The sequence below is a fragment of the Phalangium opilio genome, unplaced genomic scaffold, assembly GCF_054372755.1.
Source record: "Phalangium opilio isolate 3A_F unplaced genomic scaffold, DU_Popi_V2 ptg000094l_1, whole genome shotgun sequence".
In the NCBI taxonomy this organism is placed as follows: domain Eukaryota; kingdom Metazoa; phylum Arthropoda; class Arachnida; order Opiliones; family Phalangiidae; genus Phalangium; species Phalangium opilio.
Genome location: NW_028324199.1, coordinates 4,882,372 through 4,954,460, shown reverse-complemented (window position 1 = coordinate 4,954,460; position 72,089 = coordinate 4,882,372). Strand labels below are relative to the sequence as shown.

Here is a 72,089-nt window from a genome sequence, read left to right as displayed (position 1 = left end):
GGTTCTTCAGAAATTAATATTATATTACACTACATTAAAAATGGCTTAGTTACATATTGCAAATGATTGAATTTCACTACCATTTTGAACGCTTTTAAACCGTTCACTTTTCTCAAAAACAACGCTTGGAACTTTGAGAAATAGTTTAGGGTCGTACGATCCAACAGCTGGCGCACACCCTGTTTTAAAATTGACAAATGAATGAAGTATCCCAACCATAATTGAAAAATGATTTCTGTGTTTTATTTTAAGTATTTCGTATACACAGTATTGCCACGGAATTTTCAGAACCAAATTCCCTGACTTTTCTAGGTTTTCCCTGACCTTTAAGGCCGAAAGTGTGAATGTTTACAGCACGTTTTAAGTGCTTATAATTAATTAAACTCTCTACATTAAGTTTTCCAATTTATTTGTTGCACCAAATGAATAAGAAACGTTTCAACTATAAAAAACAGTCTAAGAGATTTTTTAAGAGAGCATTTACTTTATAAAAACAATTCTAGACAGCAATTTTAAGGATTGCTCTAGAGTTTTCTGTGTTAAGAGAGGATGTGGAGAAACTTTCATTACTCTTTCAATAAAGACTTATCCACAGAAATGTTACAAACAAAAATCAATTCCCTGACTTTTCCCTGACCTTTTCGGCCCATTTTTGAATTCCCTGACTTTTCCAGGTTTGCCCTGACAAGTGGCAACCCTGTACTAGCGTTTTCAACTTAGTTCCGTATCTGGTTCTATGCGGACATAAAGCGTTTAAAACAGCGCCATCTATCGCCAACAAACGGAAACATGATTCGTTTCCTTCCCCCCCCCTCCCCAGAAAAAACAAAGGACTAAAGTTTTTTTGGCCTATTTACGCTACTCTGTCTATAGACACTCTAGTTTAAGGTTGAGAAAAAACAAACCACTATCAATAGTTTTCAGCTCAAAGTGGTATATGATGATTGTTTCAAAGTTTTGGGTCAAGCCAATTACATTTATAAATAATTCTCTATTGCTGATGTCATTTCTAACTGTCCACTTTATAATTTAAATAACAATTTGATTAGATGTTTTTATATAAATTTTCAATCCAATGTGTTAATTAGCTCTAAATTTAAAAAGTGCCACTGTCAGAGAGAAAACACATGAAGAAAATACAAAATACAAATGAAATCATTGTCTCAATCAAATATCCTAGGCTTATACTCCCTTTTAAAATGTCAGCTAAGACAACACCACAAGTAGTTCCTCCCCATTGTAAGTAGTACCCCCAGATAGTAGTACAAAGGGGGAGGCTGCTATATCAGGCTATTTTTCCTCGCGCCACAAGGCAACGGCAAATGAAGCCAGAGTTCTTTACAAGCAGGAAGGAGGTTAGCCAACTGCCTCTAGTGGTGATTCTTGGCAAAAGGCAAATTATCTAGTGGAATGTTTTAAAGCAGAGCTTCTTCACATTTGAAATATGAAAAAATGCTTAAATCTATTACTAAGATTATAAATGAACACATTTTGATTTTGAATGCATTGCAGGGAGACTAAAAGCTTCGGAAGATGTCAAAGCTAGAGCTTCCGTGTAGGGGTAAGACCAGAACGTGGACTTGCCTTCTTTTTAAACAAATTAACCTTAAATGTTGCCACACATAAAGGGGGTCAGATTTCAGTCTTATAGCCCCCTTAGTCAAATAAAGATAATTGCAAAAACAGGAGGGCTTTGGGTAATGATGGGCCCAATATACAGGATTAAAAATACTAGAAATAGACAAATTTAATTTAATTTAAATTCAGTGCCCTCAATCTAGATTGAAGGCAAAATTTGAAATAGTTAACTTTTCTAGAAACTAATTAAAATTATCAATCACACACAAAGGTTAAGTTATTTTCAAGTCTATGGGCTACAACAAACTAATAATAATACTTTATTTAGTAACAGACATTACAGGCAACCACAGAAGGCCTAGGCCTGTAAAGTGTGGCTACCGGGACAGATACACGGAAAACGACAAATAAAACTTAAACTTAAATTATAACATTATAAATAAATACAAACAATGAGATATGGTTCAAAGAGTTATATTACCGATATTCTCATTAAACCGTTTAACTTTGGCTTTTGGAAACATTTTAACGCGAAAGTATACAAGCAGTTCACACTGGCTGGTCCATTATCACAAAACTAAGTTAACTAATTTTTGATCTAATGATTAAATCCACCGCGTAGACTGTCGACTTTCTTCGCCATTCACAAGGCAGCAGAAATTTTTGAAAACAACAGCTTGCAATTTGATTGATTGCAATTTTAATGCAGACGACTGTTTCATTCTGTCGTGTGGAGCTGACCATGGTGCTATAGAGTACACGTCACCCTTGTAGCGGTGTTTAAGGTGGTTTGAAAGACCTTCAACTTACTAACTACACAAGTGTTTGAAATCAAATAAATACACGACGCTCGTAGATACAGAACCTTTATTCTCCACGCTCGAGCCAAAACTGACCGTTTCCCTTTTCTTGTCTCTCGCACCCTGAAAGCCCAGGGATTGGGTTGAGCCCATCCCACGTTAAATCTAGGTGGTCCTTCTTAAACTATCTCCAGACATCTTGGCGACACACAAGAAAGGAGAGAGTCCTTTCCAATAAGAAATGAAATAGTCCGTGAGCCACGGAGCGACGCTAAATTTTCCCCCCGACTAAGATGGGGCATAAGGCCCCAGAAAAATATTCGTTGGAAAACAAAATTAAAAGAAAACCAGAAATAAGGATAAACAAAACACAATCACATAAGAAAAATATTCGAGTACGCGACATCGTATCGAGCAAAATAACGAAATAGTATTAATTATAAAACAAAAACGTTATACAAAGAAACAAAACCTAATCAAATTTGTGGTAATTTTAAGAGACCGTAGAGCGCTCTCCCTCTCTCTCTCTACCCTCCGTCGAAAAACCCTTCGTCACTATCGCCTTTGGGAATTTTTCCTGCTATCTATTTTCAATTATTAAAGTGTTTTCTCTAAATGGTTTCATAATATCTGATTCTAAAGGTTCTAATTTTGGATTCTCATAAATTCCCATAAAGATTTCATCATGTCAGGTGTTTTTCCAACATTTTAAAATCCAACCCTGACTACATTGTTTACTTTTATGTTGGGTGCGTTCGTAGGGCCTTGAATACTAAATTTGATTTTGAATCGCTCTTCCTTCCCCGTGACAATTTCCCAGTAGAAATCTCCGCCCACTAAGATTTCTATGTTTGTTTTTATATTTTGCCTGGCTGGGAAGATCACACAAAGGCAATCTTTTATTCTCCATCAAATTTTCAATTTCTTTAAACTCAGAGGTGGTTATGGCGGCGGCCTCGCATAAATAGAGTAAAACTACAGCTGCTATTTCTACGTTTTCATTGGGTTCTATCAGGCTTTGTATGTGCAATTTTACTTGCTTTCTTTGTTCTACAGTAGGGGTTTTGTTCGCCAACACTCTAAGAAATTACCGTAACCAAACCGTTAGAACACAGTAAAATTTACAGTCATACGACAGTCACAAGTTTCGCCGTAAATATAACATTCAATTTAGTGTTTCCACTTTCCACGATCATGTTATCCTCCATTATAATTAACGGCCAAACCACAGTAGCCATTCTTGACTGTTTAAACAACGGTCAAAATGCTGTTATTTTGGAGAACGTGGAAAAACATTGTCACAGTTAAAATGAATTGGAAATCGCTTTATTTTTATCTGACGGTTACAAACGTTAAAAAACAAAAGTACACCGTTGAAAAACATCGTATTCCGTGTAAAAATTACAGTCAAATAGCACTTTTTCTCGACGACGATAGGATTTATTAAAATGAAATCGAATTTATGTATAGTAGAAAAAATTATTACATATAGAAAAACACATAGGCGTAGAGTTTCGTAAATGTTTGGTGGGGCCCGGCCCAACCGGCCTGGACCAATACATAGATAGCATCATGCATGATGCATGCACATGATGTATATAAATTCCTAACAAAAATTAAGTAATAAATTTATATATACTACATTATATATTATATTTATTAAGTATATATATATGTACTATGTTTTCCTCTAAAGATAATCTAGGCCGTTTTAAAACAAATTTATCTGTATTTGCGCATTACAATGCGAATGTAAAAATCCTTACAAAAATTTCGAGACCACTTTCAAAACTCGGGAAAATCACCAACTTAGGAAACCATGAGAGCAACTTAACCCATAAAACTAATTTATACTTGTGCCTCGAAAAGCATTTTGAAAATTGTTTATCTACTCTATGGAGTTTTACCAGCGCCGCGCCTTACCAGGGATACTAGATTATTAAAGAGGGATTATCAGCTCGAGCCTTTCACGTACGTTCAGACGAGACTGCGACAGAGGGTTTTTTAACGGGTATCTATAACGCGCGCCGTCTTGTTTTTCCCTATCAAGGACAAATTGAATTCCTATTCCGAGTAAATTGAATTCCTATTCCGAGTATTCCCCCATTTTTTGCGTTCCACCGGACCTAAGCCGTTCCACAGCAAGCCTATTTCTCTCAGATTTCGCATCCTCCCGCCATCATCCTTGATTCGGCTTTGAATTGCACTAAAATCTAGAAGTCCGGTAGACTGTACTGCGCATGACACGCCGATAACTCTGTCGCAATTTCCGTCTCCCTTCGAATCCCTCTTAAAGCATCTAGTATCCCTGGCCTTACATTCGTCGCACTATTCCAAAAGCGGATTATGCTTCACACATAAAGTACGTAAGTCCCACTTTTCCATAGCTTTGCCCATATATTTCATGACATTCCCGAAGTAAAAACTAAACAGACGAACAAAATAGCTTTTAACCAATCATAAGTCTCCTAACCGTAGATAGCCTCTTTAATACCAGACCAATCGGCGACGGCTATTACTATTTTCTTGCATGGGACCTCGACTCGACCTCGCCGGCGACATAACCGGGAAGCTTGAAAGGCAAATTTGCGGTATAGTTTGTTAGTCGTTATATTATATTAAACGTTTTGAAGCTCAAGTTTCGAAAATTTTCTAGTCATTTAATAAGTCTTCAACTAAAAATTATAGGAATTTTTTTCATTTCAACAGAAAAATGGCTCTGCGAATAGTAGTAGACTCGAAAACTACACTAAGCCTCGGCTAGGTATCGGCGGTATCCCGATTCCCGAGCCGCCAGCGGCTGGGCCCGCCGTAGCCGCGAGAACAGAAAAAAATACTCGTAAAAAAAGAAGATACACGGCGTCTTAAATAGTCTATGCAAAAGTTACCCAGATTGATAAGATCTTCGTGCCTTATTCCCAAATAATCTTTGGTATTGTCAGGAGCAGATGACAAAGGAGTCTCGGACGCTAGCTTCCATAATGTAGAGGGCAATGGGATCCGCGAACGTCACGATTATTAACCAAAACCATTACGCCAGTGCCACCTCTCGTAGGAAATTTGAGCTTTATTTTCCAACCAATAGCGTGGCTGCAAAGTCTCGAAAGGAGATCTGGGAAATCGCGTCTGGAGCCTCTATTTATAAATACGTATCGTCTGCTTATAATTAGTATAGGCTTAACGAGTATTAGCGTTAAAAAATGGATTTCAACGGCGTCTTAGTCATTTTTGGGACTGAAATTGATAATGAAAAGCCCAGGGAGTAACGTATGTACACTATTAAAAAACTAAAATATGTTTTTTTTCTAAATTTCATCTGGAATAAATTGATAGCTACAAGAGGTTGGGAAAAGAAATCACTCACGATTTTTTAAAACCAAAAAAGTAAGATATAGTGATATCGTTTTCCAACCTCTTGTAGCAGTCAATTAATTCAAAAGCAATACGGAATATTTTGGCCCTAAAACACATATATAACATTGTGTTTCGGCATCTTTTAAACCTTGCATTCATCTTTTGAAAACCAGAGTCCAATCATTCCAGTGGGCACAAATTGTTAACTAAGCCTTGGCTTACCTGGCTTTTGATGTGTTTCTCTGCTGGTTTGGACGTACTTTGACTATTCAGTAGGTTTAAATCACAAAATGTAGTCTTATCTTTTATCTTAACACCAACGGTTACAGCTGTTTGAATAATGTAATTAAATTGTGTATATTTATGTCGCGAACGGATAAGACGAACCCCAGTAGCCACCGTTAGTCCGTTATTACAAAAAAAATTCCCAGCAGCCTTTGGTGCCAAATATAATCCACCAAAAGCATCGTCTGCTATTCTGTCTGATAGCGCCTCTATGGCAAACGATACCACTACAGCTGTGACGTACGCGGGTACCATTGCCCTCTACATTGTGGAAGCTGGGGTCCGAGACTCCTTTGTCATCTGCTCCTGGTATTGTGTATAGTTTTAACTAAAGAATATTCAGTCTTTATAGTAGTTCCCTAATTTATGTACCTGGTAAATCGGTTTTTAAAGCGGAAGGATCGCAAGGATCTGAAGGAGCCGCCTTACCGAATTATGTTTCTCCACATAAGGGGGGTTCTTCCCCAGGAGCTTAGATAATATCGTGTAGCTCCTCCAGGCACAATGGCACATGTTACCTACTTCATGTGTAAAGTCTAATCGGCATCTGACTATACTAGACTAGAGCATGCTAAAAATGGGTTATTTTCAGAAGACCAGTTGCACTTTTCAATCGGAGCGTCCGAAATTAACTAGGCCCATGCGTGTCGCGAAGCGAGAATATTTTTTTAACCAATTTAGTTCGACGTGGTTTTACGCTTGGGGGCGCTTATACTACCGTAAAATAAACAAAGTTCAACCCCGTGACCCTGTCGACTGCTTTAGTATTTGGGCCAAGGTCGCGGATTGTAAGGATAAGTTTTTATTACTCTTACTGAATTATTTTAATTGAAATAATTTATTTTGTTGTCATCAATACAATCTAACCGAAAGATTCAATAAAAAGTGAATAGTCCCAAAAACATTTACGTTAATTTTAGGACGAAACTTTTCTCTATCATAAAAATTTTATGACTGCCCCTAAAATATCAACGATAATTTAAGAAAGATTCCTGTCACAAAGGTAATATAAGCGCCATCTCGTACACATATATGGTGAAAATATTTTCCTTAACAAACTGGATATTTCCCCACATAGAATTTGACATGCATGGGCCTAGTTCATTTCGGAGGCTCCGTTTCAATCCCATCCCTCATTCCTTCCCTTATTTGTGTCCAGGGCCAAATTAAAGGGGTGCCAAGGGGGCACTGGCCCCCGGGCGCAAGGTTTGTTGGGGGCGCGTTGAGTTAAACTATTCCCCCTTAGGAAAATTTGTTGTTCCTTTTTTTCGACTTAAGAGGGCACACATTATCATGGCCTAGAGTGCAAAATTGCTTAATCCGGCCCTGTTTGTGTCAGCGGTCTACGAAATTGTTGTAGTATCTAAATTTAATTGACGTGAAAACCATGAAAACCAGCCAATGTGGTTAGGATAGGTTGCCAGCCGCTGCTGCCTGGACGGTCAACTCTTAGAAAAAACACTTTTTAGTCACATCGTATGATGTACATAGGAGCATCTTTGTACTACTTTCTTTCAAGTGGAAGACGAGGGCCGTTGCACAGACGACGCATCATGGCAACATAAGTCTTGGCATTATCAGTGACCACTATGACAATAAAAAATCCACATTCTTCAACATCTCGAAGAACAGATAGAACGAGTTGGTGCAGTTCTTCTCCAGTGGTCTGTCTTGTAAAGAAATACGCCGCAGGTATTGTGTATGAAGTGGAAAGTCCATTAATTACAAAGCACAGAAGCTGGTTTGAAAATATAGGTTCCTTTGCATTCGGTACTCGTCCCTGAAATTCTCTGCGAAATTAGACGAATTTTCTGTTCATTTGTTTAGATCTTTCAAACCAAACACTCTGTCAATCCGTTTTTCATATATCACTTTAGGGTAAATTGCCATTTCGTCAATAATGAGTGAAACAATTCTCTCTTGAGGTTCCAGATGATTCACTTCAGCTTTGAGAACTTCTTTCACCAACTTGGTGCAGCCAGTTTCTTCGCCAACTTCTCCGGTATACCTTTTAAAGGTAGATTTAGAGGGAAGTTTAAAAAAAAACAGCTTTACGGGGATAGTAATATCCTTTTGGTGAGGTAAAATTCCAAACAGCGCATTGACGAACGACATCAGGGTATTAAGAAGGCCTTTTTTTCTGAAAATTGAAAATTATGTCTAAAAAGAAAGTGGCTTCCCCACATCCTTCCTCAGCTTCTTCAATTATTTTGAAAGCAGCCTCCTTATATTCTTGTAGCTCAGATTCTGCATTTTTTAGTCGCTCTTGTAGATTTTACAATTTTTTACCAAGCCGCCAAGCTTTGGATATAGAAGCTTTTAGTTTTCTACTCTTCAACGAAAGGTGTTGAGGCAAAATAAAAGTAGGATGACTAGATTCAAGATCTAAGTCACTTTGACAAGGTAAATTCTCTAGAGCTGCAGCACAAGCGTTAGGAGATACGCCACTAGTTGTTGTCATATCTATGAGACTTTGGTCTGTTGGTTGTCTCGAAGTTGTCGTGGTTTGGTCTGTATTTTGGTCTGTTTTACTCAAAGTTGTCGTGGTCTGGTCTGTGCTATGGTCAGTTTGACTCGAAACTGTTAAGGTCAAATCAGATGGAATTTTGTCTGTTTGGCTGGAAGTTGTTGCCAAGTCAGTCTGTTTTTCCCCATCAATAGATTTTCTTTAATATCGTCTTTAAGGGGGTGGTTCTGACAATGATATTTCCTTTCTGTTCCTTTAAAAAGATTCTTTTGGTACTATGTAACTAGCAAAGACAGGAAATATTGATGGCACAATACCTGGTTTAAGTTTGCGTATTTTCAAACCTAAAACATAAATAAAATTTTATTCAAGTCAATATTAGAACTGAATGGTTTGGAAAATGGTCTCAATACCATCGCAGTAATCAGTTTCTTTGAAATGCAAATTGCAAACTGCTCCCGATTTCCACGAAATGTTCAGATCATATCAGCATATCCTTTTTGTCCACTGTTTGCATAGTTCTTCTTCAAACGGAAACCGGTGTAAAGTCAATAGTTGGTTACTAGATGTAGATTTGCAAAATGGAACGAAGCAGGACGGCATGTTTTTGATTATCGTAGGTGTTAGAACTACACAAATATAGAAAATTTTAAAAGCTAATCATAATTACAATGATAAGTACTTGAGTATTCAACGTTAGCATTCAGAAATTGCAGCACTTCACTGGACATTGCAGTTTGAAAATAACCAAATGTTGCTGAAAAGAAATGTGTAATTTTGATAAGATGTTCTTAATTGAAACCAGTAACACATGAATATTAACAATCAGTAATTAATTGTGAAAAGAAGGAACACATTTGGTTTCAAGACTGGCACTAAGTTTTCTGTTTCCGTCACCAATATTATAGAGAAATATGATCCTGGATAGTTAGTGTTATATAGTAAGTTTAATTTTAAATAGAAATATAGGTATACCTGAAAAAACAATTACACAGAATTCCAAGGACAACTGTGATGCACGACCGTGATGAGAGATGAACTACGGAGTGAAGTATGGAAGATTGAAAGTGGAAGGAGAGAGGGAGGTAAAGTGAAAACAAGTTTTTCGCGCCAATTTTTCGCGCCGAAGCCTTACCGGGAAATTTAAAACGAATAAACTTCATTCTCTAGTTTGTGCTCAAAGCTTTATTGAATTTCAGGGAAAAAGCTATTGGTTTTAGAGCTTTAAAACTTTGCTCGTTCATTTAAAATTCTTCAGTACACATCTCATCAAAATTACAAGGGATTTGAGTTAGTATTTGCCAAATTAAGGGCAAAAAACGTGGTTCTCCCATAGACCGCCAGGTCAAAAGCTGACGGCTATGATTTAGGCTAAGTTTTAATTTTTTAACAAAAAACCTACAAGATATATTCTTTTGAAACTTTGCACAAAAACCACAAATCTTATTTTACACATCTCGTTAAAATTGCAAGAGATTTGAGCCAGTATTTGCGAAATTAGGGCCATAAAACGGTGTTCCTTCTATAGACGATCATGTTAAAAGCTGACGGCCTTGAGTTTTGGCTTAAAATAATTGAAATGCGTTTTTGGGCCAATTGGTCGGGCTTCTATAGCGCGAACAATCTGCGTATGCGAGTTATGTGATCCAAGATCGGAGGAACCAACTTAACTGGAGGGGAAAATATGCCGGAATCTTGTATTTCGCGCTCGGCAGTATAAGTTACCCATGATGCTTTAGTTTACGTGGGCCTATTATTATTATTATTATTATTATTATTAGTGAATAGGGGGGCTCACGCCCTAGCACCGATGCCATAGGCATATTGTGCGCCCTGGTATTCAGGCCTTGAATAGACCCGTGGCCACAGCGTAGCGAAGAATTCGCTCCACCGTAATAGAGGAGACCCGTGAGGGTTCCACAGTGTGTGAATCAAAATATTCTAGTCTAAGCGAGGCGAAGCAGTCGCACTCGCAAAATACGTGAGCGGATGTTTCTTCCTTCTCCCGACACGACCTGCAGAGATATTCGTCGGCAAAACCCACCAGATGGAGGTGCCTATTTAGCCGGCAGTGTCCGGTCAGACGACCGGTGGCCAGCCCATTATCCCATCTGCTGAGCGAGATTAGGTCTCTAGCACGAGACCGGCAGGGGTCATTGACTAACTGTTTTGTCTGTCTCTGGCCCTCCATGTTATGCCAGAGCTGGTTTTGTATGACAGTCAGCCAGTCATGCAGACTACGTTTGACATACCCGTAGTGGATGGGGACGGCCGGCTCCGGCCCCAGGAGCTTGGCCTCCGCGCCCCTTTTCGCAAATCTATCGGCTTGCTCATTGCCATAATATCCGCTATGCCCTCGCACCCAGTACAACAGAACCCTGTTGCAGGATGCCAGTCGCGCTAGCAGATCAGGGCAGCTGCGCACCAGTTGAGAGGTAATCTGACACTGGTTCAGCGCATTCAAGGCGGCCTGACTGTCAGAGTAAATTCTCACAGTCCGTCCGGTATACTTTTTGTTAATGCGGTAATCTGCACAATAACAGATCGCGGCAATTTCCGCCTGGAACACACTAGCGAAGGTGCCCAGGCAAGCAGAAAAGCCGACCCTTGTGGTTTGGCAGTAATAGCCGGCGCCAGCGCCGGAATCAGTCTTGGAACCATCGGTGAACTAAATAGTTTCACCCCCAGTGCCAAGAGGCAGCAGGTTAGTACACTCTGCTCGACTGGGGAAGTGGATGCTGAATGGCTTAGTAAAATCAAAACTGGTAACGGTTTTTTCAGAGCACATCGTTAGCGACGGCTCAAGTGCGGCGTACTCCCGAAAGAGCTTCGTATGGCTGTAATACCAAAGTCTTGGAACCCAGCAGCCACTAATGTTGAGCCTGTAGGCCCCCATGACAGCCTCCTCCTCAATGAAGAGATGAAGAGGAAGCATGTCAAGGAGCACCTCCAGGGAAGCAGTTGGGGTCGATCTCATGGCCCCCGTAACACCAATGCAGGCAAGCCTTTGAAGCTTGCGCAGGGTAGCCTGCACCGTCTTAAGCCGGATCCTTGTCCACCAGACAAGTGCCCCGTAAGATAGTATGGGTCTGATGATCCCAGTATAGAGCCAGTGTACAGCCTTGCTGTTGAGGCCCCAATTCTGGCCGACAGAGCTCCTGGTCCTCCAGAAGAGCATCTTGGCCTTCTTAATACACCGATCAAGATGCGGCTTCCATGTGAGCCTGCAATCAAAGGTCACCCCCAGGTATTTCACCTCGGAGGACTTTGTCAGGACCTGGCCAAAGAAAGAAATATCATTGAACAGATCCTTAGAATTCTTCCTCGTAAAAGGAACAAGGACAGTTTTATCAGGATTAACGGTGAGGTTAACCGTCTGACACCATTGCTCCACGCTAGAGAGAGCAGGTCAATTACCTCCCTTCTGTTAGAAGTAACAAAAGTAGGTTCATTGTTATGATTGAGAATATAAAGTTTACAACCAACTAAATATTCTAGTAGATCATCACCTCTCCTGTTGCAGTCAGAACTGTCCCACGTGAGGTGATGAGCTTTGGCGTCGCAACCAATGATTACTTTGTCCCCTCTCTCCTCGCATTGATTGACCAAATGATCACCTCAATTGTCGGGAGAGAGTTCGCATCGTGAGCAAAGTATGCAGAGGCAGCCGTGAGAGTCAACTTGGCATGCCCAGTGGCCAGGACTAGCTTCACGGCCGCCTTGTCCTGGGACGTGTACAGCGGTAGAGAGATACAGCAAAGATCCCTCCGAACCAGAATACACGCCCTAGGTCTAGCAGCAGTTTGGTCATAAAATAGTGACCCCGCCGCGTCAAGACCGAGGATTTTGCCATGGCAAATCCACGGTTCTTGTATGAGGGCCAGATCAAGACCCTCTATAGCAAACCTCCTGCAGAGTACGGCAGTAAAACTATAACCGCGGTAAAACGACCAAACTCCAAGAGTGGCTTCATACACTACAAAATCATGCTAAAAAGTCGCAGGTTTCATAGTTTCACGGTAAACCACGTAAGTCGGAGCATGAAATTAAAACTATGAAAAACAGTACTTAAACTAAATTTTTTTTGATGAAAAAAATGAGCGCCAACTATGGATATGGGGCTTTCATTTAAGACCATTTTCAAATCTATCTAACGTATAGTTATTTTTGTAAGGGTATGGACAAAATTTGTAACTTTGGAAAATTTCCCATGTTATTTCTATGGGAAATTTCCAGTTTTTCGTCAAAATCTGTGATTAATTTTATGGAAATGAAAACCACCCTTAGCAACTTTATTTTTTATAAGATAAACTAATTAATGGATCTCTTTGAAATTTTAACCATATATTGAGGGCCCGAATTGTAGTTCTGTGGAAATTTTTCAAAACAGTTAATACAATACAAAAAAAAAAAACTACATCCAAACAAAAAGCCCTCCTTATACATTAAGAGCAGTATGAAGTCTTATCTAAGAGAGCTACCGCTCTCATAGAATACATAACTCATGCTAAAAAGTCGCAGGTTCCATAGTTTCAGGGTTAACCACGTAAGTCGGAGCATGTAATTAAAACTATGAAAAACAATACTTAAACTTAATTTTTCTTGATGAAAAAAAATAGGCGCCAACTATGGATATGGGGCTTTCATTTAAGACCATTTTCAAATATATCTAACGCATAGTTATTTTTATAAGGGTATGGACAAAATTTGTAACTTTGGAAAATTTCCCATGTTATTTCTATGGGAAATTTCCAGTTTTTCGTCAAAATCTGTGATTAATTTTATGGAAATGAAAACCACCCTTAGCAACTTTATTTTTTATAAGATAAACTAATTAATGGATCTCTTTGAAATTTTAACCATATATTGAGGGCCCGAATTGTAGTTCTGTGGAAATTTTTCAAAACAGTTAATACAATACAAAAAAAACTACATCCAAACAAAGAACCCTCCTTATACATTAAGAGCAGTATGAAGTCTTATCTATGAGAGCTGCCGCTCTCATAGAATACCGCGCACCCCTCCCTTCTGGAGGCTTCCTTTGAATGCCTTAAGTGATATATCGTTTGTCGACGCTATGCGTGGCCATCTCCAGTCTCTGATCGATGTCAAACCGCCGCGGCTGCCCGTGGTGCCGTGGTGGTTCAATGTCGTCAAGCCAGAGATAAAGCGCTTTAGCGTTCTTTTTTTGGCACTGTAAGAAGGTATCTGATAACCAGGAACTTTTACGTTTAGAATCGTTAGTGGCCACCCCTGATCCCGACTCCTTGGAGAGACGGGTCCAAGTTGAAAGCAACGAGTTTTTGATGCAGCAATCCGCCACCTCCCTTTTGCATGCCCGCGCATCCCACTTCCGATCCGTCGATACTCCCTCGCGAGACTTTTACCGTATGGAGAAACGAGCCGTTTCGGCTACAGTAATGTCGGGCCTTTATGATCCCTCTGGCATTTTGTTGGAGGATCCCGAGTCTATCCGTGATACAGTCATTCAGTTTTATGGTAATTTATATTCGCCCCAAACCACCAATTTTGACCATCAGGCATTCTCTGAATTAACTGATGGCATCCCCGTTTTGCCCCCTGAGAAGGCTGATCTTTTTAAGGAAGATTTGACCATGCTCGAGGTCACCTCAGCTCTTCAGCGTTTGTCTCGCGGGAAGGCCAGCGGTCGTGACGGCATCCCCGTGGAATTTTATCTGACCTTTTGGCCGTTGTTGGGAGAGATCCTACTTTCGGTCTTCCGCGAAATTACTCAACATCCTGATTGCTGGAGTCGCTTCGCTGATTCGGTGGTCTCCCTGCTCCCCAAGGCCGGGAACCTGCTTGATCTCGCGAATTGGCGCCCAGTGTCGCTTACCAATGCCGATTATAAAATTTTTGCAAGAGTTTTAGCTTCCCGATTAAACGAGGTCGTCGGCGAACTTGTTCACGAGGACCAAACGTACTCTATCCCTGGCAGAACGATCTACGATACCCTGACCATCCTTCGCGATGGCATTGCCCTAGCCAATGCGGGCGATGAGCCTCTAGCTCTCGTCAGCATTGACTTTCGCATGGCTTTTGATATGGTTGGTCATGAGTATTTGTTTACCATTCTGTCACGTTATGGGTTTCCCCCGGAATTTTTAAAGCATATACGAATCTTATATTGTGATTCTCACTTCCGTGTTAAAGTTAACAACACCCTTACCAGTACTATCTCCTTTGCCCGTGGCATTTATTTATTTATTTCGAACTGAGGGGATCGGGTCGCTAAGCCAAGTCGGCTTGTGTGCAACCCCCCAAAAGCATAAGGTACATCAAATAAACAAACAAAAGGTTGCCCACTATCCGGTTTACTTTTCGTGTTATGCATGGAACCCCTTCTAAATTTACTCCGCCGTAATATCCATCGTCCCCACGCTCCTGCTCACTTCTCCGTGGTTATAGCCGCCTTCGCCGATGACCTCACGTCATTACTCCGTAATGCACAGGATTTTATGATCCTTGATCGATGCCTCGCCTTGTACTCTCGTGTCTCAGGGGCTCGGGTTAATTACGACAAGTCGTTTACTCTCTGGTGCGGGGCCTGGTGTAAAAACCCCCCCACCCTACATTTACCGATCCCATCCCGGAATGATGGTGGCAAATTTCTCGGGGTTTACCTGGGTAATTCCAACGACTTCTTACACCGTAATTGGCCTGACCTTTCAGCCCGTCTGGCGGGTGTGTTAGGAAGATGGCAACGGTATCGCCATTTATGTTCCCTCACTGGTAGGGTTTTGCTGGCTAACCAACTCGCGGCCTCCGTTTTGTGGCATCGCCTCAAGGTGCTTAACCCCCCACTACCGTTATCATGGCTTGGCAATCTAGTATTGTTAATTTTATATGGTCAGGAATCCACTGGGTGCCGTCCCGGTCGCTTTACCCTCTCCGTTGTCACGGCGGGCTTGGTCTCGTACATATTCAAAGCAAAATTGACGCGTTCCGATCACTTTCATTACACCGATTATTGGTCCTACACCAAAACCCAATATCTCACGCACTTTTCCGGCACTTCTTTCCACGGATTCCCCTTTTGTCGCATTGCCTACTCGATACCTCTCACATTAGCAATCGCATTCCTTTTTACGCGCCCGCCCTTACCTCCTGGTATAGGATAAACCCTAAAATCTCCCCGTTACTTTCCTCTAAAGAAGCCTTTCTGGGGATTCCGATTATTTCTTCCCCGTTTATCACTACCGTCACTGGTCAACGCCTCGCCCCAGATTTGTTTGGTTATCTCGCGAGCATTCATGTGCGCGTTCTGGGGGACCTTTTGGATGACCTGGGACGGTGGCGCCCACAAGGTACTCTGCTCTCTGGTCGCCCCCCCGTCTCGCGCCATCATCGCTTGTATCCGCCAGGTAATAAGTTCGTGTATTCACTCATTCCCAGCCATTTTTACTGCTAGAGGCCTCAATCCCACTGCTCAGTTTACCCCTGATGGTGGCTTGAGCCTGTATTCAACGTATCGTTTTGGTAATTCTGAGCGAAAGCTTCTGATTACCAATTCCGTTACGACCTCGGCGCTCTACACATTAATTGTCTCAAACCGCTTCTCTCCCACGCAACCAGTCACTCCCCCGGATACCGCCCTCGTTCCTTCTCTTCAATGGTGGAATGGTCGTCTACTTTCTCCATTGAACAGTCGGGCCGAACTCTGTGTCCGTTGGCGAGCCCTTCATGGTTCTCTCCCGCATCCCACGCGACTCTCCCACATTGTCCTTTCCGCATGGACAACAGGTTTTGCCCGTTCTGTCTTGCGCCGGGCTCATTTCTCCATACGTATTATTTTTGCCCTTATCTTACATCAGTTTTGAAACTTATAAATGACCGCCTTTTCCGATGGAAAGGCCACCGCCATCCACCAGAACATTTTTGGTCTTTGGTCGCTTCCCCAGGGAAAGATCATACCATTTGCAATTTCGCGTTTGTCCTTACCCTGGTTGTTTTAACTGAGATTTATGCCGATATCTCTCAAATCACGTTGTCGGCCTATCCCTTCACTCAATACGTCAACCGAGCCACTTCCCAAATTATTAACCGGATTGCTGCCCGTTTTAGGGCGGAAAGATCACGGGTTGCGTCCGCCACTGACTTAGACCGCTTTATTTTACGTTGGGGTTTTGAACATGAACCACAATGGTTTTGACCCCTTAATTACCAGTTTTATTCTCTAGTAACCCTGGTTATCACTGCCATATCTTTCTGTTTAACTTGTTTTTTTTGTGTTTATATCTTTTTGCCAGATATATTTTGTTTTTTCTGGCGTTTTTTGTGTATATATAAGTTTCGCGACCTATAATTTCTTGTTTTTAATAACCTGTTTTAATGATTTTTGCCCAATATGACTTAATGCTCTTGTTTTCTGTATAATGTGCTATAATAACTAATGTACTATTATCACTCTACTCGATAATAAACTAACCAGTTTGAAAAACAAAAAAAAGCTCTCTCTCTCTCTCTCAAAACGCTAACGACTTAGTTTCTATCTCAAGCAACACGTTTAATAATTTAACAGAAGTTATAGTGTCCAAAAAATCTATAATTATTCAGGTTCAAAGGTCAGGTTGTTTATCTAATTTATCTCGCGATAAAAATAATATTCCGGTGACTCTCTCTCTCTCTCTCTCTCTCTCTCTCTGGATATATTCTCTATTGATCTAAAAGTTGTCTTAAGTCTATTCTATTCTAGAGTCCCAGTACCTTCGTTGAACTAAACTTTCCCCATTATATTGAGACAATTAGATTAAGGTTCTCATCGTTTTAGCTTCCCAGTCTTTACTCGTAAGTTTTGGGAAATTTAGAGAGTAGGCTTAACGTATCAATATTATCTACAGAAGATCAGTGTACCTATCCTCCATTTTCTAACGCGACTTTTGGCTTCGGGTATTACCTCATGTCTGGCGTGATATTTATGGAAAATTATATTTACTTTATTAAAAAGGGAAATAGATGGTTTACCTCGACTTTCTTGCTCTTTCAAAATCAAGGGAATTTAAAAATGTACATAACTATATTTTTAATGTATAGACGATGTAGTTTTAAGTAGAAAAACCCGTCGTGTCTAAATTTATTATATTTATTATTCCATTAAAGATATTTTTAAAAAATTATTTGAAAAATATACATTTTTTTGCACCGCGAGTAATGGATATTATCAGAAGTGAGATGAGACTAGAAGTGAAGGGCTCTAGCATTGGTAATAGATCCTGGCATTAGTGAACAAATTTGAGGATTTTACGCCGCTTCAATCTCGCCTACGCTAGAGAGAAAAAAATTGGTCGAGTTCCCAAAAACATTTCTTACCCCCTTCCCCTCAACCTAAAGCGGCGAAACAAAGACGCGGCTCCTTGAATCTAGTTCGGCCGTCTACCACCGCGAGCGTCTCACGTTTTGGAGGGGAAATTCTGAAACCGCCACTAGAGGGCCAACCGTTGGTGTGTTATCAAGAATTTTCACTTTCGCCGAGTGAAGAATTTGGTTAGCTCAGTACTTCTAGTCTCATCTCACTTCTGATATTATTGATAAATTTATGTGTTTTTCCTGTAATTTATCCAGTAAATATGAACTTGGTATTTTCCTTATATTTATTTTCTTTCTGAAAAATATTACTTCTTTGAAAAGAGGTATACCTAGTTGAACTTATTTCTTACTATAGGCCTATAGTGGAAATATGGAAATTACCTTTTCTTTTCGACTGTCGAAGTACCTAATACGAAAGGGAAAAAGAGTAAAACATTGGTCGAAAATCGAATCAGCCACTGAGAGAAAGAGAGAGAAAGAAAGGGGATAAGAGTAAGTTGGGAAAGATTTAAACAGGGTCGTCGTAGAAAAGGTCAAAAACTTACAAGCCAATGGGAATCAAAGATCAATCGCGTAAAAAATAAAACAGAGGGAGAGAAAAAACACAGTTCCCTCCTTCGAAGTAAAATGAGGTAAAGCGGCAAGCTGACCTATAAAGAAAGAGAAATCAGAGGGAAGGAGGTTGGATAAAAATGTGTAACCCATTTTGGGGACCCGAGGTCCTTCGCCCGCTCGAATAAATCGATATACTCCCCCCCCCCCGCTTTTTTTATACGAAAGGTTATTTTGAATTTCTTTCGGTAACCTTCCACCTCTTTCTTTTATTTAAAGCGGATAACTTTGAGATTATGATATTCCTAGTATCAGAAGTGAGATGAGACTAGAAGTGAAGGGCTCTAGCATTGATGGTAGATCCTGGCACTAGTGAACAAATTTGAGGATTTTACGCCGCTTCAATCGCGCCTACGCTAGAGAGAAAAAAATTGGTCGAGTTCCCAAAAACATTTCTTACCCCCTTCCCCTCAACCTAAAGCGGCGAAACACGGATGCGGCTCCTTGAATCTAGTTCGGCCGTCTACCACCGCGAGCGTCTCACGTTTTGGAGGGGAAATTCTGAAACCGCCACTAGAGGGCCAACCGTTGGTGTGTTATCAAGAATATTCACTTTCGCCGAGTGAAGAATTTGGTTAGCTCAGTACTTCTAGTCTCATCTCATGTTACAGACCGCTAAAAAAATAACTAATAAAAAACTCGACCTCTTATCTAATGATAGAATTTCTCTAACTAAAAAATAAGTTAAATTTGTATAAAAGCATTATGAATCCGATGTAAAATAGTTCTTTTATCTTCTAGTTTTTAACCAATAAGTCAGTGCTGGGTTGTAACTTGTTCAAACTTCGAATGCAAATAAAAACTGTGATTTAAATTAAGTTAATTTCGAGTCAAGTAAATTTTAAACATAGTGCGATAGATAAGTACGCGCAACATATTTTTTTTCGTTTGAGGAAACCCGGGACATAACGGGCAGTCGCGTATAAAAAGTTAGAAGAGTCAAGCCTGGCAAGTATCTGTGTCAATTATGGAAAAGTTGAAGAAGAATAGAGGGACTCTGCGAGCTAGAACCACCATTATAATGGACAAGTTGTATGCGAGTATATCCGAGGACGAGATCGATGTTGAAGAGATAGAACAACGTATGGATCAACTAGAAGCCAAGAAAATCAAGTTGGATCAACTCAATGAGCAAATAATGGCGCTAATCCTAGACGAAGACGAGGTAGAGGATGAGACCAACAAGACTGAAGATTACACCGAGAACATAATAGAGATCAAGAGACGAGCCTTGAGAAGAATCAGAACCAGAGATGACGCAAGATCAGTGAGGTCCGACGGAGGCATGGCTCAGCAAGAGGGAACGAGAGAGACAAGAGCTCAGGTCAAGCTGCCAAGATTAACCATTCAGAAGTTTGCTGGTGATGTCACGCAATGGCAAAGTTTCTGGAGTCAATTTGAGAGTGCCATACATAGTAACGAGAGCCTAGCAGATGTCGACAAGTTTAAATATTTACGTTCGTACATGGAAGGAGTCGCTGCAAGCGCTATTGGAGGTTTAACGTTGACTGAGAAAATCTACGCCAAGGCCATCGAAACCCTAAAAACCCGCTTCGGGAAGAAAACCATTGCAATGAGAAGTCACATGCACAAGCTAACTAGCCTGGTTCCAGTGAAGAGATCCTCAGACGTTCATGGTCTTCGCAAGCTATATGACAGTTGCGATACGCAAGTAAAAAGTCTGGATTCGTTGGGAGTAACGTTGGAAACATACAATAGTATGTTTTACTCAATACTTATGAATCTGGTACCATCCGATATCTACCTGGAATACAGTAAACAACGGGAGAACGAGGACAACTGGGACGTAATGAGTTTCCTGGAACACATAAGGAAAGAAGTTGAGAGCCGAGAGAGAGCCACTGTATATCAATCAGACGAAAGCATTAGCGATCGGCGACAAGAAAATCATACCAGCAAGAGCACGATAAGTATAAATAACAAGTTTGAGCCCAGATACCCCAGAAGAACGCCAACAGCAGCAGCTTTAAGTACAGCGGTTATAAGTATATGCCTGTACTGTCAAGAAGCGGGACACCAACCAGAAGCATGTCAAAACAAGACACTAGAGGCAAAGATTCAAGCCATTACGAACGAGCGAAGATGTTTCAATTGTCTTCGGACTGGTCACAACGCCCGGTATTGTCGATCCCACGTCAGATGTAAAACCTGCCAGAGAAGACATCATACATCTTTATGCAAAGAAGGTCATAGTGAAGCGGAGAAAAGCGAAGAGTCATCTACATCCAGTAAAAGTCTTGCAAATTTGATGACAATCTTACCTCCTGTGTCGCAAGTCAGAGAACAAGTCTTACTACAGACCGTTGTTTTGAATGCTGAGGGACAATCTAACCAAGTACTAGCAAGATGTCTCTTCGATAATGGAGCGCAACAATCATTCGTCCGAGAAGACATATCACGAGCATTAAAGTTACCCATTGTCACCGAAGAGACTGTGGTAGTTAATCCATTCGGAACCAAGGAAGGAATTCTGCGTCACCAGAGACGAGTTGTAATAACTCTTCGTAGTATCCTGAATGAAAGCATCAGCGTGCAATTGGAAGTTCTAGAAGTTCCAACTATATGCGGAGCGTTGGTCAGCGTGCCTGGAGAACGTATAAGAGTTACCATGAAGGAAAGGGGAATTACGCTAGCCGACTGTCCAGAGGTACGAGGCATCAAAGCACCAGCTGAACTTGGAATCCTCATCGGAGCTGATCATTATTGGGCAGTAGTTCCGGGTAACACTGTTCGACTTGGCGAATCCCTAGTAGCCGTGGAAAGTCTCTTCGGTTGGTCCGTACAAGGTCCCGTTCCAGTATCCGTCAATTTGGCACTACGCTCAGCTGCTGTTATGATGTCCATCAAAGAAGATCAAGTTTTATCCACGAGCCTCCGTAAATTCTGGGAATTGGGTGCTTTGGGAATCGAAGAAGAAGAGTCACTGTCAACGATGGAGTCACTGTCAACGATGGAGCAAGAAATTATTGACAGGCACAAGTTAACAACTACAATGGAAAATGGTCGTTACATGGTACATCTACCATGGAAAGCCAACCATCCTCGCCTGAAAGATAATTTACCGGTTGCAAGACGACGCATGAAGACCCTAATCACTCGGTTTCAACAGGACGCCTTGTTGTACCAGAAGTATCAAGACATTATTACCGAATATATTCAACTCGGAATAGTAGAGAAGATCCCAGAATCCGAAATAGTGAAGCAAGAAGGCGAAGCCCACTATTTACCGCATTTTGCTGTAGTACGAGACGATAAAGAGACCACCAAATGCCGTATGGTACACGATGCTTCAGCCCATGAACCTGGAGATCCATCTCTCAATTTCTGCCTTGAATCCGGACCTAACCTCAATCCAGATCTTTTAAACGTATTACTTAATTTTCGACGACACCGAATAGCTCTGGTTGGGGATGTCGAAAAGGCTTTCCTGCAGATTGGTATGGCATCTGAAGACAAAGACTTCGTTCGTTTCCTCTGGATTGACAGCTTGCCTTCTCGCAACGAGGAACAGAATTTCGTCCATCTCCGAATGACTCGAGTGGTGTTTGGAGTCACTGCTAGTCCTTTCTTGCTCGCGGCGACATTGCGACTCCATTTTGAAAAGCAGAAAAACGAGTATCCTGAGATATGCAATATTATGAACAAGCTAATCTACGTAGATGATTTTCCAACTGGAGCAGAAACCATGGAGGCCGCTTACCAGATATACAAGGAATCTACCGAGGTTATGAAGTCAGCTATCATGAATTTGCGCAAATGGGTCACGAATTCAAAGGAGTTAGCAAAACGATGGACAGAAGAAGCTCAGACACGAGGCGAAACACGAATTCAACAAGATCAATTCACCAAAACCATCAAAGTACTTGGAGTATCATGGGATCCGTCAAGCGACGCACTCACTTTCAATATATCGGACATATTAGAGTTCCTGTTAATCAAGAAGGACACAAAGAGAGGAGTACTTCAAGCTACCTCCAGAGTCTTTGACCCAATTGGACTCCTTTCACCATTTCTCGTCCGCGCAAAATGCCTGTTCCAGACACTATGGTCGCTGGGAATTGACTGGGACGCAAAGTTACCAACAGAAGTTCAAGAGCAATGGGACCAGTGGTGTCAAGACCTAATTATGGTTCAGAAGATCGCCATTCCTAGATACTACCTTGCGCAAAGCGAAGATCCGAAGGTGACCGAGTACGAGATTCACATGTTCTGCGACGCTAGTCAAAAGGCGTATGGATCGGTGATATACCCACGCTATAAGACGATCACAGGGACTATCGGTGTATCACTGATAACTTCAAAGACAAGAATCGCACCACTCAAGCAGCTAACCATTCCAAGGCTCGAAATAATGGCTGCTCTAATCGGATCTCGGCTGCTGAAATATACCCTGAACGTCTTCGACGGAAAGATAACAAAATATCACTGCTGGTCCGATTCGGAAATTGTCCTTCATTGGATTCAGAGTTCGTCGAAAGAATGGAAGCCGTTCGTAAGCAACCGATTATCGGAAATACATAAATTAACCAATCCAGCTAGGTGGGGCCACTGCACCGGCCATGACAATCCAGCTGATTTACCATCTCGAGGTTGCCGAATTCAAGAACTTATCGAAAACGAGGCCTGGTGGAAGGGTCCAACGTGGTTATCTTTACATGAAGATTTATGGCCGAAGAACAAATTTCAAGAATGCATCCAGCGCCCCGAAGATCTTCTTAAAGAAGAACGCCGAAGAGTACAACTTGCCTGTGTCGTAGCAGGGTTGGCAAAAATTGAGTTTTTTTTAAAAAAAACAAAAGTTGTGTTTTTTATTGTTTAAAACACGATTTGTTGTTTTAAACTGTTTTTTAAACAAGTAGAAAAAAAACAGTAAAAAACACAAAAAAAACCTAGTTTTAAACATGTTTAAAATCACTCTTGCAGAACTAATAGCCTATATATTATACATCGCGGCTCTCCATTTAAGCCACTACTCCCGCTAGCGCAAGGCGCTTATTTTCACAGCCTGCTTGATTAAACAAAATGGTCTTGGTTCGGACCAAGACAGAGAAAACAAACGATGAGAGTGACGTTTATCAATTGACTGAAGATCCGATATTGCGATTTTTCTTTATTTATATTAATTTATTCCTTAATCACAATTTAATTCAATCAATTTATTTAATTGTTAATCGATTTATTCCCTCCAAATTAATTGAAAAATAACATATTTGATCTTTTTCAAGAACAAATTAGATTTTCCGAAATTATTTTATGATATTAATTATTTTGAAGGGAGTGCGTGTTAAGCGATCAATACAGAATATGTGAAATATTCTACTGACTGTTTAAAAAGAGCAAGAGCTCCTTAAATTTAGAATTTCATGGTGTAAGAAATTGTCCGTGTGGAATTAGAACCAGGGACCACTTGAACCCAAAGCGAGTATCATACAGCTTGACCAACGGACCACGAAAACGTATTGAGAAGAAAAACACGAAAAGACGAAATCAAGAGCTCCTAAAATTTAGAATTTGAAGGTGTAAGAAAGGGTCCTTGCCAGGGTTGCCAAAAATGTAGTAAAAAAAAGTTGTGTTTTTATTGTTTAAAACACGATTTAAAATTAGATTTTCCGAAAAATTTTATCATGAAATTAATTATTTAAAAGGGAGTACGTGTTGAGGGATCAAATTTGAATATTTGAAATGTTCTACTGACTGTTTAAAAAGAGCGCAAGAGATCTTTTTAAAACGAAAGTGTATTTTTTTAATAGCGCATACAAAATGAGGGTGATGGGTAAAATTGTTCATTTAACCCCAAATGTCCAAATGCTTGATTTCTTTTGTGGCCACTATTAAGGAATTTTCGCTTCCATACTGCAGAGTTTCTTGGTCAGAACTCATACATATGAAACTTCACCACCCCTTTCTACTTTGTAGGCGCTTCATGTTTTCCGTTTACGGATTAAGCGTATTATTTTAGCACTGTCAAGGGCCTGGCTTTAAATATTACGCGTAATCACTTTAGAACAGTAAAATGTACCAACAGTGTAGAAAAACGTTGTTCCTTTACCTTAGGTAGACGACAAAATAAGTTATTCTTAATCAAATTATTGAATATCAGTCTTCAATACAGATTGGTAACGGATAAATCAACTGGTAAGGTTTCCAAACAATTAAACACTCATAAGAAACAGTCAAATAATTGCAAGGTTTTGACTGAAGCTTATTATTTCTATTATTATTCTATTATTTTCGCTCATTTTCAAATAAAACGAGGTAAAAATATTCGAAATACCTCTCCATAAAAAACATGTTTTAAACTGTTTGTTTAAAACGTTTTAAACAAATTAATGTTTTTTTTTCATGGCTGTTTAAAACAAGTTTTAAACAAAAGTTTAAAACAAATTGTTTAAAACTTGCCAACCCTGTGTCGTAGAGATCAAAGAACCACTATTAAATCTAGGACATTTTCAATTTGCCAGACAAGTCTTTCGAGTTAGCGCCTGGGTATCCCGATTCATCAACAATTCACGATGTACCATTCAAGACAGAGTTAAAGGTCCGTTACAAGCTGATGAGATCCAGATGGCGAAACTTTATTGGATTAAACAAGTTCAAGGAGAATTCTTTTCTGAAGAGCTGAAGTTCTTGCATGAAAAGGCACCGATACCAGCGTCATCACCAATAGCACAATACAGCCCGTTTTTGGACAATGAAATCCCAACAAAAACATCTCTGTAAAAATATGCCAAGTTGTTTGGCCGTAAAAAGAAGTGAGATCAAAAATACGGCCAAGTTATTATCTCCAGGTGAACCAACATTTTATTCGACTTAAAACTTCCCAAGAATGTTTTTCTGACTTGGCCATTAGCATTTCAAAGATTCGTTTAATTCCAGATATGGATCGAAATTAAAATATTAAATCAAATTGGTTAAATATTCTTGAATAGCCTTTGTGGTTAAACTTGTAACTTCCGTTCTTCACCTTCACGGGCGCAAAGAAGAAGGATGCAAGTTTGGAATGCTAATGGCCAAGTCAGAAAAACATTCTTGGGAAGTTTTAAGTCGAATAAAATGTTGGTTCACCTGGAGATAATAACTTGGCCGTATTTTTGATCTCACTTCTTTTTACGGCCAAACAACTTGGCATATTTTTACAGAGATGTTTTTGTTGGGATTTCACTCCTTTTTGTACGTGCATGTTTTTGTAGATTTATAGAAGTAGGATCACAGTTGTTAACCGTATTTCTATTCGAAGAACACTATATTGTGGCAAGTAACACTTTTAATCAACAGAATAGATTTAAGAAAAATTAAATGAATCAAAACACGCTTAGAACCATTTCAGACGAAATGAAAAGGAAATGAGTAAAAAATTTATTTACTAAAACATTAATTAAAAAACATAAATTTTACAATACGAAAGAATCATATTAGTAAAAAATATTAATATTAAAAGACGAAAAAATTAAATTATAATGTCCTATTACGAGGGGATCTAAATTATAAAACCCCCATTTCAGGGGCTAACAGGGGAAAATTCCCGCTTTTGGGACTTTTTCCTTTCTTTGTATGCTAAGTCCTACTTGTATGCCAAATTTTATCATTCCCGCAACACCGGAAGTGCCCTAGAGGTTTAGATGATGACTCTAAATCTAAACCCCCATTTCAGGGGCTAAAAGGGGAAAACTCCCGCTTTTGGGACTTTTCCCTTTGCTTGTATGCTTAGTGGAACAAGTATGCCAAATTTTATCATTCCCGCAACACCGGAAGTGCCCTAGAGGTTTAGATGATGACTCTAATTCTAAACCCCCATTTCAGGGGCTAAAAGGGGAAAACTCCCGCTTTTGGGACTTTTCCCTTTGCTTGTATGCTGAGTGGAACAAGTATGCCAAATTTCATCATTCTAGCACCACCGGAAATGCCCTAGAGGTTTTGATGATGTGTCAGTCAGTCAGTCAGTCAGTCTCATAATGTGTCATTTTCACAGAAACCAAATGAGCTAGAAAGCTGGAAGTTGGAGGACTTCCTAGTATTAACACTGTGCCCTTGAGGTGCAAATATGAGTGGTGTACTATTCCCCAGTACCGAGTTACGAGGGGGTGAAAATGAGGCTGAAATGTTTCGGGTAAAGGATTGCTGGTAGTGCACGACAACTTGGCGGGTGCACTGCCGTGCACCCAGATAATAAGATTGGGCGGTCGTCTACAGTTCTCTTCCTTAGAACGCCAAAGAAAACATCCGTATATCTTACCTGAAACCCATAGACTATCAGAACTGTTGGTCGTTGATGCTCACTGGAGGACCATGCACTATGACAGAGTTACGAGACGAATTATGGATATTGCAAGGACGGCGTCTGGTGAAAAGGGTCGTAGAACGATGCTGTGTCTTCCGACGTTTCAGGGCCAGGCCTGGGGACCAAGTCATTGCGCCGTTGCCAGCCGACCGAGTCATTGAATCTCCACCCTTCCAAGTTACAGGCATAGATTTCGCCGGGCCACTCTACGTTCGAGACCTCAAAAATCCAAAAGTCTATATTGCACTTTTCACCTGTGGAGTCACACGTGCGATCCATCTGGAGATTGTCTCCGATCTTAGTGCCGACAAGTTCATGTTAGCCTTGCGTCGTTTCATATCAAGAAGAGGTGTTTGCGAAACGATATATTCAGATAACGCCAAAGCTTTCAAACGAGCCGAAAAGGACATCAGACAACTATACAGAAACATCCGAGATGAGAAAGTCCAGAATTACAGTAGTAACCACAACATCAAATGGATCTATATCATCGAACGTGCCGCCTGGTGGGGAGATTTTTGGGAGCGGTTAATAGGCTCTGTTAAAACCTGTCTAAAACGCACTCTCGGAAAAGCAGCTCTTACTTACGAAGAACTCTATACTACGTTAACCGAAGTTGAATCTGTCCTTAACTCGAGACCTCTGACGCACACATTTACGGAAGCCAGCGAACCTGAAGCTTTGACACCGGGCCATTTCCTTATAGGACAACGACTTACGTCTTTGCCAGACCGGAATTTCAAAAACGATCCAATTGCCGCCAGTCGAGAATCGTTGACCAAACGAGTCAAATATCGACAGAGGATCCTGAACCAATTTTGGAACCGTTGGCGCTCGAATTGCCTAATGGAGCTTCGCTCAGCCCATAGTAGTCCACAAGTCAAGAATCCAGTGGAGTTCAAATTAGATGACATAGTCCTTGTGGAAGAACAACATGTTCCAAGACAATCTTGGAAACTGGGCCGCATTATACAAGTTTACCCTGGACGTGACGGAAAAATCAGAAGTTGCTCCTTGAAATTGCCATGTGGGACCATCCTTAGAAGAGCCATTCAAATGTTGTACCACTTGGAAATCAATTAAATGACTGCGTCATTGGCGGGGAGGATGTTACAGACCGCAAAAAAAATAACTAATAAAAAACTCGACCTCTTATCTAATGATAGAATTTCTCTAACTAAAAAATAAGTTAAATTTGTATAAAAGCATTATGAATCTGATGTAAAATAGTTCTTTTATCTTCTAGTTTTTAACCAATAAGTCAGTGCTGGCTTGTAACTTGTTCAAACTTCGAATGCAAATAAAACTGTGATTTAAATTAAAGGGATGTACAATCCGTTATGTATGGGCGTGTCTATAAGACTCAAGAACTATATTTTTTAGTAGTAGTGTTACTATTTTCTGGAGTAGTGATTAGGCTGTCGTCTGCTTGAACGTCTGTTTCTACGGTCCCCAATGCACTGATAATGCTACGAACTTCACGCATGCTCAGTAGAGCTATATTTGATGGAAGATAAGTTTGATATAGGCCCCGCCCATACATAACGGATTGTACATCCCTTTAAGTTAATTTCGGGTCAAGTAAATTTTAAACATAGTGCGATAGATAAGTACGCGCAACATCTCACTTCTGATATTATTGATAAATTTATGTGTTTTTCCTGTAATTTATCCAGTAAATATGAACTTGGTATTTTCCTTATATTTATTTTCTTTCTGAAAAATATTACTTCTTTGAAAAGAGGTATACCTAGTTGAACTTATTTCTTACTATAGGCCTATAGTGGAAATATGGAAATTGCCTTTTCTTTTCGACTGTCGAAGTACCTAATACGAAAGGGAAAAAGAGTAAAACATTGGTCGAAAATCGAATCAGCCACTGAGAGAAAGAGAGAGAAAGAAAGGGGATAAGAGTAAGTTGGGAAAGATTTAAACAGGGTCGTCGTAGAAAAGGTCAAAAACTTACAAGCCAATGGGAATCAAAGATCAATCGCGTAAAAAATAAAACAGAGGGAGAGAAAAAACACAGTTCCCTCCTTCGAAGTAAAATGAGGTAAAGCGGCAAGCTGACCTATAAAGAAAGAGAAATCAGAGGGATGGAGGTTGGATAAAAATGTGTAACCCATTTTGGGGACCCGAGGTCCTTCGCCCGCTCGAATAAATCGATATACTCCCCCCCCCCCCCCGCTTTTTTAATACGAAAGGTTATTTTGAATTTCTTTCGGTAACCTTCCACCTCTTTCTTTTATTTAAAGCGGATAACTTTGAGATTATGATATTCCTAGTATCAGAAGTGAGATGAGACTAGAAGTGAAGGGCTCTAGCATTGATAGTAGATCCTGGCACTAGTGAACAAATTTGAGGATTTTATGCCGCTTCCCACGCGCTAAAACTAGAGTGGAAAAAATTGGTCGAGTTCCAAAAACATTTCCTATCCCCTTCAACTCAACCTAAAGCGGCCGAACACGGACGCGGCTCCTTGAATCTAGTTCGGCCGTCTACCACCGCGAGCGTCTCACGTTTTGGAGGGAAAATTCAGAAACCGCTACTAGAGGGCCAACCGTTCGTGTGTTATCAAGAATATTCACTTTCGCCGAGTGAAGAATTTGGTTAGCTCAGTACTTCTGGTCTCATCTCACATCTGCTAGTATATATTTGAGTTTATATCCATTTTTCTTTGAAAGTTTAGATACGGGAAAAATTTCTCTGCTGCGGGCGTGTCAGTTAGGTAGAGCGTAGGCGAAGAAAGCAAATCCAGTTTTGTAGGAAAGGTATAGAAAACGTTATTTTCCTAGTTTCCTTTTTCTGACGCTCCAGGCTCTCAAGGATGCGAGAAAAGAAGTGATCGAGAAATTCCACGCGCGGGTTGGATTACTCAGGATGAAATTGCGTTGGTTTCGCCTTATTTCTACTGGATGAAAACAATCCATCTACGTTTATTTGTAAGGCAAATTCGGGATGGCACGGAGAAATAAGAGAAGAGAGAACTTAAAGACGAGGCCCCGAAATTGTTGTTCTCGCTTGTGTACCCTAGAGAGTTATTTTCTTCAAAAACTAGGCTTCCAAATTCTCCAAACGAAAATACAAGGACGTCGTTTCAACGCGTGCATGCGTGGAAATGGGTTTAAATTTTCTTCTTTTGGTTTGGGAATGGATGGGAGATGGAGAAAGATTTGGACGACACCCGGTGAAAGAAAAGGTGGAGAATGCCAAGTCCTTCAATGACGTATATAATGAAAAATATCATCGTCGCCAAAGATTTAGACTGTTTTCTACTTTCCAAGGGTATTTTGAAGGCTTGTATACACGCGTTTTTTTAAGAGCAAAAACTGCTTCTATGTTGTTTTTTTTTTCGGGGATGGGTACCCGTGGAAGGAACTAATGGTTCTGAGAATTTGTCGCCGCGTTCCAGCTGGCTGAATCAAAAGAGAAACGAATTCTGTAGAGTACCGGCACTTCTTAGCCTATCATAGTTACGGACTCTATGGAAAAGTAATACTTACTGCCATAACCTTTTATTATTTTGTACGCCAAGTACCTTTGAATCAAGGCGCGATGGGGGAAGGTGATTAATTGGGAGATACCTAATACTACTTAATCTTTATCATAAAGCCTTCAACTCTATTAATGGGGTTGAAACGAATGGACTTCCATCGTTTTCGGTATCGATTTCTTGGACAGGCCTTATAGGGGTTTACTCTGATCTTTAGAATTAAAAAAAAAATCGGCTGGTCATTTTGTATCTGACCTAAATTGTTTCTTTTTTATACGTCCGTGGATTTTTACGGACGGCGCCTTTCATGTGGTTCACGCTTCACTGGGTTTCTGTACCGTTAGACCATGTGATGTAAAATTTTTAGATCTAAAAATCGGTGTAGTTTAAAGAACATTATTGGGAAGCCATTAAAGTGATGGATTTCCATAATTTATTTTCGCTACATTAGGCTAGTATTGCCTAGTACATTTTAAAATAAAATAGGCTTAAGTGAAACTGAATGACCAAAACCTTGTATTAATATTAATGTTTTGTGTTTCAGGTTGGGCCGGCTCCCGGAAATATTCCTATCAGAACGAAAGCTCAAGTTACAGTTTCAAATCAATGGAGTTCTTTTTAAGTTTATCGTTATACGCACCTCAAATACACGAACCACTTCAAATTTATTAAGCTTGAAAAACTCCCTACTTAAGGTTCAAGCAAGAAGTTATATCAGTATCTCAGAGAGAAGGTATAAGATGCCTTTGTATTCGCGCGCCATAGTCCCAGTCCCCCTTTCAAAATACAAGGGGGGACGTAAAAGGAGGCGCCGGGCTATTTCGCCTCTCCTCAGTCGGAAAATATGACTGTAATTTTCGTCACTCGCGTCGTCGCGCTGACGTGAGTTTTCAAGAACCAATGAGATGCTGGTTGTAATTTAGAGACGGGGATTATCTCCGGACCTACGTTTGCACTGAAGATAAAGCTGGAAATCTGGCGAATTTATACCTTCTCTCTGAGATACTAGATATAACTTCTTGGTTCAAAAACCTCTTTACATTCCTGTCTCCTAGATAACGTTTTTAATCACAAATCAAGCAAAAACCTCTATCCTTTCTTATTTCGTATCGAAGAAGCGAGTGTTTATCCAATCTCATAGTCACTTGGGTCTATTGAGGCCAGGCTTTCCAGCTTTAATATCTTCTTTTTAGAGGATATGTTTTTGTTTATTTTACGGTAATATAAGCGCCCCCAAGCGTAAAACCACGGCGAATTAAATTGGTTTAAAAAATATTTTCGCTTCGCGACACGTATGGGCCTAGTTCATTTCGGAGGCTCCGTTTGAACGAACTAGTTTTCTGGAACTTTCTAGTTAGCTTGTATATAATATTGCCTTCGGGGGACTAGAACAGTCGAGTTTTCACGTTTTCGAATAAATTACGCGTTTTGAAAGATGCGTGATAGATCTTTCTCGCCTTTTATTAATAAAGGGAAATTACAATAATATTTTGCGTTTATTAGTAATGTCTCGGAAGTGAATTAAATAGAAACTGTTGAATTTATTAATTGGCAAAAACAATTTGAACTAAAAATTATCGTTTCCATCTGGAAAATTTATAATTTTTATAATGGCCTCCAAATATATCAGTCTTTACGCGTTACATCAATCAAAATATTCCCATTAAATACGAAAATTTCGATATTAAACTTTTCCACCGAGCCATACCAGTTAGTGTCAATTCCGACTGATTTTAATATAGTCCTTGATGCGTTAAAAAATTATATAAAAAAATCTCGAGATAATGCACCATGTGTATACGGGATTTACGAGAGGTATTTCTGTGGGCGCTGCCATAACCTGTCGGCGGCCTTTAGTTAGTGGCTGACATTCCCTGTCGTCGAACGCGCTCCGTAGCCTTGGCAGAACAACTCTCTGAAAAGGGGGCGGTAACCTCGTAAACTAAATCCATTTAGATTAATTTTTCCAAAACCCAGCTCCTTTTTTCCATATAGCGACTTGGGTTCGGAACGCGGCTGTGACTCCACTGTCGTCAAGGGTTGTATACGGTTAACGTGTATTAAACAAGACGGCCCAAGGGCTCGTAATAGTAGCCATATCGTACGAGTGAATAGCCCCTCTATACCCTACCCTAATGAGTGGATAACCCCTCTATACCTTACCCTAATGAGTGAATAGCTCTATCTTTTTCAATACATAAATGATTTACCGTGCATAAAATCAGAGTGAATAGCCCCTCGATTCCCTACTCTAAACAGTGATTAAATTATAACCGTATAAATTTACTTATGCTGTAATTCTAATATTCCGGCGAATCGAAGAACAGATAGTTTTTAGTGATAATCCCCTCGATGAGTTTACAACATAGACTTATTCCGATGCACACTTATCGCATCTTATAAATTTCTAACCAAACCTTTTGAAAGAGAAAGTTTAGTTATAGTGATTACGCATTTTAGTGATTATCCCCTCGAATTACCTTTAGCAATGCTAAAATGATCAAACGCTGGAAACGCATAACGCTCATTTAACACTATGTTAGCTCTATCTAAACCCATATTTGAATTAACCGCCGAAACGTTCCAGTCAAACATAACATAGATGACGATAGCTAGTTTAGCTACCGAACGAGAACGAAACACATGAGGAGCGCGGTAGGAAACGGGGAAAATCGTTATCTATTTAATTAGCACATACATAAATAGAAAATAAATATAAAAACCCCAAACCTACAAATTCATAAGTATCCGACCCCACAGATAAAAATTCAAAAGTTTCCGACCCCACAGATTAAGAGGTACCCCACCCCACATCACCCCGACATTTTAGAGATAAGAATAAATAATAAAAAACTAGGGGTTTCTATCAAGTCTCTATAGCTCAGTGGTTAGAATGGCTGTGTACTGCGCCAGTGACCCGGGTTCGATTCCCGGGTCTGACCTGAAAAAATTTTAATTAAAATCAAATCTCTAACCGAACCCAGTAACCCTTATGGGTGGGTTGTGGAAATATAAAGTTCCTTTTAAGCTAAAATCTGTTGATAACGAAGCGACAACCCCGGCCACTACTATTACTACTACTACTACTAGTACGGACGACGGCTCGGGTCAAACTAAGAGCCTATCGTATACTACGATATGGCTAAAAAGGAAAAGGGAGTAACCAAGCTACGGTATCAAAGAATAAAAAAAAATAATATTTCATTTTTATGAACTCATTTCTTTCTCCACGGCTTATTAAAGAAATTTAGCTCTTTTTTTGTAAACTTTCTTTTTTGAAAAAGATGAGAAGATGAAATATAGTGAAAACGATGGACGATTTTAGCTTTAGTAATGGAACGATGACCTCCTTTCTGACAGAATCCCTTAGACGTGGGCGGTATCATCTTGGCCCCCATGGCTTCCTAAAAATGTTTTGGACTTGAGCGGAGAAAATGGAATGGAAGATGGAGGATCAGAAAAATGACATTGGTGGGTCAAGTCTCGGAGAAACAAACTTCTCAGCTCTCAAAGAAGTGAAAAAGCCCCGAAATGTAAAAAAAAATCTTCTCTATGCAACAAAGTCCGGGCGTTTCAATCGATTTCGCAAATATTTAGTACACTGGTTTCCTTTAACCTATATACGAGCTGAATGGTCTTTCAGGTTCGATTTGTGGCCATCTTTTTAAATGGTGGCCACAAATTTAAATACCCTTCTTTATGGAATATTGTCCGCGTGAAAAGTAATAATAATGTGCCGACGGGCTGACGGGCAACGCCAAGTGCCTTCGCTCCAAGGGTGCTACAAAAATATTAGTCATCAGTAAAATCTACCCATTCTTTTTATCATTTTGATGGAAGTTCTTATTACATTTCTTATTATTTTTATTATAATTTCAGATGTTCGGTATTGATTCAAACGTTCCTGGCAATTCTGGCGTTACTTCATTCCTTGTCGCCATATTGGTATTTCTTTTTAAGCTATAAATGTTTATGTTTTGAGGCATATCAAGTGCAATATACGAGGGGTCCGACTATACCAAAAAAAAGCGTTCGGAATTTCTTCCTGATTTCGTAATTTATTGATTTTTTCAAAGTTTTCACGAGAAGCGTACTGAATTTCGTGTAAATGTCGGACCCCTCGACAATGTATAATTTAATACTGAGATTGAAGTAGTTTATAGTGTCACCGAGGAGCTAAACACTCGCGCATTCTGGCCTCGGTGTAGAAAAGCGCTACTTGGGAGAGCTAATATATTTAAATCCCTCCACCGGACTGAAACAATGGTTGGGTAGTTATTTTTGTTTATTAATTGGTCTTAGTTCCAAGGTAATTATTTAGCAACTCTGGGTTATCTAAACAAATAATTTAATACGAAGTTATAACAAGACGACCCAAGGGCTGGGCTCGTAATAGTAACCACATCGTACCGTACTTCGACACGAATCCTTTAACAGTGGTAAAACATTGTACCAGTAAATACCTATTAAAAGAAGTACAGAAAATCAGAGTGAATAGCCCATCGATACTCAAACAAAAAATTAGAACCCTTAATCCTTATTTCAATAAATTTACTTACGTTATAAGTGTAATATCCGGGGCACAAGCTAGTAATTTCTTTTAAAGCTACTTCCGGCACTCGGTTTCTTGGTAGAAACGTGGTTACCTTTGTCTAAATATCACTCCCCTGAGTCCCCTCCTCCATAGCAGACGACATTTTTCAACCAATAATATCTCTTTATACAGAAGGAAGGGGATCGTCCATTGGGGAAAAAAAACGAAAATGAGAAGTAAAATTTTGAAGAGATGTTCGTTTATGCATTGGTAGAAGATAAAGTGTCTACTCCGCTACTTTATATTCTCTATGCTAGAATATAGTGCTAGAGAATAAGGCTAAATCAGAAAAGCTTTTTCACTTCTTTGAGAGCTGAGAAGTTTGCTTCTCCGAGACTTGACCCACCTATGTCATTTTTCTGATCCTCCATCTTCCATTCCATTTTCTCCGCTCAAGTCCAAAACATTTTTAGGGAGCCATGGGGGCCAAGATGATACCGCCCACGTCCAAGGGATTCTGTCAGAAAGGAGGTCATCGTTCCATTACTAAAGCTAAAATCGTCCATCGTTTTCACTATATTTCATCTTCTCATCTTTTTCAAAAAATAAAGTTTACAAAAAAAGAGCTAAATTTCTTTAATAAGCCGTGGAGAAAGAAATGAGTTTTGATTTCATATTTCATAAAAATGAAATATTATTTTTACCTCTCCGAGTGACGTATGTTCGCAGTTTACAAATCGGAGCAAACAAATACCCGATTTCCGGAACGCGTTCGCGGTTCACGGAAATTTGGCCATTCATCTACCAACACCAGTCTTTACTAACTGGCTTCTAAGGACAACAATCTGCTAGTCTTTGTCCATCCCACATGGACACTAGTCTGTACTTGCTTGCTTCCAAGCACCACCAACTTCTGTTCTTCGTCAATTTCACCTTGACTCCAGCTTCTATGCACCACCATCTTCTGTTCTTCGTCAATTCCACATTGACACCAGCTCCTATGCACCACCATCTTCTGTTCTTCGTCAATTCCACATTGACACCAGCTTCAATGCACCACCATCTTCAGGTCTTTTGTCCATTCCACATGGACGCCAGTCAGTACATTCTGGCTTCTTTTCCTCCGTCATCGTTTGGTTTCAAGATATACGCGGCGATCGGCTAAGGTTACGAGAAACGTCTAGCCTCCCAATGGCAGGGCTTCCACCAAAGGTTCACGCGAATGCGTTTTTAGCCATATCGTAGTATACGATAGGCTCTTAGTTTGACCCGAGCCGTCGTCCGTAGTAGTAGTAGTAGTAGTGGCCGGGGTTGTCGCTTCGTTATCGTCAGATTTTAGCTTAAAAGGAACTTTATATTTCCACAACCCACCCATAGGGGTTACTGGGCTCGGTTAGAGATTTAATTTTAATTAAAATTTTTTCAGGTCAGACCCGGGATTCGAACCCGGGTCGGTAGCGCAATAGACAGCCATTCTAACCACTGAGCTATAGAGACTTGATAGAAACTCCGAGTTTTTTATTATTTATTCTTATCTCTAAAATGTCAGGGTGATGTGGGGTGGGGTACCTCTTAATCTGTGGGGTCGGAAACTTGAATTTTTATCTGTGGGGTCGGATACTTATGAATTTGTATGTTTCGGGTTTTTATATTTATTTTCTTTTTATGTATGTGCTAATTAAATAGATAACGATTTTCCCCGTTTCCTACCGCGCTCCGCATGTGTTTCGTTCTCGTTCGGTAGCTATCGTCATCTATGTTATGTTTGACTGGAACGTTTTGGCGGTTAATTCAAATGTGGGTTTAGATAGAGCTAGCATAGTGTTAAATGAGCGTTATGCGTTTGATCATTTTAGCATTGCTAAAGGTAATTCGAGGGGATAATCACTATAATGCGTAATCACCATAACTAAACTATCTCTTTCAAACGTTTCTGGGCATAAGTCCTTGTTAGAAATTTATAAGATGCGATAAGTGTATCGGCATAAGTCTATGTTGTAAACTCATCGAGGGGATTATCACTAAAAACTATCTGTTCTTCGATTCGCCGGAATATTAGAATTACAGCATAAGTAAATTTATACGGTTATAATTTAATCACTGTTTAGAGTAGGGAATCGAGGGGCTATTCACTCTGATTTTATGCACGGTAAATCATTTAAGCATTGAAAAAGATAGCGCTATTCACTCATTAGGGTAAGGTATAGAGGGGTCATCCACTCATTATGGTAGGGTATAGAGGGGCTATTCACTCGTACGATATGGCTACTATTACGAGCCCTTGAGCCGTCTTGTTATCTATTATTATAACGGAAACGAATCGTATATATACCCCAAAATTTGAAGAAAGCGGGCAAGAGGGGTACCCTTCACTTTAAACGTCAATATTAGCAAAGTTTCGAAAGATAATATGAACAACTTTATTTTAAACGATTTAACTATTTTTAAAGTTGTTTACTGGCGATTAAAATAATTAATATCATTTATATTAAATTAATTATTTAAGATAAACTTATTTCTATGTAATGACACAAGTGATAGTTTATATAGAACGAGTAATGAAGATTGCATCCGAATCGAAACACTACACGCACATCAAAGTTAATATAAAGCGAGTAGGATCATAAGATCTCTTACAAAACGATAACATTTCCTTTTTGCAGAATATTAAATGGAAATATTTTAAATATTTTTCGGCATTACGATTCTTTAAGTAGTTGTGTAGCTATAAAGCTCTGTTTCACCTTAATATTCCAAGAACATCTTTTGATAGTAACATTTCAAATTTGGTGTTTACTTTTTAATTCAGCTTTACTACATTTATATATATAGTGTAAACGCATTTTTTATATTCATTAGATAATATGGATGTTAATTCTTGATCTATCCACAAGTGTTGAAACGATTGGGTCTGTGAAATAAGATTTCGCCTCCTCTTATAGGAGGTGTTAACGGTTCAGAGTGAGCCGAAAGTTAAATACACCCTTCAGTGATACATTTTAGGTCCTCATTAGAATTATTGAGGATACAAAGGAAATTGTTAAACGCTTAAGCCTTGGCAATATTTCGCCAATTTGAACTATGTATGTCCGGTTTTTCTCATTGGCTGGTGGTAAGTAAATTCGTCTCGGCTCGGAGAGGTTTATTCTGGTTTCCCAACTTGTTTTTTTTATTCTTTGATACGGTAGCTTGGTTACTCCCTTTTCCTTTTTTAATACACGTTAACCGTATACAACCCTTGACGACAGTGGAGTCACAGCCGCGTTCCGAACCCAAGTCGTTATATGGAAAAAAGGAGCTGGGTTTTGGAAAAATTAATCTAAATGGATTTAGTTTACGAGGTTACCGCCCCCTTTTCGGAGAGTTGTTCTGCCAAGGCTACGTAGCGCGTTCGACGACAGGGAATGTCAGCCACTAACTAAAGGCCGCCGACAGGTTATGGCAGCGCCCACAGAAATACCTCTCGTAAATCCCGTATACACATGGTGCATTATCTCGAGATTTTTTACCTCTCCGAGTGACGTATGTCACGGAGAGGTTCTGTAACGATCGTGTGTGTCTGTGTGTTTGTTTGTTTGTTTGTTTGTGTGTGTGTGTGTGTCTGTTGTTACACCCACGTGACCGCGTTCGCAGTTTCCAAATCGGAGCAAACGTGTTCGCCATTTCCGAACTGCTTTCACAGTCACGGAAATGGCTCCTCTACTTGAGTTCTCACACCACCATCTTCTGGACTTTGTCCATCCCACACGGACACCAGTCTGTACTTACTGGCTTCTAATCACCACCATCTTTTGGTCTTCGTCCATCCCACATGGACACCAGTCTGTACATACTGGCTTCTATTCACCACCATCTTTTGGTCTTCGTCTATTCCACATGCACACCAGTCTGTACATACTGGCTTCTAATCACCACCATCTTTTGGTCTTCGTCCATCCCACTTGGACACCAGTCTGTTCATACTGGCTTCTAATCACCACCATCTTCTGGTCTTCGTCCATTCCACTTGGACACCAGTCTGTACACCTGGCTTTTACTCCATCGTCATCGTTGGGTTTAAGACATTCGCGGCGATCAGCTAGGGTTACGAGAAACGTCTAGCCTCCCTAAGGTGGGATCGCCACCAAAGGTTTTCGCAATTGCGGTTGTTCCTGCTTTTAGCTGTAGTTCGACACCCTTATATACTACCTATTTGAGTAAGGCGAAGCAACCGGCGTATGCTTCATTTCAAACGCCAATATTAGTCAAGTCTCTCAAGAATGTTTAATTGTTCTTTTTAAAACGATGTAACGTTCAATAAGGCGAATAACTAACGAAGAAAATATTAAATATTAATTATATTTATTTTAATATTTAAGATAATCTTGTTTCTCAATTCAAAATTAATACGGAAAGAGCTAAAAAGCAGTCTTATGTTTTTGTCTGTGTGTGTCCGTCCGTTGTTACACTAGTGCACTGCGTTAGAAGTTCGTTTAGTTTTGATGTGTAAAGAAATCCTACAGAACCATAATATTCCCTTTATCCATAATATAAGTGAATATGTGGAAATATTTTTCGTAATTATGATGCATTTAGTATTTTCGTAGCTTTAAAGCTCTGTTTCATTTTGATATTCCAAAGATTTTGTTTAATATTTTTATTTGAAATGGCTGTTTATATATTACTTAAGCTATACTACTTCTGTATATAGAATAATCCTTGGTTTAGTGATTTCATGTAGAAAGCTAAGATCTAGACTCCGGCGGGTATATCTAGTATTACCCGCAATAGCCTTAGTGAAATAAAGAGTAAATAATTGAGGCCTGAGGTGAAGTAAACTTTGGGTTTTGATTTTCGTGTCTGAAATGAAAAGACATCAACGGTTCAGAGTGAGCCGAAAGTTAAATACACTCTTAATTAATCAGGTTAAGATTTTATAATTGAAGAAAAGATCATGGTGGCAATTAGATTAGTAGGGCTAAGCTACAGAGTTTTTATTCTCTTTATAGTGCGCACTGAGTATCAGTGCGTCTAGCTACAATTTAGCTTTGGTATTATTTAACGTTAACACTCATGTTGGCAAACTAAGTATATTGTTGAGGTGAGGTGAGACGAGACGATAGTGTTTACACTGCAAACCAGTTGCGAATGTAGCTATCAGAATATAGAGTAAACAGCTGAAGCGTAGACTTCATTTCCTGTTCTTTTTGCCATTGACTGATTTCCACGTGTCCAAGATTTATCCTTATTGGATTGAAAATGTCGTCTGCTTTACTGTATATTCGCTATGCTTGGAATACTGCTTTTATATTTCGTAAATTTTTACTTCAAAAAAGAGAAATAATTCCATATCTAGGTAAATAACTTTGTAGTAGTAGACCTCTTGACTCGGAGAGGTAATATTTTGGTTTTCCCAACTTTTTTATATAATTTTTTTAACGCATCAAGGACTATATTAAGATCAGTCGGAATTGACACTAACTGGTATGGCTCGGTGGAAAAGTTTAATATCGAAATTTTAGTATTTAATGGGAATATTTTGATTGATGTAACGCGTAAAGACTGATATATTTGGAGGCCATTGTAAAAATTATAGATTTTCCAGATGGAAACGATAATTTTTAGTTCAAATTGTTTTTGCCAATTAATAAATTCAACAGTTTCTATTTAATTTACTTCCGAGACATTACTAATAAACGCAAATTATTATTGTAATTTCCCTTTATTAATAAAAGGCGAGAAAGATCTATCACACATCTTTCAAAACGCGTAATTTATTCGAAAACGTGAAAACTCGACTGTTCTAGTCCCCCGAAGGCAATATTATATACAAGCTAACTAGAAAGTTCCAGAAAACTAGTTCGTTCAAACGGAGCCTCCGAAATGAACTTGGCCCATACGTGTCGCGAAGCGAAAATATTTTTTTAACCAATTTAATTCGCAGTGGTTTTACGCTTGGGGGCGCTTATATTACCGTAAAATATACCTGTCGACTGCTTTAGTATTTGGGCCAAGGTCGCGGATTGTAAGTATACGTTTTTTCAGAAGTTTATTATAAACTTTTGGTTTTTATTACTATTACTGAATTATTTTAATTGAAATAATTTATTTTGTTGTCATCCATACAATCTAACCGAAAGATTCAATAAAAAGTGAATAGCCCCAAAAACATTTACGTTAATTTTAGGATGAAACTTTTCTCTATCATAAAAATTTTATGACTGACCCCTAAAATATCAACTATAATTTAAGGACGACCCCTGTCACAACGGTAATATAAGCGCCATCTCGTACACATATATGGTGAAAATATTTTCCTTAACAAACTGGATATTTCCCCACATAAAATTTGACATGCATGGGCCTAGTTCATTTCGGAGGCTCCGGTTCAAAGAAAGAGCGGATAGCTAGCTAAAAAAAGAAGATAAATAATTCAAATAAATCTTGAGTTCGTTTTCCCAGAAGCTTTTTCGTTCCATTATCTTGTTGATATGCAAATTTTTACGGCAGAAGACTAATAACGGAATTAAAACTTTTTTCATCTTCAAGTTCAAACTCTTTTTCCATTTCATTTATTATAATATTTCTTTTTTGCACTTTGAATTGAAGAGCAAACCATCGACCTCCCCTTGACATCCAAAACTTTTTTCAACGTTCGTTGATTTTTCCATGACTTCTCACAGGCGATAACCCCGGCCTAATGAACGGGTATTTTTAAGTAAACCACGTAATCTGCTAAAACAGCATTTTTTTCTGATTTCTTCGGGCTAATTCTTAACCCTCAAGGTTGTTTGAAATACATCATCCGAGCACGTTTTGAAATTATTTTCTTTCTTCCTAATGCCCTTGATCTTGAGTTCCTTTCTGACTCGGTTCACATTTTGGCGCCAAAAAAAGGGTCGTAGAACGATGCTGTGTCTGCCGACGTTTCAAGGCCAGGCCTGGGACCCAAGTCATTGCGCCGTTGCCAGCCGACCGAGTCATTGAATCTCCACCCTTCCAAGTTACAGGCATAGATTTCGCCGGGCCACTCTACGTTCGAGACCTCAAAAATCCAAAAGTCTATATTGCACTTTTCACCTGTGGAGTCACACGTGCGATCCATCTGGAGATTGTCTCCGATCTTAGTGCCGACAAGTTCATGTTAGCCTTGCGTCGTTTCATATCAAGAAGAGGTGTTTGCGAAACGATATATTCAGATAACGCCAAAGCTTTCAAACGAGCCGAAAAGGACATCAGACAACTATACAGAAACATCCGAGATGAGAAAGTCCAGAAGTACAGTAGTAACCACAACATCAAATGGATTTATATCATCGAACGTGCCGCCTGGTGGGGAGATTTTTGGGAGCGGTTAATAGGCTCTGTTAAAACCTGTCTAAAACGCACTCTCGGAAAAGCAGCTCTTACTTACGAAGAACTCTATACTACGTTAACCGAAGTTGAATCTGTCCTTAACTCGAGACCTCTGACGCACACATTTACGGAAGCCAGCGAACCTGAAGCTTTGACACCGGGCCATTTCCTTATAGGACAACGACTTACGTCTTTGCCAGACCGGAATTTCAAAAACGATCCAATTGCCGCCAGTCGAGAATCGTTGACCAAACGAGTCAAATATCGACAGAGGATCCTGAACCAATTTTGGAACCGTTGGCGCTCGAATTGCCTAATGGAGCTTCGCTCAGCCCATAGTAGTCCACAAGTCAAGATTCCAGTGGAGTTCAAATTAGGTGACATAGTCCTTGTGGAAGAACAACATGTTCCAAGACAATCTTGGAAACTGGGCCGCATTATACAAGTTTACCCTGGACGTGACGGAAAAATCAGAAGTTGCTCCTTGAAATTGCCATGTGGGACCATCCTTAGAAGAGCCATTCAAATGTTGTACCACTTGGAAATCAATTAAATGACTGCGTCATTGGCGGGGAGGATGTTACAGACCGCAAAAAAATAACTAATAAAAAACTTGACCTCTTATCTAATGATAGAATTTCTCTAACTAAAAAATAAGTTAAATTTGTATAAAAGCATTATGAATCTGATGTAAAAAAGTTCTTTTATCTTCTAGTTTTTAACCAATAAGTCAGTGCTGGGTTGTAACTTGTTCAAACTTCGAATGCAAATAAAACTCTGATTTAAATTAAAGGGATGTACAATCCGTTATGTATGGGCGTGTCTATAAGACTCAAGAACTATATTTTTTAGTAGTAGTGTTACTATTTTCTGGAGTAGTGATTAGGCTGTCGTCTGCTTGAACGTCTGTTTCTACGGTCCCCAATGCACTGATAATGCTACGAACTTCACGCATGCTCAGTAGAGCTATATTTGATGGAAGATAAGTTTGATATAGGCCCCGCCCATACATAACGGATTGTACATCCCTTTAAGTTAATTTCGGGTCAAGTAAATTTTAAACATAGTGCGATAGATAAGTACGCGCAACATCTCACTTCTGATATTATTGATAAATTTATGTGATTTTCCTGTAATTTATCCAGTAAATATGAACTTGGTATTTTCCTTATATTTATTTTCTTTCTGAAAAATATTACTTCTTTGAAAAGAGGTATACCTAGTTGAACTTATTTCTTACTATAGGCCTATAGTGGAAATATGGAAATTGCCTTTTCTTTTCGACTGTCGAAGTACCTAATACGAAAGGGAAAAAGAGTAAAACATTGGTCGAAAATCGAATCAGCCACTGAGAGAAAGAGAGAGAAAGAAAGGGGATAAGAGTAAGTTGGGAAAGATTTAAACAGAGTCGTCGTAGAAAAGGTCAAAAACTTACAAGCCAATGGGAATCAAAGATCAATCGCGTAAAAAATAAAACAGAGGGAGAGAAAAAACACAGTTCCCTCCTTCGAAGTAAAATGAGGTAAAGCGGCAAGCTGACCTATAAAGAAAGAGAAATCAGAGGGAAGGAGGTTGGATAAAAATGTGTAACCCAATTTGGGGACCCGAGGTCCTTCGCCCGCTCGAATAAATCGATATACTCCCCCCCCCCCGCTTTTTTTATACGAAAGGTTATTTTGAATTTCTTTCGGTAACCTTCCACCTCTTTCTTTTATTTAAAGCGGATAACTTTGAGATTATGATATTCCTAGTATCAGAAGTGAGATGAGACTAGAAGTGAAGGGCTCTAGCATTGATAGTAGATCCTGGCACTAGTGAACAAATTTGAGGATTTTATGCCGCTCCCCACGCGCTAAAACTAGAGTGGAAAAAATTGGTCGAGTTCCAAAAACATTTCCTATCCCCTTCAACTCAACCTAAAGCGGCCGAACACGGACGCGGCTCCTTGAATCTAGTTCGGCCGTCTACCACCGCGAGCGTCTCACGTTTTGGAGGGAAAATTCAGAAACCGCTACTAGAGGGCCAACCGTTCGTGTGTTATCAAGAATATTCACTTTCGCCGAGTGAAGAATTTGGTTAGCTCAGTACTTCTGGTCTCATCTCACATCTGCTAGTATATATTTGAGTTTATATCCATTTTTCTTTGAAAGTTTAGATACGGGAAAAATTTCTCTGCTGCGGGCGTGTCAGTTAGGTAGAGCGTAGGCGAAGAAAGCAAATCCAGTTTTGTAGGAAAGGTATAGAAAACGTTATTTTCCTAGTTTCCTTTTTCTGACGCTCCAGGCTCTCAAGGATGCGAGAAAAGAAGTGATCGAGAAATTCCACGCGCGGGTTGGATTACTCAGGATGAAATTGCGTTGGTTTCGCCTTATTTCTACTGGATGAAAACAATCCATCTACGTTTATTTGTAAGGCAAATTCGGGATGGCACGGAGAAATAAGAGAAGAGAGAACTTAAAGACGAGGCCCCGAAATTGTTGTTCTCGCTTGTGTACCCTAGAGAGTTATTTTCTTCAAAAACTAGGCTTCCAAATTCTCCAAACGAAAATACAAGGACGTCGTTTCAACGCGTGCATGCGTGGAAATGGGTTTAAATTTTCTTCTTTTGGTTTGGGAATGGATGGGAGATGGAGAAAGATTTGGACGACACCCGGTGAAAGAAAAGGTGGAGAATGCCAAGTCCTTCAATGACGTATATAATGAAAAATATCATCGTCGCCAAAGATTTAGACTGTTTTCTACTTTCCAAGGGTATTTTGAAGGCTTGTATACACGCGTTTTTTTAAGAGCAAAAACTGCTTCTATGTTGTTTTTTTTTTCGGGGATGGGTACCCGTGGAAGGAACTAATGGTTCTGAGAATTTGTCGCCGCGTTCCAGCTGGCTGAATCAAAAGAGAAACGAATTCTGTAGAGTACCGGCACTTCTTAGCCTATCATAGTTACGGACTCTATGGAAAAGTAATACTTACTGCCATAACCTTTTATTATTTTGTACGCCAAGTACCTTTGAATCAAGGCGCGATGGGGGAAGGTGATTAATTGGGAGATACCTAATACTACTTAATCTTTATCATAAAGCCTTCAACTCTATTAATGGGGTTGAAACGAATGGACTTCCATCGTTTTCGGTATCGATTTCTTGGACAGGCCTTATAGGGGTTTACTCTGATCTTTAGAATTAAAAAAAAAAATCGGCTGGTCATTTTGTATCTGACCTAAATTGTTTCTTTTTTATACGTCCGTGGATTTTTACGGACGGCGCCTTTCATGTGGTTCACGCTTCACTGGGTTTCTGTACCGTTAGACCATGTGATGTAAAATTTTTAGATCTAAAAATCGGTGTAGTTTAAAGAACATTATTGGGAAGCCATTAAAGTGATGGATTTCCATAATTTATTTTCGCTACATTAGGCTAGTATTGCCTAGTACATTTTAAAATAAAATAGGCTTAAGTGAAACTGAATGACCAAAACCTTGTATTAATATTAATGTTTTGTGTTTCAGGTTGGGCCGGCTCCCGGAAATATTCCTATCAGAACGAAAGCTCAAGTTACAGTTTCAAATCAATGGAGTTCTTTTTAAGTTTATCGTTATACGCACCTAAAATACACGAACCACTTCAAATTTATTAAGCTTGAAAAACTCCCTACTTAAGGTTCAAGCAAGAAGTTATATCAGTATCTCAGAGAGAAGGTATAAGATGCCTTTGTATTCGCGCGCCATAGTCCCAGTCCCCCTTTCAAAATACAAGGGGGGACGTAAAAGGAGGCGCCGGGCTATTTCGCCTCTCCTCAGTCGGAAAATATGACTGTAATTTTCGTCACTCGCGTCGTCGCGCTGACGTGAGTTTTCAAGAACCAATGAGATGCTGGTTGTAATTTAGAGACGGGGATTATCTCCGGACCTACGTTTGCACTGAAGATAAAGCTGGAAATCTGGCGAATTTATACCTTCTCTCTGAGATACTAGATATAACTTCTTGGTTCAAAAACCTCTTTACATTCCTGTCTCCTAGATAACGTTTTTAATCACAAATCAAGCAAAAACCTCTATCCTTTCTTATTTCGTATCGAAGAAGCGAGTGTTTATCCAATCTCATAGTCACTTGGGTCTATTGAGGCCAGGCTTTCCAGCTTTAATATCTTCTTTTTAGAGGATATGTTTTTGTTTATTTTACGGTAATATAAGCGCCCCCAAGCGTAAAACCACGGCGAATTAAATTGGTTTAAAAAATATTTTCGCTTCGCGACACGTATGGGCCTAGTTCATTTCGGAGGCTCCGTTTGAACGAACTAGTTTTCTGGAACTTTCTAGTTAGCTTGTATATAATATTGCCTTCGGGGGACTAGAACAGTCGAGTTTTCACGTTTTCGAATAAATTACGCGTTTTGAAAGATGCGTGATAGATCTTTCTCGCCTTTTATTAATAAAGGGAAATTACAATAATATTTTGCGTTTATTAGTAATGTCTCGGAAGTGAATTAAATAGAAACTGTTGAATTTATTAATTGGCAAAAACAATTTGAACTAAAAATTATCGTTTCCATCTGGAAAATTTATAATTTTTATAATGGCCTCCAAATATATCAGTCTTTACGCGTTACATCAATCAAAATATTCCCATTAAATACGAAAATTTCGATATTAAACTTTTCCACCGAGCCATACCAGTTAGTGTCAATTCCGACTGATTTTAATATAGTCCTTGATGCGTTAAAAAATTATATAAAAAAATCTCGAGATAATGCACCATGTGTATACGGGATTTACGAGAGGTATTTCTGTGGGCGCTGCCATAACCTGTCGGCGGCCTTTAGTTAGTGGCTGACATTCCCTGTCGTCGAACGCGCTCCGTAGCCTTGGCAGAACAACTCTCTGAAAAGGGGGCGGTAACCTCGTAAACTAAATCCATTTAGATTAATTTTTCCAAAACCCAGCTCCTTTTTTCCATATAGCGACTTGGGTTCGGAACGCGGCTGTGACTCCACTGTCGTCAAGGGTTGTATACGGTTAACGTGTATTAAACAAGACGGCCCAAGGGCTCGTAATAGTAGCCATATCGTACGAGTGAATAGCCCCTCTATACCCTACCCTAATGAGTGGATAACCCCTCTATACCTTACCCTAATGAGTGAATAGCTCTATCTTTTTCAATACATAAATGATTTACCGTGCATAAAATCAGAGTGAATAGCCCCTCGATTCCCTACTCTAAACAGTGATTAAATTATAACCGTATAAATTTACTTATGCTGTAATTCTAATATTCCGGCGAATCGAAGAACAGATAGTTTTTAGTGATAATCCCCTCGATGAGTTTACAACATAGACTTATTCCGATGCACACTTATCGCATCTTATAAATTTCTAACCAAACCTTTTGAAAGAGAAAGTTTAGTTATAGTGATTACGCATTTTAGTGATTATCCCCTCGAATTACCTTTAGCAATGCTAAAATGATCAAACGCTGGAAACGCATAACGCTCATTTAACACTATGTTAGCTCTATCTAAACCCATATTTGAATTAACCGCCGAAACGTTCCAGTCAAACATAACATAGATGACGATAGCTAGTTTAGCTACCGAACGAGAACGAAACACATGAGGAGCGCGGTAGGAAACGGGGAAAATCGTTATCTATTTAATTAGCACATACATAAAAAGAAAATAAATATAAAAACCCCAAACCTACAAATTCATAAGTATCCGACCCCACAGATAAAAATTCAAAAGTTTCCGACCCCACAGATTAAGAGGTACCCCACCCCACATCACCCCGACATTTTAGAGATAAGAATAAATAATAAAAAACTAGGGGTTTCTATCAAGTCTCTATAGCTCAGTGGTTAGAATGGCTGTGTACTGCGCCAGTGACCCGGGTTCGATTCCCGGGTCTGACCTGAAAAAATTTTAATTAAAATCAAATCTCTAACCGAACCCAGTAACCCTTATGGGTGGGTTGTGGAAATATAAAGTTCCTTTTAAGCTAAAATCTGTTGATAACGAAGCGACAACCCCGGCCACTACTATTACTACTACTACTACTAGTACGGACGACGGCTCGGGTCAAACTAAGAGCCTATCGTATACTACGATATGGCTAAAAAGGAAAAGGGAGTAACCAAGCTACGGTATCAAAGAATAAAAAAAAATAATATTTCATTTTTATGAACTCATTTCTTTCTCCACGGCTTATTAAAGAAATTTAGCTCTTTTTTTGTAAACTTTCTTTTTTGAAAAAGATGAGAAGATGAAATATAGTGAAAACGATGGACGATTTTAGCTTTAGTAATGGAACGATGACCTCCTTTCTGACAGAATCCCTTAGACGTGGGCGGTATCATCTTGGCCCCCATGGCTTCCTAAAAATGTTTTGGACTTGAGCAGAGAAAATGGAATGGAAGATGGAGGATCAGAAAAATGACATTGGTGGGTCAAGTCTCGGAGAAACAAACTTCTCAGCTCTCAAAGAAGTGAAAAAGCCCCGAAATGTAAAAAAAAATCTTCTCTATGCAACAAAGTCCGGGCGTTTCAATCGATTTCGCAAATATTTAGTACACTGGTTTCCTTTAACCTATATACGAGCTGAATGGTCTTTCAGGTTCGATTTGTGGCCATCTTTTTAAATGGTGGCCACAAATTTAAATACCCTTCTTTATGGAATATTGTCCGCGTGAAAAGTAATAATAATGTGCCGACGGGCTGACGGGCAACGCCAAGTGCCTTCGCTCCAAGGGTGCTACAAAAATATTAGTCATCAGTAAAATCTACCCATTCTTTTTATCATTTTGATGGAAGTTCTTATTACATTTCTTATTATTTTTATTATAATTTCAGATGTTCGGTATTGATTCAAACGTTCCTGGCAATTCTGGCGTTACTTCATTCCTTGTCGCCATATTGGTATTTCTTTTTAAGCTATAAATGTTTATGTTTTGAGGCATATCAAGTGCAATATACGAGGGGTCCGACTATACCAAAAAAAAGCGTTCGGAATTTCTTCCTGATTTCGTAATTTATTGATTTTTTCAAAGTTTTCACGAGAAGCGTACTGAATTTCGTGTAAATGTCGGACCCCTCGACAATGTATAATTTAATACTGAGATTGAAGTAGTTTATAGTGTCACCGAGGAGCTAAACACTCGCGCATTCTGGCCTCGGTGTAGAAAAGCGCTACTTGGGAGAGCTAATATATTTAAATCCCTCCACCGGACTGAAACAATGGTTGGGTAGTTATTTTTGTTTATTAATTGGTCTTAGTTCCAAGGTAATTATTTAGCAACTCTGGGTTATCTAAACAAATAATTTAATACGAAGTTATAACAAGACGACCCAAGGGCTGGGCTCGTAATAGTAACCACATCGTACCGTACTTCGACACGAATCCTTTAACAGTGGTAAAACATTGTACCAGTAAATACCTATTAAAAGAAGTACAGAAAATCAGAGTGAATAGCCCATCGATACTCAAACAAAAAATTAGAACCCTTAATCCTTATTTCAATAAATTTACTTACGTTATAAGTGTAATATCCGGGGCCACAAGCTAGTAATTTCTTTTAAAGCTACTTCCGGCACTCGGTTTCTTGGTAGAAACGTGGTTACCTTTGTCTAAATATCACTCCCCTGAGTCCCCTCCTCCATAGCAGACGACATTTTTCAACCAATAATATCTCTTTATACAGAAGGAAGGGGATCGTCCATTGGGGAAAAAAAACGAAAATGAGAAGTAAAATTTTGAAGAGATGTTCGTTTATGCATTGGTAGAAGATAAAGTGTCTACTCCGCTACTTTATATTCTCTATGCTAGAATATAGTGCTAGAGAATAAGGCTAAATCAGAAAAGCTTTTTCACTTCTTTGAGAGCTGAGAAGTTTGCTTCTCCGAGACTTGACCCACCTATGTCATTTTTCTGATCCTCCATCTTCCATTCCATTTTCTCCGCTCAAGTCCAAAACATTTTTAGGGAGCCATGGGGGCCAAGATGATACCGCCCACGTCCAAGGGATTCTGTCAGAAAGGAGGTCATCGTTCCATTACTAAAGCTAAAATCGTCCACCGTTTTCACTATATTTCATCTTCTCATCTTTTTCAAAAAATAAAGTTTACAAAAAAAGAGCTAAATTTCTTTAATAAGCCGTGGAGAAAGAAATGAGTTTTGATTTCATATTTCATAAAAATGAAATATTATTTTTACCTCTCCGAGTTACGTATGTTCGCAGTTTACAAATCGGAGCAAACAAATACCCGATTTCCGGAACGCGTTCGCGGTTCACGGAAATTTGGCCATTCATCTACCAACACCAGTCTTTACTAACTGGCTTCTAAGGACAACAATCTGCTAGTCTTTGTCCATCCCACATGGACACTAGTCTGTACTTGCTTGCTTCCAAGCACCACCAACTTCTGTTCTTCGTCAATTTCACCTTGACTCCAGCTTCTATGCACCACCATCTTCTGTTCTTCGTCATTTCCACATTGACACCAGCTCCTATGCACCACCATCTTCTGTTCTTCGTCAATTCCACATTGACACCAGCTTCAATGCACCACCATCTTCAGGTCTTTTGTCCATTCCACATGGACGCCAGTCAGTACATTCTGGCTTCTTTTCCTCCGTCATCGTTTGGTTTCAAGATATACGCGGCGATCGGCTAAGGTTACGAGAAACGTCTAGCCTCCCAATGGCAGGGCTTCCACCATCGGTTTACGCGAATGCCTTTTTATCTAGTATTTGGTTTTAAGATATACGCGACGATCAGCTAGGGTTACGAGAAACGTCTAGCCTCCCAATGGCAGGGCTTCCACCAAAGGTTCACGCGAATGCGTTTTTAGCCATATCGTAGTATACGATAGGCTCTTAGTTTGACCCGAGCCGTCGTCCGTAGTAGTAGTAGTAGTAGTGGCCGGGGTTGTCGCTTCGTTATCGTCAGATTTTAGCTTAAAAGGAACTTTATATTTCCACAACCCACTGGGCTCGGTTAGAGATTTAATTTTAATTAAATTTTTTTCAGGTCAGACCCGGGATTCGAACCCGGGTCGGTAGCGCAATAGACAGCCATTCTAACCACTGAGCTATAGAGACTTGATAGAAACTCCGAGTTTTTTATTATTTATTCTTATCTCTAAAATGTCAGGGTGATGTGGGGTGGGGTACCTCTTAATCTGTGGGGTCGGAAACTTGAATTTTTATCTGTGGGGTCGGATACTTATGAATTTGTATGTTTCGGGTTTTTATATTTATTTTCTTTTTATGTATGTGCTAATTAAATAGATAACGATTTTCCCCGTTTCCTACCGCGCTCCTCATGTGTTTCGTTCTCGTTCGGTAGCTATCGTCAACTACGTTATGTTTGACTGGAACGTTTTGGCGGTTAATTCAAATGTGGGTTTAGATAGAGCTAGCATAGTGTTAAATGAGCGTTATGCGTTTGATCATTTTAGCATTGCTAAAGGTAATTCGAGGGGATAATCACTATAATGCGTAATCACCATAACTAAACTATCTCTTTCAAACGTTTCTGGGCATAAGTCCTTGTTAGAAATTTATAAGATGCGATAAGTGTATCGGCATAAGTCTATGTTGTAAACTCATCGAGGGGATTATCACTAAAAACTATCTGTTCTTCGATTCGCCGGAATATTAGAATTACAGCATAAGTAAATTTATACGGTTATAATTTAATCACTGTTTAGAGTAGGGAATCGAGGGGCTATTCACTCTGATTTTATGCACGGTAAATCATTTAAGCATTGAAAAAGATAGCGCTATTCACTCATTAGGGTAAGGTATAGAGGGGTCATCCACTCATTATGGTAGGGTATAGAGGGGCTATTCACTCGTACGATATGGCTACTATTACGAGCCCTTGAGCCGTCTTGTTATCTATTATTATAACGGAAACGAATCGTATATATACCCCAAAATTTGAAGAAAGCGGGCAAGAGGGGTACCCTTCACTTTAAACGTCAATATTAGCAAAGTTTCGAAAGATAATATGAACAACTTTATTTTAAACTTTTTAGCTATTTTTAAAGTTGTTTACTGGCGATTAAAATAATTAATATCATTTATATTTAATTAATTATTTAAGATAAACTTATTTCTATGTAATGACACAAGTGATAGTGTATATAGAACGAGTAATGAAGATTGCATCCGAATCGAAACACTACACGCACATCAAAGTTAATATTATATAAAAAAGACTTGGTTGGCCCAAGCCTTAAAAACAAAACGATAAGAGTTTTTCCAGTTGTCTGAAGCGCGGATATTATTTTTTTCTATTGAATTTTACAGACAATCCGTATTTTACTACTCTGTAGAATTTAATTCAATCACCTGATTTTACTGCTAATGGATTAGTTTCCGATAAATTAATTGAAAAAAAAAATTACTTATCTCAGATTTTTCAAGAACAATTCCATTTTCCTGAAACATTTTATCATGAAATTTTTTCTTTTCAATGGAAAACGTACTATAATTTTCAAATAATACTCTCATTAATAATGTATTATATGCGGTCTTTTCGAATACAAAAGGGGGCTGTTATCACCTTTCTTATATTTGATAAAGGGGTTCGTTTCTTCTTTTAAACACATTCACAATTGTTGAACTGTGTATATCAGTACTTGTGGGGAAGATTTTAGAAGTGTTGGTTGAGTTGCTATTTAGTTGACAACATTATGAAAACTTGATGTGTTTAAAACCTTTTGAAAGGAAAATTCTCGGAAATTAAAAAAGAAAGAGTCAATTTGATTAAATTTACACGAGATTCCTCAAAATAATAAATGCATGATAAAATGTTTCAGGAAAATGGAATTGTTCTTGAAAAATCTGAGATAAGTAATTTTTTTTTCAATTAATTTATCGGAAACTAATCCATTAGCAGTAAAATCAGGTGATTGAATTAAATTCTACAGAGTAGTAAAATACGGATTGTCTGTAAAATTCAATAGGAAAAAATAATATCCGCGCTTCAGACAACTGGAAAAACTCTTATCGTTTTGTTTTTAAGGCTTGGGCAAACCAAGTCTTTTTTATATAATATCTGTTCCTTCAGCCTTAATTTGTATTAATCTATTATAAAAATAATATGCTTGTCAAACGTCATTAACTCGATGTTCCAGTAAGATGTTCGTGAGCATATTGGCTCACTCCAAGTGCCTCTCATTATTTTATGGGAAAGATTAAAATTTTAAAACATTTGGCAGGAGAGTGGTAAAATAATTCACAATTGGTAGGCGGGTGGTAAATTAATTCACCATAGATTGGCGGGTGGTAACTTATTTCATATAAAAAGGCGGTTGGCGACTCAATTAAGTTTAGTTGACGTTTTTGTATAGATTTAAAAAAAATTATTTCTAAACCACGCGCACATTTCATTGAAAGATTGTTATTTAAGAATTTTCCCTTATATATACTAAGATTCTTCATCAAAAATAGACAACGAGCTTTCCAAGACTCGAACCTGCAATGTTTTGCCTCGAATGCAAACGCGTTATCCTTTACGCCACAAGCCCGTACTTCGTAACAAAAAAATTATACAAACATTGTATTTATAGGATTATTTAATTTATGTTGAATAAAAGATCTGTAAAAATAAACACCGAGCTTGCCAGGACTCGAACCTGCAATCTTCTGCTCCATAGGCAGACGCGTTATCCTATGCGCCACAAACGCGATGGAGGCTTAACAAAATGCTATGCAAACAGTGTAATATATGTAACGGTTTTACCATGATTTATAAATTAATTAAAATAAAATACTTAGACTTAATTGTTCTTAATCAAACTTCATAAGTTCAACATTCAATAGTTGTTTGATAATTCAAAAGTGTTCCGAACCTTAACTTCGCAGTAGTTTCTGAGTTATTCGAAGGAGTGGACCACCAAAAATCCCATGCTTTTTCTATGGGACGCTAAGCCTAAAATCTGTTAATTATTTCTTTAACATTACGGGAGGGTGTGGGTTCTTATCTAGAAGGGCCTACCGGCCCTCTAGAATAAAGCGAGTAGGATCATAAGATCTCTTACAAAACGATAACATTTCCTTTTTGCAGAATATTAAATGGAAATATTTTAAATATTTTTCGGCATTACGATTCTTTAAGTAGTTGTGTAGCTATAAAGCTCTGTTTCACCTTAATATTCCAAGAACATCTTTTGATAGTAACATTTCAAATTTGGTGTTTACTTTTTAATTCAGCTTTACTACATTTATATATATAGTGTAAACGCATTTTTTATATTCATTAGATAATATGGATGTTAATTCTTGATCTATCCACAAGTGTTGAAACGATTGGGTCTGTGAAATAAGATTTCGCCTCCTCTTATAGGAGGTGTTAACGGTTCAGAGTGAGCCGAAAGTTAAATACACCCTTCAGTGATACATTTTAGGTCCTCATTAGAATTATTGAGGATACAAAGGAAATTGTTAAACGCTTAAGCCTTGGCAATATTTCGCCAATTTGAACTATGTATGTCTGGTTTTTCTCATTGGCTGGTGGTAAGTAAATTCGTCTCGGCTCGGAGACGTTTATTCTGGTTTCCCAACTTGTTTTTTTTTTATTCTTTGATACGGTAGCTTGGTTACTCCCTTTTCCTTTTTTAATACACGTTAACCGTATACAACCCTTGACGACAGTGGAGTCACAGCCGCGTTCCGAACCCAAGTCGTTATATGGAAAAAAGGAGCTGGGTTTTGGAAAAACTAATCTAAATGGATTTAGTTTACGAGGTTACCGCCCCCTTTTCGGAGAGTTGTTCTGCCAAGGCTACGTAGCGCGTTCGGCGACAGGGAATGTCAGCCACTAACTAAAGGCCGCCGACAGGTTATGGCAGCGCCCACAGAAATACCTCTCTTAAATCCCGTATACACATGGTGCATTATCTCGAGATTTTTTACCTCTCCGAGTGACGTATGTCACGGAGAGGTTCTGTAACGATCGTGTGTGTCTGTGTGTTTGTTTGTTTGTTTGTTTGTGTGTGTGTGTGTGTCTGTTGTTACACCCACGTGACCGCGTTCGCAGTTTCCAAATCGGAGCAAACGTGTTCGCCATTTCCGAACTGCTTTCACAGTCACGGAAATGGCTCCTCTACTTGAGTTCTCACACCACCATCTTCTGGACTTTGTCCATCCCACACGGACACCAGTCTGTACTTACTGGCTTCTAATCACCACCATCTTTTGGTCTTCGTCCATCCCACATGGACACCAGTCTGTACATACTGGCTTCTATTCACCACCATCTTTTGGTCTTCGTCTATTCCACATGCACACCAGTCTGTACATACTGGCTTCTAATCACCACCATCTTTTGGTCTTCGTCCATCCCACATGGACACCAGTCTGTTCATACTGGCTTCTAATCACCACCATCTTCTGGTCTTCGTCCATTCCACTTGGACACCAGTCTGTACACCTGGCTTTTACTCCATCGTCATCGTTGGGTTTAAGCAGAAGCGCATGACATACGAAGTGATTTTCTATTATGCATAACATAGCGGCCGTCTTATACGGAAAGCTTTTACCATCAAGGGGGGGGGAATGTCAGCCCCCTTTCCAACTTTATTTTTCCTCTCGCGCCGAGAAATCCAAGCGGGTGGGGTTCGGGTGGATTTTGTAGGTGCGTACGCATATATCACCGTCTAGAAATAGTTCCCCTTATTCTCGCCAGACGGCAACCCTAATAAATCGATGCAGTTCTTGTCAGTATCCCCCTTAGGTGGCTAGTGCCGACTCAAATAAAAATCTTTCCGTATGAGACGGGTCTACCAAAGAGTTTAGAAAATCACTTCGTATGTCATGCGCTTCTGGTTTAAGACATTCGCGGCGATCAGCTAGGGTTACGAGAAACGTCTAGCCTCCCTAAGGTGGGATCGCCACCAAAGGTTTTCGCAATTGCGGTTGTTCCTGCTTTTAGCTGTAGTTCGACACCATTATATACTACCTATTTGAGTAAGGCGAAGCAACCGGCGTATGCTTCATTTCAAACGCCAATATTAGTCAAGTCTCTCAAGAATGTTTAATTGTTCTTTTTAAAACGATGTAACGTTCAATAAGGCGAATAACTAACGAAGAAAATATTAAATATTAATTATATTTATTTTAATATTTAAGATAATCTTGTTTCTCAATTCAAAATTAATACGGAAAGAGCTAAAAAGCAGTCTTATGTTTTTGTCTGTGTGTGTCCGTCCGTTGTTACACTAGTGCACTGCGTTAGAAGTTCGTTTAGTTTTGATGTGTAAAGAAATCCTACAGAACCATAATATTCCCTTTATCCATAATATAAGTGAATATGTGGAAATATTTTTCGTAATTATGATGCATTTAGTATTTTCGTAGCTTTAAAGCTCTGTTTCATTTTGATATTCCAAAGATTTTGTTTAATATTTTTATTTGAAATGGCTGTTTATATATTACTTAAGCTATACTACTTCTGTATATAGAATAATCCTTGGTTTAGTGATTTCATGTAGAAAGCTAAGATCTAGACTCCGGCGGGTATATCTAGTATTACCCGCAATAGCCTTAGTGAAATAAAGAGTAAATAATTGAGGCCTGAGGTGAAGTAAACTTTGGGTTTTGATTTTCGTGTCTGAAATGAAAAGACATCAACGGTTCAGAGTGAGCCGAAAGTTAAATACACTCTTAATTAATCAGGTTAAGATTTTATAATTGAAGAAAAGATCAAGGTGGCAATTAGATTAGTAGGGCTAAGCTACAGAGTTTTTATTCTCTTTATAGTGCGCACTGAGTATCAGTGCGTCTAGCTACAATTTAGCTTTGGTATTATTTAACGTTAACACTCATGTTGGCAAACTAAGTATATTGTTGAGGTGAGGTGAGACGAGACGATAGTGTTTACACTGCAAACCAGTTGCGAATGTAGCTATCAGAATATAGAGTAAACAGCTGAAGCGTAGACTTCATTTCCTGTTCTTTTTGCCATTGACTGATTTCCACGTGTCCAAGATTTATCCTTATTGGATGTAAAATGTCGTCTGCTTTACTGTATATTCGCTATGCTTGGAATACTGCTTCAATATTTCGTAAATTTTTACTTCAAAAAAGAGAAATAATTCCATATCTAGGTAAATAACTTTGTAGTAGTAGACCTCTTGACTCGGAGAGGTAATATTTTGGTTTTCCCAACTTTTTTATATAATTTTTTTAACGCATCAAGGACTATATTAAGATCAGTCGGAATTGACACTAACTGGTATGGCTCGGTGGAAAAGTTTAATATCGAAATTTTAGTATTTAATGGGAATATTTTGATTGATGTAACGCGTAAAGACTGATATATTTGGAGGCCATTGTAAAAATTATAGATTTTCCAGATGGAAACGATAATTTTTAGTTCAAATTGTTTTTGCCAATTAATAAATTCAACAGTTTCTATTTAATTTACTTCCGAGACATTACTAATAAACGCAAATTATTATTGTAATTTACCTTTATTAATAAAAGGCGAGAAAGATCTATCACGCACCTTTCAAAACGCGTAATTTATTCGAAAACGTGAAAACTCGACTGTTCTAGTCCCCCGAAGGCAATATTATATACAAGCTAACTAGAAAGTTCCAGAAAACTAGTTCGTTCAAACGGAGCCTCCGAAATGAACTTGGCCCATACGTGTCGCGAAGCGAAAATATTTTTTTAACCAATTTAATTCGCAGTGGTTTTACGCTTGGGGGCGCTTATATTACCGTAAAATATACCTGTCGACTGCTTTAGTATTTGGGCCAAGGTCGCGGATTGTAAGTATACGTTTTTTCAGAAGTTTATTATAAACTTTTGGTTTTTATTACTCTTACTGAATTATTTTAATTGAAATAATTTATTTTGTTGTCATCCATACAATCTAACCGAAAGATTCAATAAAAAGTGAATAGCCCCAAAAACATTTACGTTAATTTTAGGATGAAACTTTTCTCTATCATAAAAATTTTATGACTGACCCCTAAAATATCAACTATAATTTAAGGACGACCCCTGTCACAACGGTAATATAAGCGCCATCTCGTACACATATATGGTGAAAATATTTTCCTTAACAAACTGGATATTTCCCCACATAAAATTTGACATGCATGGGCCTAGTTCATTTCGGAGGCTCCGGTTCAAAGAAAGAGCGGATAGCTAGCTAAAAAGAAGATAAATAATTCAAATAAATCTTGAGTTCGTTTTCCCAGAAGCTTTTTCGTTCCATTATCTTGTTGATATGCAAATTTTTACGGCAGAAGACTAATAACGGAATTAAAACTTTTTTCATCTTCAAGTTCAAACTCTTTTTCCATTTCATTTATTTTAATATTTCTTTTTTGCACTTTGAATTGAAGAGCAAACCATCGACCTCCCCTTGACATCCAAAACTTTTTTCAACGTTCGTTGATTTTTCCATGACTTCTCACAGGCGATAACCCCGGCCTAATGAACGGGTATTTTTAAGTAAACCACGTAATCTGCTAAAACAGCATTTTTTTCTGATTTCTTCGGGCTAATTCTTAACCCTCAAGGTTGTTTGAAATACATCATCCGAGCACGTTTTGAAATTATTTTCTTTCTTCCTAATGCCCTTGATCTTGAGTTCCTTTCTGACTCGGTTCACATTTTGGCGCCAAAAAACAATCCAGGGTTAAGAGAGTTAGTGAAAAAGCTATATAGAGACCCCGCCTAGCTCGACGACTCTGGGTCTGGCTGAGTTAACTAACTAAAAATAGATGAGAATCGACTGCAAAAACGAACGAAGAACACGTGGATTGCGTGCGCAAGGTTACCGACCAAAAACTGTGTCAATGTACGTGCATTATATGGAACAGTCAGTCTAGATATTTTTTTGCCTAGGATATCCGTTGCTCAACTTTAAGCGCGTACTCTAAATACGCTCTTGGATATCTGGTCGATATCGAACTTAGTTTCTTGAAACCCTGGTTATCTTAATTACGGGCCTGTACCGTACTTTTAATAATTTTTCCCCACCAGCGAACCGGCCCTCTTTTTACTTCTCTTAAGCCTTAGCTGCAGCCTTGAAACTTGAAAGAATCAAAGAAAGCAGCTCTCATTAACCGAGGCTTAAGTTCTATCATAAGAAAATAATATATAGCTCCCTATAAGTATGAAACTCTACATTTAAGCCATGTAAACAGCATTTTTTCCATTGAAATTTGTTAAAAGTTTCTAATGCCACCTATTAAGAGTTTTTGGCGTTAAAAAAGATGAAATATTTGTTTAGAAAATTTTCAAATTTTATATTGTAATTAAATAGTTAAAGGTCTAGACGTTATTATTATGATAATTATAACTGATTAAGTACATGTCAAAATTATCATAATAAATTAATAGATGGCGCGAGATTTTGACGAACGAGGCTCGCGCCTACACTAGGCTGGTACGAGGTAAGGAGTATCTTGTGTCTCTACGGGCGCGGCGATATTTCCCCGGCCCATCGTGCCTTTCGCGGAGACCTTAGGTGGCGGCGGCGGTTTCGCGCCCCTTTTACTCGTAGTACCGAAACTTCTCCTGCGGGGCGTAAAAGCGTAAGCGCGCCAAATTTGGAAGCAAATGCTGTCAAAGAGAATATACCAAGAGGAGCGGAAGCTTTAGCCTTTGCCAAGGCTTTTGAAATTGGTGGCTTTGAGTTTTAGGGAACTACATCCGGTTTCTCGTGATTGGCTTATTCGATACACCTCTCATTGGTTAGAATATGTCGTCTGCATATCGACAAAATTTTAGAGCCGAGTCTTAGTGTTACAGAACAGTTGATTAATGCGCTGAAATGCGCTAGTATTCGAGAGAAAAGTAAGTACATTTTTTAAATTGTAATATTTTTGTATTATTAAATTTAATTGTTAAAGATTAAAATTTACTTATCTACTATTTCTAGTTGCTTATTTAAATGGCATCACCGAGATATAGATGTTGTTACGGTGCGTGTTTAAGGCAAGGTCCTTCGAGTAAAAAAAGTAAACAAACATGTTCTCCTCAAGATAGTTTTATACGGTTTCCATGTCCAGTTAAAGACCGAGAAAAGTGCGAGCGGTGGGTTGCGGCGTGTGGTCGTTCCTTTTTCTCGTTAACTGATGTGACAAAGTCCAGTCAGTTATGTGCTCGGCATTTCGAAGGTTTCCACGGGCCAACACTCGAAACCCCAGATCCAGTCCCTTTAATTGATGTTATGGCGTCCAGTACCATAAAAGTATTAGTTAATCCACCCACTGAAAGTTCTAGTACAATCCATCCACAAGTATTCGACTTGAAAACGATAACCCCTCAAACTGGATGGGCGTTGGAACTTTTGGATGACAGAGTCCGGTTTTGTAAAATGAGCAACGGTTCGGAGATTATTGAGTGTATTATCACCAAAAATAAGGAATTATCGATAAATTCATTGGGGAAATGCTTGAATGTTAACAGTGTGTATCCAAATTTTGTTCTCATTGATAATTATGACATATATTCACTTCTACGCAAGTTGAATAACTTTAACATTTGTGTTGGGAACACTGAGAAAGATTTTATTAATTCGTTTAACCATTCTAAAACTAAACACGTCAGAAAAGGATACTATTGTGAGAAACTCCAATCAATATTCAGTAAGCGTTGTGACCGTTTAATTCCTGGCAATGTAAAAAGATGTTACGCTTGCGGTAGATACCGAAGATTTCTCCGAAAAACTCGAAATGCCAAAACTAATAATCCGTCAGATTTGCGAAAAAAGAAACAATCACCTGCTGTTAAAAAGCACATGACTCTGTCTTCAAACTACCAAAAAACGAAAGCGGCAATTTCAACAATGAAAGAATTTTTGGAAGACAAACTAAAAATGGCACCAACTGGTTCGTTTACGGCAGTATTTATAAGGCAACAACTAAAAGCGATGCACAGGTCTAAATATGGCATGAGGTGGGATAAGACCTTTTTAAAATGGTGTTGCTATTTAAAAAATAAATCAAAATCTGCGTATGAAGTTCTGAGAAAATCTGGATGCATCCATTTACCTACTACGAGAACCTTGTACAATGAGAGACACGTGGTTACTTCCAAATCAGGCTTTCATAAAGAAAAATTTCTTGACATGGTTAAGACAACCAATATCTTGAATCGTCCCAACTGGGACCGATATTTTGTCATTCTACTGGATGAGATGAAAATCAAAGAAGATTTGATGTGCCATAAGAACAGTGGTAATTTAACAGGATTTAAAGACATCAGTTTTGACATGAATAGCCTGGATGATAAGAAAAGAGAAGTTGCCGGAAATGAAACTCCACCACTAGCCACCCAAGTTTTACAACTTATGTTAAGGGGTGTTACAAATAACATCAAAATACCCTTCGCTCATTTCGCAACGACTGGTGTCAGTAGTACCGAAATCTATTGTATAATGCAAGAAGCTATAGAAAAGCTTGAAAATAGTGGATTTCGTATACTTGGAATAGTTGGAGACGGTTGTTCGTCAAACCGGAAATATTTCAAGATGTGCTGTGAGGCAGCTAATCAAACTAGTCAAGATGGTTCTCCTATAAAATTCTGCACCCCAAATTTGTTTGCTAATGATGAGGAGCGTAACATATTCTTCATATCGGATGCACCGCATCTCATAAAAACTACACGAAACTGTTTCAGCAATAGTTCAGTAGAATCCAAAATACGTAATATGTGGAAGAACAATGAAAATATTTCTTGGACTACCATAATTAAACTGTATTATTATCAATTACGGCGAAAAGGAGAATTTAAACACGTTACCAAATTGAGCTACTCTCATGTTTACTTGAATTCATATGCAAAAATGAAAGTGAATTACGCCGTGCAGGTTCTCAGTGAGACTGTCGCCTGCGCTATTGAACATTGCTTTGGGAAGAAAAAGTACCCCGAAACCGTAAACTTTATACGAACCTTCAACAAGTTTTTTGACATATGCAATGTCAAAAACTGCAGAGAAGTTTTTGAACATAGGAAAAAAGACAAAGCACCGTTCAGATGCTTAAATGACGAAAGATTAAAAGTAATAACTTTAAAAAAAGAACCTATATTAGACCTGAGAACGTAAAGTGACAGACTTGGACCGTTATCGAAGGTTTTTCTCATAACATGTTACATCATTGCCTTATTGGCAAGAGTATAATCATCTAGTGAGAAATTAATGAGTGTTATGGAAACCTATGATTGTACTGTCTCAGGTCTTATATAGGTTCTTATAATTAAGTTCTATTAAATTAGCCAAAAACATTTAACCAATTTAAAATTATAGTGGCTGGAAGAGGATTTCATACAATATCTGGATAATTGGGAACATGAGGTGTTTTGTCGACCTGGAAAATTTTCTCCTACAGAACGGGCCAAAATGTTACTCAGCAAAGAAACAATTGAAGGTTTAAAAATTACAGGTAATGCATACAAAAACAATATGCACAAAAAAATAAAATGCATTAAATAAATAAGGATTCATTAATAATTAATATTTTTCCAGCCAAGTCAACTGCGTCCATTATTAAATTCCTTTTAAAGAAAGGTGCCCCCTATATTCTTACGCAACATTTAAATCAAGATCCTTTAGAGCAATATTTTGGGAGAATGAGATCAGCCGGAGGAAGGAACAATAACCCATCTTTATGGTTATATCAATCTAACATTGACAAGCTAGAATCTCTGAAAGGATTTGTTTTAGAAGCGTTAGGAGGAAATACCAAAGTGGACACTACAGAGAAAGAAAAAAACTGATTAGCAGTTTAGTTTTTATTTCAAAAAATATTGCATCGTTTCATTAAAAATTTTTTAAAAATTCAGTTTCACATTCAAATTTCATATTATGCTGCTTTTTTCCTTTTCGATTTTGGTATTCCAAGTTCTGGAATAGATTTTTTGGTTAAACGACAGCTTTTACGGATTTTATTTGTGTTAAAATCTAAATGAGTTGGCATGATTGCTTCTAAGCTGGTTGAACCTTGAAGCTTTTTGTCCAATCTAGTCATGTTTCGAGTGTTCATACGGCTTGTTACTTTGGGGCTTACTTTCAAATTTACATTTACTTCAGGGTTTTTAATTGTACTTAGAGGTCTCCTAGGAACTTTAGTTATATAATTTGATACAATAGAAATTTTCGGATCCAGAGCGCATGGCCCAGGTGAAAATATGTTATTGGTGCTCAAGTTGTTGAGATCAGGAGAGTTATCACATTGGTTTGATAATAGTTTCTTGGGGGAACTGCATTGACCAGAAATATCACATTGACTTTTTATAACAGGAACTTTGGAAGAGTTTTCACAATTTTCGGACGTAATAATTTCACTAAGTTGACTCTGATCACTTTCTTTGCTTTGATTGTATATCACAAATTTTGGATTGCTTTCTCTCTCTTCAGTGGACTTCTTATTTTTGTCAGTGAGTTTGGTTTTATGATTAGGTCCACCATCTTTTCTAGTTGGGGAAGTCTCTTTGATTCTTGATGCAGCGGCATCACTTTTTTCTTTAATGGCTTTCCTCAATGATTTCTTAGCTTTGAGCGCGTCTTTGGTATCATTTTGATATTGCTCCAAAACATCCTTTACGAGTACCTTTCCACGAGTATTTAAAAAGGTTTCTGCCATATGTTTAAACCATTTCAGATCTATATCCGTGACCGCAATTTTTACCCATTTTTCTAAAATGTCCGGGTCTCGGAGAATTTCCTCTCTAGCATTATCTTTTATATTTTGATGTCGAATTTTTTCCACTGATTGAGAATAATATTTATCAGAGATTTGTTTCATTCTTATGACAATCTTAAAAAATGAATCTTCAACGCGAATTAGTCCACCTCGATTAATTACGTTAATCCAGTTTTCGCATTTTAACGGTAGTTCACTGCTGCCAATTTCAGTTTTCTTTTCAATTGAATTGATGATATCATCAGGGCAATTCTTCCATCTCAGTGATCTGACCAAAAATCCCGCTACATACCTTAGTACATCATTGTTTTTTGGAACTCCATTCCTTTTTTCTATCTCTCGCCAATTAATTTTACTTGTTGCATCCTCTTCTTGCGTTCTTAAAGACTCTTTTACTTTCTTCTCTTCTATTTTCTTTTTTAACTCCTCTATTCCTATCTGAGCTAAAGCCATAAGTGCAGAGAAAAACCTTCTATATAACATTTGCACAAATGTTCTTTGAAAATGCACTGAAAGTGTTGTAAAAGATTTGCATATTGATCCAATTATGACACGCAAGGGATCTTCTTTCCGCTCTTTGAAACTTATTTTCAATATAATGTTTATGTAGCTTGATTCTGAGGTGCTTTCAAGTAATTTAAAGGAGGATATTTGTTCTCCAATGTGTTCCAAAATACCGTAGTTAAAGACATCGGATTTATTAACTTCCTCAAAGAACAATTCAATCCCTAATCTGTCTTCTATGTTAGTATCATCACACTCTCTTTCAAGCTGAGCCACAGTTTCAACGACCAGAACTCCATAATATTCTAAATGAAGAAGATACCTTTGTTATTTAGGCAATTTATTTAGCGTTTAAAACTAAAATTAATGTTTAACTTACCTTCGACATTTTTCAAACCATCCCATAGTGTTAACGACATCGTTATCTGATAAGGAAGCTAACCCTACTTTAGCAGACTACGGAATAGACGACGCGGTTTTCGCGATCACGTGATTCACCGGAACTAGAACCCTAAAACTCAGGGCTACCAAAAAATGCTAGAGCTTCCGCTCCTCTTGGTATATTCTCTTTGATGCTGTAGTATGAAAATGTACTACATTTCATCACGGAGCTTCTATTACAGGGAGAGGAAACTCGGTCTCTTCCCCCTCGCTCTTAGCGTACCTCGGTTCTGCGCACCGTTTTCATTCCTCGCGCGCACCCTGAGCCTATGTAAACAGAGTCTGACGTAATTTTCTTGTCGCAAGGAAGTTGGAACGCGACGCCTGCTGCTTGTAGACAAGGCTTACGCGACCGCCGTTGAAAGTTTGAAGACGTTGAACGTGGTCGTGTAGCTCCGTTGTGCTCTGAACAAATCCAGATTATATTAAGCTCCGTGATTATGTTGAAAATAAAGGTTTTGTGACTATACAAATGGAGACAAAAGCCTCTCTCCCTGCTAAGACTGAAAAGCTACGGTATAAACTTTAATTCCTGGCCATAAAAGGACAATTTATATCGTGAATCGCTTCTACAGCTTCCTTAAACACATTTCTTCTTCTTCCCCTTTTTACAAACTAACTGATTGTAATCGCAATCCATTTAATTTTTAAAATTGTACCAATTATTATTAAAGCAATTAAACATTAAAAAGTCCAAGGCTTATGTCTTTCTACGAAAGAGTGAAGGCGGCCATCTTTGTTGTTTACATAGGCTCCCCTTTTTTACCAGTGAAAACCGAGGGGGGGGGGTTAAAAATGTGCCCCTTTTTATGGACAAATAGTGTCTACGTTTCCTAAGGGCCTTTACAGTACTTGAGGGGAAGGAAGTTTCCTCTCCCTGTTAATAGAAGCTCCGTGGTTTCATACTTATAGGGAGCTATATATTATTTTCTTATGCTAAGACTAATATTTGGTTTTTTCCCAATAGATCCATGAATTTATCCTTATATTCCCAAACGGGAAGACCAATTCTCTTTCTGAAATGCTCAGATAATGGTTATCCCATTATCTGACTGACCGCCGCCAAAGAGTTGTCCTACAGGGTCAGCACTCTCCCTGGGCCCCCATTGAGAAAGGTGTCCCCCAGGGTTCAGTTTTAGGTCCACTACTTTTCAAAGTATTTATCAACTCCGTCCCTAGTGTTGTTAAATTTTCGCGAGTTTTGCTATTTGCAGACGACACGAAGCTCTCATCCCGTATAAAATCCCCATCTGACTCTCTAAACCTTCAAACTGACCTGGATTCCGTAGAAGCATGGGCCTCTGACCATGGCCTCAGCTTCAATATTAATAAACGCGCTGTACTTCACCTAGGATCCTCTAACCCGCGGTATACTTATCGTCTCTACGGTCAACCCATTCGTGCCACCCTATCTGAATCTGACCTGGGTGTTACAATGGACCCAACCCTTAAATTTACCTCCCACACACCAATAAAGTCTCTAAAAGGATTTATTCCCTATCAGGTTTAATTCGACGAAATTTTAACAACCGCTCCCCAGCCCTCGTTAAAACCCTTTATAATGCTTTGGCCCTGCCTATTTTTGACTATGCCTCCCCTCTTTGGACACCATCTTCCTCCCTTGGTATTACTGCCCTACAGAAAGCCCAAAACAAATTTACTAAACTAACCCATAAATTAGATAAACTCCCAGCCCCTTCTCGATTAGAAAAACTTAAAATTGATCCCGTCATTATCCGCCATAAAATTAACAACCTATGTTTACTTCATGACTTCTTTAATAACAAATTGGCACTTAACGTTGAAACTTTTTTCCACCCTGCACCGTATCCCTCTACCCGCGGGCACTCCCTCCCTAAAACTTGCAAAACCACGCGCCCTGACGTCTATCCGCCAACATCATTTCACCCACACTGTCATCTCAGATTGGAACGCACTCCCTGAATCTATTATTTCCATCTCAGATAAATCAAAATTTCGCGCTAAGTTATCGGCTCATTTCAATAATACCCCAAATTGACCCGAAGTCATACCGTTTTTTTACTCCGTTACTTATCTTTTTTTTTTTTTCTTTTTACTAATGTATAACTAAATCATTAATCTCTCTCGGTTGTACTAACCAAGCTCTAGTGGCTTACCTGTACTGAACTGATAAATAAATAGTAACGAGGGGTATAGGGTAGCATTGTATAAACATTTAAATTCTGCGCGACGGGTGCTGTATTTGATGCAGCTGGAATGCTTGCTTTTTTATCATCGCGACTATCTCTGTCATCTCTACCGTGAGAGTAATCTTCCTTACTTCTAAAATATTAACGTAATAATTAATTATACAAAATATGCAATATATTTTCTTTGTAAATCTTTGTGATTATTGACAAGGCTTAGCACTTACCTTCGCTTTGAACTATGGTCCCCCACGTCAATTCTGTGCCTTTTTGACATTTTTCCGCAATTCGATTAACTAGCTTAACATTAATTCCTACTTAATTACAATAATTGACTTGAAAATGTACAGATATTTCGCAGATATCGGTCAATACACAAAAAAATCAACGAGACGCCGCCAATAAATTACCTAATATTTCTCCAAAGTCGGCCTTCTCATAGCCAACTAGATTAGTCATGGCCTTCTCAATCAGTCACTCTGGTGGTGGAAATTCCAGTAGTATTTGAAGATTTAAAGTTCTGAACTGAACTGATTCATAGAAATTTTTCAATATTAGAGAGCCGTTATTTTGGCGGACAATCCGAATATCATGGTGCAGAAAAAGTGCGTAAATCGATTCAAAGTATTTAATGATGTTAAATTAAATATATGTTTATTTATTAAACGTTATGAGGGTAATATTTTATTAAAATTAACAGCTCTGTTTTGTTATTTACAGAATATCACAATTCTTCAACCAGCATCTTAGACCTTGTCTTGGCACATTCTGAATCAAGGGAATAATTTTCACCTATTGTTAGGGTTTTAACTTGTTCCGCGGCGGTAGTTTTAAAAGAAATATCATCTTCAACTATATTGGCGATCATCAACTGTATTTCTGGTACATATTTCGGTAAGTTTTTGGTTTTAACAAATTTTGACAAGTTCCAACTCGAGAAATAATCTTTAAAAACATCATGCATGATTAAAACTAGTTCTTCTCTTCCCAAATTAATAGAGAATGTAGTTAAATCTTCATCCTTTATCCCAAATAGCGCTAGTTCTAGAGTTTCATAGTTCTTATTGGCACTGAGAACCCCTGACATTTTGTATAACAAAGGAACACTCTCTAGTATCTCATTAGCATAATCTCCATTATATCTTCTGGCTACATAAACATAACTGCCTAAAATATTAATCATATTGAAAACCAAGCTTGGTGATGGGGGTTTTGTAGTTATTTCATCAAAATTTGAAATAGTTTTTGGTATTAGTGGAACTTTAGCTTCTAATTTGGATTTAGTTAACTCTTTATCCGATGTTTTTGAATTAATTTCTTCAACTAGTTTCTTCTTTTCAACGGGAATTTCCCACCAGGGTGTCCATGTTTCAATAAATTGCTCTACATCCTCCTCCGTTTCCATTTCTTCTTTAATTTTCTCTCGTTCTTTAGGAGTTCAACTGCCCCATAGTTGATCAAAATCGGTGTTAGAGTCAATGTTGGTTAGATTTAGCTCACGCAGTTTATTTTCTAAGATTGAAGCGCAGTTTTCTTCCAAATTTTCTTCTAAATCATCATCAGAGTCCAATTCATGGCTAATTTCTTCCATGTCATTGACGCGTTTTAGGATATCATACATTTTTCTTTTTGAATCGTTATCGTCCGTCCCTAATTCAGCCGCGCTTGATTCTATCCAACTTTTATAAAAAGATTCACTGCATAAAAGATGATCCGCGTGTTGGTAACATTTTACTGAACAATAGAATAATCCACAACGGGGACAACGGTATTGGGACCTTTCCGTAGGGCAAAATGAACACTCTTTCGGGGGTTTCTTTAGTAACTGGGGCAACTAGAAAATTATGCAGCTAAAATGGTTACGTAGATAATAGTATGGACTGTGCTCAGATCTATGCAACATTGTACTAACAATAGTATTTGGACATAACGTTAACAAAGTTAATTTTGTCTGTTTTCCATCGAATAAAATGAAAATGTGGGGAATGTTTTTTGATAATTCGAGGCAGAGTGTAATTCTGTAGCCAGTAAAGACAATTTTAACTCAATATTACGATAATTTTGGTTAATTTTTGCATTTCAAAAATGTCTTTTGATCCTAACTTAGCTAGACCAAAATGGATATATATACTAAGCCAAATCATCTCCACGGCACCGAGCTCAGTGTCCTAAGCTTGGAGCACGTAAATCCTGCTGCCTCAAAATCGAGGCTTTTAGCGGTCTGGAGTGGACCGAAAGTTAATTACACACTTAAATTATGCCGATTATTTAAGATTAATGGAAGAGTTAGATTTCATTACATGGCCTCTGTTGTTATCAGGTTTATACACATTTTTAACACCTTAAAGAAAGTGAAAAAACACATCATCTCCACATCGTAAAGCTTCACGGCGACACAAATACTCGCATAGGTGCATGTCCAAGTCCTTCGTTTGAACACCTCCTCGACAAATACTTCTAATTAGGATAGTAATATTATATAAATCATTTAACTATGGTCCGCCTTTTCCAAAATATTCATGTTTAGCTTCATTGACTTCTCAAATAATATGCCTTTTCCAAAACATTACTGTTATGTTAGGTTAGGTTTGGGTTAAGTTAAGTTAATAATATTTTATAAATCTTATTTTATAAATCATTTAACTATGCTACGCCTTTTCCAAAATATTCATGTTTAGCTTCATTGACTTCTCAAATAATATGCCTTTTCCGTAACATTACTGTTATGTTATGTTAGGTTTGGTTAAGTTAGGTTAGTAATATTTTATAAATCATTCAAGTATGGTACACCTTTTCCAAAATATTCATGTTTAGCTTCATTGACTTCTCAAATAATGTGCCTTTTCCAAAACATTACTGTAATGTTAAGTTAGGTTAGATAGGCAGTGTATTTAACTTTCGGTCCACTCCATACCGTTTATGCCCGATGTGGAGATGACGTGTTTTTTCACTTTCTTAAATGTGTTAAAAATGTGTATGACCCTAATAACCCTGAATAAAAGAAGCCTTGTAATGAAATCTGGCTTCCGTTAATCTTAAATGTAGGCATAATTTAAGTGTGTAATTAACTTTCGGTCCACTCCAGATTTCGAGGCAGCAGGATTTACCTGCTCCAAGTTTAGGATACTGAGCTCGGTGCCGTGGAGATGATTTGGCTTAGTATATATATCCATTTTGTTCTAGCTAAGTTAGGATCAAAACACATTTTTGAAATGCAAAAATTAACCAAAATTATCGTAATATTGAGTTAAAATTGTCTTTACTGGCTACAGAATTACACTCTGCCTCGAATTATCAAAAAAAAAATTCCCCACATTTTCATTTTATTCGATGGAAAACAGACAAAATTAACTTTGTTAACGTTATGTCCAAATACTATTGTTAGTACAATGTTGCATAGATCTGAACACAGTCCATACTATTATCTACGAAACCATTTTAGCTGCATAATTTTCTAGTTGCCCCAGTTATTAAAGAACAGCCCTTTTTCGCGATGGAAGCCTCCTCCATTTTTTAGTCAATTAGTGAAAATTTAGCTTAATTACATTAATTCCGATTAACTTTACACGCGACTTTGTGGTCTTAGAACCAATATTCGGGCATGGGCGCCGCCGTTTCGAATTAATAATTTTTTTTAATTCAACTTGTAAGTCGACAGAAGGCAGCACAAGATTATGATCTCAGAAAGGTTTTTTTTTTGAAAAAGTGCGCGAAATTGGAATTTTACCGCGAATTGTTTTTTTACAAAGTTGGAAAAGCGCGAAAGATTTAAAGTAATGACAGTGATCAGCCCTCGAAGTGACAACATATACCGTTAATAGGCGAGATAAATTTTTACCTCTCCGAGTGACGTATGTCACGGAGAGGTTCTGTAACGATCGTGTGTGTCTGTGTGTTTGTTTGTTTGTTTGTTTGTGTGTGTGTGTGTGTCTGTTGTTACACCCACGTGACCGCGTTCGCGGAGCAAACGTGTTCGCCATTTCCGAACTGCTTTCACAGTCACGGAAATGGCTCCTCTACTTGAGTTCTCACACCACCATCTTCTGGACTTTGTCCATCCCACACGGACACCAGTCTGTACTTACTGGCTTCTAATCACCACCATATTTTGGTCTTCGTCCATCCCACATGGACACCAGTCTGTACATACTGGCTTCTATTCACCACCATCTTTAGGTCTTCGTCCATTCCACATGGACACCAGTCTGTACATACTGGCTTCTAATCACCACCATCTTTTGGTCTTCGTCCATCCCACATGGACACCAGTCTGTTCATACTGGCTTCTAATCACCACCATCTTCCCGTCTTCGTCCATTCCACTTGGACACCAGTCTGTACACCTGGCTTCTACTCCATCGTCATCGTTGGGTTTAAGACATTCGCGGCGATCAGCTAGGGTTACGAGAAACGTCTAGCCTCCCTAAGGTGGGATCGCCACCAAAGGTTTTCGCAATTGCGGTTGTTCTTGCTTATAGCTGTAGTTCGACACCCTTATATTTGAGTAAGGCGAAGCAACCGGCGTATGCTTCATTTCAAACGCCAATATTAGTCAAGTCTCTCAAGAATGTTTAATTGTTCTTTTTAAAACGATGTAACGTTCAATAAGGCGAATAACTAACGAAGAAAATATTAAATATTAATTATATTTATTTTAATATTTAAGATAATCTTGTTTCTCAATTCAAAATTAATACGGAAAGAGCTAAAAAGCAGTCTTATGTTTTTTACCTCTCCGAGTGACGTATGTCACGGAGAGGTTCTAATTTCGACGTGTCTGTGTGTCTGTGTGTCTGTCTGTGTGTCTGTCTGTGTGTCTGTCTGTGTGTCTGTGTGTCTGTCTGTCCGTTGTTACACCCACGTGACCGCGTTCGCAGTTTGCAAATCGGAGCAAACGTATATTCAATTTCCAGACCGCATTTACAGTCCCGGAAATTGTATTCGACTTACAGGCTATTACTCCATTGCCTGTTTAACAACTCTGTTCATTTGTCCACCCCACATGGACACTAGTCTGAACTTATTGGCTTCTAAACACCACCATCTTCTAGTTTTTCGCCCATTCCACATGGACGGACACCAGTCTGTACTTACTGACTTCTAAACACCACCACCTTCTCGTCTTTGTCCATTCCACATGGACACCAGTCTGTACTTACTGGCTTCTAAACACCACCATCTTCTATTCTTTGTCCATCCCACATGGACACCAGTCTGCACACCTGGC

At 38.7% G+C, this 72,089-nt stretch overlaps 3 protein-coding genes across 3 annotated transcripts; all 3 read left to right on the top strand.

Annotated features, from left to right (window-relative positions):
• Positions 1-19,390: 19,390 nt before the first annotated feature.
• Positions 19,391-25,164, top strand: LOC149639884 (uncharacterized). The gene is made up of 2 exons (XM_089850830.1): positions 19,391-23,205; positions 24,906-25,164. Exons 1-2 carry the CDS (start codon positions 19,391-19,393, stop codon positions 25,162-25,164), a joined length of 4,074 nt encoding a protein of 1,357 aa, XP_089706956.1.
• Positions 25,165-26,737: 1,573 nt separating this feature from the next.
• Positions 26,738-27,805, top strand: LOC149639883 (uncharacterized). Its single transcript, XM_089850828.1, has one exon. It carries the CDS (start codon positions 26,738-26,740, stop codon positions 27,803-27,805), a length of 1,068 nt encoding a protein of 355 aa, XP_089706954.1.
• Positions 27,806-41,869: 14,064 nt separating this feature from the next.
• Positions 41,870-42,637, top strand: LOC149639882 (uncharacterized). The gene has a single exon (XM_089850827.1). The coding sequence runs from the start codon at positions 41,870-41,872 to the stop codon at positions 42,635-42,637; it is 768 nt and encodes a 255-aa protein (XP_089706953.1).
• Positions 42,638-72,089: the final 29,452 nt, after the last annotated feature.

What these genes read in the sequence shown, in the direction of transcription:
- LOC149639882 (XM_089850827.1), top strand. Translation starts at nt 41,870, where the DNA reads ATGTTAGCCTTGCGTCGTTTCATATCAAGAAGAGGTGTTTGCGAAACG.
- LOC149639884 (XM_089850830.1), top strand. Translation starts at nt 19,391, where the DNA reads ATGGAAAAGTTGAAGAAGAATAGAGGGACTCTGCGAGCTAGAACCACC. An exon ending in CTTGCCTGTGTCGTAGCAGG is followed by an intron (nt 23,206 to 24,905) that starts GTTGGCAAAAAT and finishes TCAATTTGCCAG; the next exon opens with ACAAGTCTTTCGAGTTAGCG.
- LOC149639883 (XM_089850828.1), top strand. Translation starts at nt 26,738, where the DNA reads ATGACAGAGTTACGAGACGAATTATGGATATTGCAAGGACGGCGTCTG.